The following is a 72,089-nucleotide window of genomic DNA, read 5'->3' on the forward strand; positions in this document are numbered from 1 at the left end:
AGCACACTGGCAAACGCTCAGCGTGCTTGGAAACCATGAAGGAACTAATTAATCGCTCTTTTTGTGTGGGCTGGAGCTCATTCTGTGCAGCCTCTTGGTGAAGTGGCATAGGTGAAGCACCGAGTCTGCTGGGCACTGCTGTGAAGGAGGCACCTGTATAAAAAAAAAAAAACGGGCAAAGAGGTCCTCTTCATTGGGGCTCCCACAGGGCTCCTTCAGCAGCCCCAGGGCCATCGAGCTTGGCATGCTAAGCTGAAAAGCTGGAGGGGTGACAGTGAAGGGGGTCCCTGAAGAGTCATGATAGGTTGCCATGTTGAAGCAGGGGTCCTTATTTGCCTGTAGCTATTTAAATCCTACCGTTTCCGCTCAGGCATCCCTTGACGCTTTCTCTTAGCACAAGAAAAATATCTGTTTAAATAAGATAATCATGTAGTATTTTGTGAACTCACAATGAATATTAATATGTATTGATGTCATTGTCAGGTACAACTCTATTATTGGACATGCCAAGTCTAGGCTAAGTCTTATAATAATAATAATAATAATAATAATAATAATAATAATAATAATAATAATAAAATAATAATAATAATAATAATAATAATAATAATAATAATAATAATAATAATAATAATAATGGACATGCCAAGTCTAGGCTAAGTCTAATAATAATAATAATAATAATACTAAAAAAAAAAAATAATAATAATAATAATAATAATAATAATAATAATAATAATAATAATAATAATAATAATAATAATAATAATAATAATAATAATAATAATAATAATAATATTGGACATGCCAAGTCTAGGCTAAGTCTTATGTGGCAAATGATTGCCTCACTTTTTATTTTATCGGAGCACAAATGGCATAGAAAATGAATGGACAGTACTGCAATGCTATCTCTGTCCACCAGAGGAGCCCGGATGGAGGCTGACATCATTGCAGCGCCCCGACAGTACATGTTGAAATGAAATGATTACTCGATTACCAAAGAAGCTGTCGATTAATTGGATAATTAATTAATCGATTCATCATTGCAGCTGTAGAAAGCTCCTAACCACATAGCCAAATAGATAAACCGGATGACAAATCAAACGAAATACCGCTGGAATAGGTACATATTGTGGTTATTGTGTGTAAAAAATTATTACGTTAAAGGTTAAATAACTGTTAATAGTTATCCTCCCTATCCGTGTGGAAGTGGTAAGTTTTTGGCTATTTAAGTTTAAAGGAAATAACTTGAAGGCTACCGTTTAGGTCGCTAGCTCTCTAGTTTGCGAGTTAGCATGTGTCTCAAGACCCTGCAGTTGCGCAATATGTTGTAAATAAAAAGAGTATAAATGTGTTTTGTCATGTCTACAGGGCTCTAATAATGCTTTGTTCATTTTAATCTGAAAAAAATAATTTGTTTTTATTATTTGCCGTTTTATTATTATTATTATTATATTTATTTATTTATTACTGATTGATTGATTTTCTTTATTCTTGATTTATTTATTTATTTTTCATCTTATTTTGTGTAGAAAAATAAAAAGTAAGATATTTGAGAACAGTGGAATGTTTTATCAGAGCTTTTATTGTAGAAAATTGGAACCAAAGCAAAGTTTTTTCATTTTTCTGTTTTTAATAAATGCGGTTTTTTTTTTTTTTTTTTGAAAACCTGATGCGGCCCAGTCTCACCCAGACCCTACCTAGCTCCAGTGGCCCCCAAGTAAATTGAGTTTGAGACCCCTGATGTAGAGGATGAAGAGAAGAGGACCAAGCACCGAACCTTGGGGAACACCTTGAGATAAAGGGGCTATGGAGGAGGAGCAGCTATTTATGTGTACAAACTGTTGACGATTGGTGAGGTATGAGCAGAATCAGTGATATTGAGGCTGGTTTTGAGGTGGGACAGGATGCTAGAGTGGCTAAAGGTGTCACTGCAGATCTACGTAGTATTAATGAATCGGATGCATATGCTAAATATCCGCTTACTCCCCCTGTCATCTTCTAATTATCATTTTAACGCTTCATTGGTTTTATGTTTGACGTCTCATCATCACACGTCAAAGAGGATTTGACGTTTTATTTACAGTAAGTGACTTGCGTGCATGCGTCTTTTTGAGCTTTAGATGAGCTAAAAGTCACCGAGAGTCAAACTTGTATGTTGCTCTGATCATCAAAGGCCTTTGAACGCCACGCTACAGTGACAGAAATATTTGCAAAGGGTCCTAAGTAAGTGCTGCAGTTTAACGATAGTCGTAAAGAACGCTTGCTAGACTGTGATACTCGGCTATGGAGTTGAGATATATTCTTTATTTAGACTGTTCTGTTTTGGTCTGTTCTACTGAGGGAGATATGGGATTCTTCTGAATTTGGGTTCAGTGTGAGTTTATCAGAGCTTTTTTATTTTTTCCCCGTATTTCTTTTCACCAACTGGATGCAGAAACAGGACAAAAAAAAAAATAGTGGTCAAAGTGAGCTGAGATGGAAATCCAAGCAAACGAGGAGAAGGAAAAACAGAAATAAAAATTAATGCTTGTTTATATCATTTTTGTTTTATTCATGGGTGTGTAGCGGGCTGCTGCTGTGGGCAGTGCACGGCACGCCACTTACAGAGTTGGCATATTTATACCCATCCTGCTAAGATGGTGATGTCCGCACTTACCCTTTTAGCAGGGAGAAATCCACCTACATTATTTTCTTCTACCAGTTGTGAAATAATGTTAAGAGCGTCACACAATGTTTACAATTTAAAACAATAATCAGGAATAGATACAAACAAATTAAACACCAGCACTGCAGAGACCGTTCAGCCCACCAGCCAAGGTCTAGAGAGGCTGGAAGGGTCCAAGCAATATCAAAAGTGAAACTGGTAATGGTTTCATTTCACTTGAACATGCATCAGATTACAATTGAATGCATCCCATAATCAGTTCCCAGTTCCACATGTCCGAAAGGAGTAGGAAGAAGCAAAGCTTATTAAATCCTACCCTTCCATCTGGTACTTTTACAATCAGTAACTGTTACATTTGTTCACTTCCTGCTTTCCTAATGTAATTTTTTTAATTAATTTGTATTTTTTTAATTTTATTTATTTTTGTAATTTTTTGTCATGTACTGGTTATTAAATGATTATCAAAGGTTTTTTTTGGTTGTTTTTTTAATTTTATTTTTGTCTCAATATAGTGATATGTATAGCACATCATGACATCACAAAGGGGCAGTTTTACCACGCCTCCCGTTAAAAAGGACCTATGATGCTTTTTCCACTTTTCTGACCTATAAATGGATTTAGAATGTTGTATTCTTGTGTTAAACGATGCCAACGTTTCAGATAAGTGAGACCTAAAAGAAGGTTGGGATGTCTCAAAACGCTCCGTTTCAAAAGGCGTGGTAAAGCTGCCCCTTTGTGATGTCACAGAGGAGCGGATGTCCTTATATGGTTCATAGTTAGGAAGCACTTTGTCCGTGTGACCAATCACGGTGGAGTGGGCATGCCCGGAGGCGAGCCGTGGGTGAAATACATTAAAACAGGAGGCACAAATGAAACGAAATACAGCTGGAATAGGTGCATATTGTGGTTATTGTGTGTAGCTGCTCTATAGGAGACCACAACAATAACTTTTAACTGTTTATTGGTGTATTGGTCTGGCGCACAAATGGCATAGGAAATGGATGGACAGCACTGCAATGCTACCTCTGTCCACCAGAGGTGCCCGGAGGGAGGCTGACATCATTGCAGCACCCCAACAGACAGACCAATGAATGTGTTGCTCAGATGCAATGCAATATAAGAAAACTTTGAGGGTTTTTTCCCCATTTCAAACTGGTATTGGTACATATTTGTATATTTCTCAGGTATACTTTTGGAGTGTTAAGTTGCTGTGTGATGAGTTTAGCAATCTTTGACTGCTATACTGTTATACTGTCGTTGGGGCTGTATTGAGAGCAAGATCGGGTTACTTCCTTCTCAGTGTGGAAGCCCTCAACATGCCAAATGTAAGTGTGGAAGTGTGCAAGTGTACAATTTGGAACACAGCTCGTGTTTTTTGTGTTTCCAGTCTACTCAACATGGATGGCCTGAAGGTGGCTCCCTTCAAGTCTTTTTGGAGCTCAGCACACACATCGTGCCAAGACGCCAGGTGAGTGGGGCTTTCCGTCTGATCGAGGTAAGCAACTAGGATCATGTGTGGCCACCGCCTGAAAGTGACAGCATATTTTCTCTAGCCATGATACGAGCTAACAAGGCAGCTGAATGATGGCTGGCGCCGGCGTCTTCCAATGAGCAGATGACTCCCCATCTGGAACATTGTTGCCATCAGTGCACCTTCCAGGCGGTCAGTAGCCACTTAGCAGACTTACATTGTTATAGGTCAACCCTTGACGCTTTGTGAGCCCTGAACTTAAAACTGGTATGCAGCCAGTGCAAAACCAGCTGGAGTTACCCTGCAGGGCTAATAATTGGTTCCAAACCAGCAAACTCTTCACCTTTCCTAATGTTTAGTGACTTAAACAATGGAATGCCTGTAAGAAATAATGTTTTTATTCAGATTCAAGTTGAATAAGTACATTTCTTTGTGAATTGACTGGGACTGTGTCCAGAATAGCTTGGCAGGGTCAATATGAGCTACTGAAAAATGGATTTTGAGGGTTCAGTGACCAAAGAACACATTAATATAAATGAAAATGTATTTTCAGTCACCGTGACATCATCGTTACAATCTGCTTCCCCACAATCATAACAGCAATACCTATCTGTCCATCATGCACCATCAACCAGTAAGTAGCCTGCTAATTTGAATTGCTCATATTGCTAAATACTATTGATTCTATTCTATTGATTCTACACACATTTTGATTAAAAAAAATAATAATGTTTTTTTCCGGACTATATGCCTTTGTGTACTGTGCCTGTTTTTGCGACAGTTGTGGGTGGTGGATGTTTTTTTTTTTTTTGGTTTTGTTTGGCAAAATAATTCATTGAGTTGAGCTTGTGACTCACAGAAGTTGATACAAAGCATACCGGATGCTTTTTGTTCCGAAACTAATACGCTTCTGCCTTGGAGGCCATATGTCTCTAAGTACTGAATCAGTCACTGGTTAACTAAATACACACAAATGTTACAAATGAAACATCATATAGCTCTATTTTACTTCTTCATGATGTATTTTTGGACTTATACTCCAGAGTGACTTGTGTTAAAAACAGTACTACTACAGTAAAGTCTCATTATATCGATATCGGTTATATCGAAGTACTGCTTATTACGATACTATTTTCATTTCCCGGCAAATTTCTAGTCTTTTATGATATAATTAGTTCCGTTAGTACAATACCCGGTTATTATGATAATCCGGTTACTACGATGCCCTTTTCATCTCCCGCCAGCCAATTTGGTCTGCTTATATCGATACAAAAGCAGCTTAAATCAATCTTTGCTTAAGGATTTCAATACCAAAAAAGAACACGGCGAACGGCTGCTTCCAGTCAACTTTATTTTTCACACTTCCACCACCAGAGCGCAGCACACACACCGATTCCTGCACTTCCTGGTTCACAGGTCATGCTCAACCCGCCCCACATAGCTGGCCAAACACATGCCTGCAACAGAAGAACCAACTGACATAGCATACACACCTATTCCAACGAAGACACAAGCGTACAAATACATGTATTTAATTGTGTTGTATTCAGATATCTTTTTATCGCTTGCAATAATCACTGTTTTTCATATGTACATGCTGGCGTTTGTGGTTTCTCTCGTGTGTATAGAACAATGTCGAGTGCATTATTGCCCACTTTTAATGCAGTTTGGCGCAGGATCGGATATATGGATAGTCCGGTTATATCGATATTTTTTCCGACTCCCGACAATATCGATATAACGAGACTTTACTGTACTAATAATAATAATACAACCAATCAAATGCAGTTTTAGCGACTGTTCATGGTCAGACACGATACTGGATTGTAACGCTATCATCCCTCCCAACAAATGTCATGTTTACCCAACTATGGTAATATCTTGTTGGAGATGGATACTAGTATGATTGTCTGAAGGAGCCTACATTCGGAGCTAGGCAGACAGAAAAGAGAATAATAAAAGATGGTTAAATTATTGATTGAGACATGACAGCGCGGCGGCTCCGCTGAGCACACTTCATCAATATTTTCCATACAATTTAACCCAGTACTGCCAGAACGTGTGTCTACATAAGCAGTCCCCTGAATGATGTCCTGTGTACACGCCAGTCAGATGCGCAAGCTGTCCCTTTAAGAAAACTACACACATGGTAGAGATCGTTTCAGCTTAATACTGTATATAATATTGCAGGGCTCAGTGAAGAAATACAAAACTTAGTTCTTAGTGAAGCACAATTGATTAGCCTGCTGCTGTGTTTAATGTGACTGTCAGGAACAGAAGTGGTCTACATGCACGAATTGTGATGCTCAGTCCAGTGTGCCCTACGCATTAAAAAGGTAATGACAAGCGTCCATTTGATTGTGGATTTTTTTTTTAAACCACAAAAATCTCCCCTGGCTGACAAAACAGACTTGTTCTATCTGCAAAAAATCAAAACTCTGAAATCAAATCTTTGTAAAAACGTATATGGCTAATGTTTTGGCCGGTGAGTGTGTTCTGCTGTGAAACACACTTATGGGTCTTAACATTCAGGCCGTGTACGAGCCAGTGAGCCACACCGACTTGAGGGTTTTGGGAGGTGTAATGTTGTGTGAAATGTTCAGTCAAAACCAGACAGGATTTTCTTGTATCAAAAGGGATTTCAGTCAAGTCCAGACCAAAATAACGTTGCAGGGCATTCTGAAGTATTGGACAGTTATGACCCAACCATCATACGATTTATTTCTGTCCTGGTCTTTGGAATGTTTTGTTTTTTTCTCTTCCAATGTTTGCTGTCATGACAACAGATAAGTGGCAGCTACAGTTACCGTTCAGAAACATACCAATGTGTGGTGTCAGTGCCTTAATCAGACTGAGGGACCACAAAAAAAAACTGCAGTTGAACTGCTGCATCCTACAATTTTTTGCATGCTAAGCTAGGTACTGTATTTTTTTATCTGAGAAAAAAAAAATTGCAGAATTTTTATGTTTAATTTTTATATCTGAACTGAACCAGGTTATTAAAACCGAGGCTATTTCTTCTCTTCAGGAAAGTCGAGGAAAGAACCCACAATGAAAGTACACAAAGCCTAAATAGCAGTTGCCATGCCGTTTGTGAAAGTTAAACTTAAGTTGGTGTACAAGTGAGAGTTAAGCTTGTGTGAGTGAGAAGAATGCATCTGTCGTGCCTCACATTGTTTTTTCCACAGGTCGTATTTATGTGTTGCACAACTGTGAATGTGCTCAAGAAGGCCTTGCATGAGAAGCCATTAGCCTGAATATAAAAGTGTAATAACATCCAACAGCAGCAAACCTTGATTATGACGTACAGTTACACCCCTACTCTTGCTGCATAATTCATTTATTCCTTGCGAAGAACCGGAGCTATAAAACGAGTACCTGAGTTACGGTGATGGCTTTTCATGGTTGCATAATAGATCAATTACTGCAAGGAGAATAAATGGGTTGCAGTAGACTGTCCATTTCTCTATAGGCATGTTCTCCACCATCCGTGATGACCATGTGAATGTGAAACAGTTGAATTGAAGACAACATTAGGGTTGAATTCCTCGTATGTTCTAACAATGTGGTGGAGAGTCTCAGGAGAAGGTGAAATTACTGACAAAGAAGTCGAGTTTGCTTGCCGTTAGACTTGGATGCTACTGTTCTGCTAATTTGACCCAGCAATGGAAGCAAACTATGTAATATGGAGTGAAATATTTTTACTAATACCATTACTGAAGCACAACAACCGTTTTATTTAATCTTTTTTGAATTGAATTCCCAAAATTCATAGGTATCCAAATCAAGTGTTTTATGGACATGGGGTGTAATGTTCTCATCTCAGTGTTGGAACCAAAGACTAAACATGAAGACATGATTCGCCGCTGTAGAGTGTTAGAATAAAATGTAGATAGAAAGAATATAATGTTAGTTATCACCCTTATATGCATTTGCTTAGACAATACAACATTTTGAATGTGCCAAAGAAGGAACATTCCTGTGACCCTGATCAGAGACCCCCCAGCGACCCCCAGGTCCTGGAGGTGCCTGGAAGTGCCAGCAACGAGCCTGCAGATGTTCATGTTAATCCTGCAAGAATGTGTCAAGATAAGAACTCATAAAACATTAAAAGTAATTACTCTCACATATACACACACACATAGACAAACAAATACAGCTCGTGCACCCCCCCCCCCCCCTTAGAGTTGCACGACCATGTAGTAGGGACCGCTGAAAATAGAATAAAAAGATTAAAAGTAATTACTCTCACATATACACACACACACATAGACAAACAAATACAGCTTGTGCGACTGCCCCCCCCCCCCTTAGAGTTGCACGACCATGTAGTAGGGACCCCCGAAAGAGAATAAAAAAAGAGTAGTGTGAACTGTATACTCACAGAGCGGCATATCACTGGGTATGTGGTTTCACTCTCCTGGCTGCGAGTAACTTTGAATATTGTTGTCTCTTCTGTATTTAAGTGTTTTTACAAGTGTCACAGGAGTTTGAACCTGACATAGAGTCTGGTACTTTACTGGACTCATCATTAAAATACACACAATCAATTGTCTGTACACCTTATAACATGACTGCATAAACCCAATGCAGCTTGTATTAGCATGTCCAATTTTAGCATTAGCGATTTTAGCATCTTTTTAAAACATAACTTATTGAACATTTTTATGAAAAAACAATTTAAACATTTACTAATTTATTTATTACATCTACTTAAGACATTGATATGTCAGTCCTGAACACTAGGTTCTTGTGGGCTAATGGCTTCCCTGTCTGTTTCTTTTTTGTTAGCTAAAACAGGAAGTGATGTCACGGTCCTGAAGCTAACTTTATTGACAACCGGAACATAACAAAAATAGCATAGCTGAACTAAAGACAGTTTTTTAACATTGTAAGTTGTTTATAAACTTGACATGGGGTATGGAAATAATGTTTTTTACAGTTTATTTTTGTTGACACAAACTTTTTTTTAATATATAGCATATAAAGTTAGACATTTAAATGTACCTCTAAACTTAGCATATCCAGTGGGACTAGACTGGAGGAAAAGCAAACAAAATGGAATACTCTGTCCCACAGATCACTGTTTAGCAGTAATAATAACAAATACATGGCAAGGTCATGGCGTCGTCTTCAAGCTGTGTACTTCTTGATACTTAGTACCTTCAATGCCGATGTTTGTATCCTCTAGTTCCGCACCGTTGTGTTCCTGTGAATTGGTGAGCTGGTAAAAACTGATGAAAGACAAGCGGCTTCTGACAGCCCGAGTCAACCATTCCTTTCACTGACATCACTTCTCTCTGTGCATAATGTGACGCACTTAGTTTTGTTTTGTCTTTGTTCGCCGTGCTGGAAAAGCACTTCTTCATATGTCACACTTGCTCATCTTCAAGGATGCTGACAGGGATGTCATCATGACTTCCAAAAAGATTGAAGCGGGATCACAGTTTGGTAGAAAACAATTTCTAGAGAAGATTCTGAGATGTCTTCTTTTCATGTTTTGTTTTTCCAGGACAAAACATGTTTTCACATCCTGTCCTGGCAGTCCTGTTTATTTTTGTGTGTGTTTTTTTCTTTTCAGAAATATCCTGGGTTTTCATTGGGCCATTATATTGAGCAGCATTAGGGAACTCTGCTGCATTTTAGGTCATCCCTAAATGTGAATGAGTGTTGTCAAAAAGCCAAAGAAAAAGCAAAGCATATGCACTGAGTACATTTTTGGAAATCTTGTGACTTTTTCTGAAAAATTTGGTTGAATTTCAAAACTGAACTTCCGTGTCCTTCTGGTTTTGAAATAATAATAATGTTAATGCCGGTTATGGATAGTATTTCTAACAATTTTAAGTCTATACAAAAGTGAAGTACATTAAGTATTCATTCATTAATTTTCTACCGCTTATTTTCACCAGGGTCGCAGGGGTGCTGGAGCCTATCCCAGCTGTCTTCGGGCAAGGGTACACCCTGGACTGGTGGCCAGCCAATCACAGGGCACATATAGACAAACAACCATTCACACTCACATTCATACCTATGGACAATTTGAGTTGCTAATTAACCTAGCATGTTTTGTACCCGGAGAAAACCCACGCATGCACAGGGAGAACGTGCAAACTCCACACAGAGATGGCCGAGGATGGAATTGAACTCGGTCTCCTAGCTGTGAAGCCAGTGTGCTAACCACCCGGCCGCTGTGCAGCCCTGGTTCAGTATATTTTTCATAAAAATAGTAGTCATGCCAAAATGTTGTGTTGCTGCTGGATGTTCATAGTATCTGAGTGATACTGTCGTGGGGGTGCTGGAGCCTATCCTAGCCGTCTTTGGGCGAGAGGCGGGGTACACCCTGGACTGGTGGCCAGCCAATCACAGGGCACATATAGACAAACAACCATTCACACTCACATTCATACCTATGGACAATTTGGAGTGGCTAATTAACCTAGCATGTTTTGTACCCGGAGAAAACCCACGCATGCACAGGGAGAACGTGCAAACTCCACACAAGAGATGGCCGAGGGTGGAATTGAACTCGGGTTTTCTAGCTGTGAGGCCTGCGTGCTAACCACTCGGTTCGCCATGCAGCCCATTGTACTTTTTGTACTCATTGTACTTTTTTTGTCAAAATATGACCATGCTAAGTTTGATTATTGTGTGATTGGATCAGCCGTGGAAGATCCTTTTTTCAGAAGATATCTACCATGGCTCTACTCACTGTTGATACATTTCCACGTATCTGATCAAGGAGTCATTTGGACAAAAAAACTTGCCAGGTCTTACTGGAACTATACAACCATCCTATAAGTTGTACTGATTAATATTTTTGTTTTATTTCTAAAAACGATTTTCCTCTTTCTTATTAATGGCCTAAACCATCCTTAAAGCAGGGGTGTCCAAAGTTCGGCTTGGGGACCACTTACAGATATTGTTGGAATAAAAGAGCAGAAAAGCCACAATGTAACAAGAAAAAACTGAAAGGTTGATACTAGTAACTATTAATAACATGAAGCTTTGTCTGCCCAGCCAGGAGGAAGCCCCGGGGTAAATCTTGCTGAGATTACGTCTCACAGCTGCTTTGGGAACACCTTGGTGTTGTCCATGTGCAGTTCGGAGAGGTGGCCGGAGACGGGAAGTCTGGGCTTCCCTATTGAGTGTGATGCCCCCGCAAACCCAGATCCAAATAAGCGGAAAAAATAGATGCATAGGATGGAACAGATGGAATAGGTGCAGATTCTGGAAGATCTACAAAGTTTTCATTGCTGGTTATTGTGTGTAGCTGCTCTATAGGAGTCCAAAACTCAATACAAAGGGCCGAAAATTAGCATAATTGGTCCCCTTTGAAAATGCATATATTTCTAAGTATTTTTTAAATTAATTACTTCAAAATTTGAGATTTTGGAAAACTACTCTGTGGACTGGTAAAACACAGCTCTTTGGTTTGCATCATCGGAGGCTTTTGATTTTCCCAAAATGACACTTTTTAACCTTTGATATTTTGAAGGGGACCGATTATGATTTTCCCACTTTTGTCACCTATAAATGTTGTAGTATTAAACAATACCAAAGTACGCCTGCCCTCCTACCCGCTCTGCTGCATTGTTTTGTCTCGGGAGTGAAACCATTAAAACATACCATTTTGGAAAGTCACGGAAATACAGTAAAGTCTCGTTATATCGATATCGGTTAAAACGAATTACTACTTATTACGATACTATTTTCATTTCCCGGCAAATTTCTAGTCTTTTATGATATAATTAGCTCCGTTAGTACGATACCTGGTTATTATGATAATCCGGTTACTACGATGCCCTTTTCATCTCCCGCCAGCCAATTTGGTCTGCTTATATCGATACAAAAGCAGCTTAAAGCAATCTTTGCTTAAGGATTTCAATACCAAAAAAGAACACGGCGAACGGCTGCTTCCAGTCAACTTTATTTTTCACACTTCCACCACCAGAGTGCAGCACACACAGCGGAAAACACCCGTCCCTTGCGCCTACCCCTCCGGGTGGCAACACCTTCCCTATCGATAGTTCCGGGGTGAATTATGTCCCGGTAACCGGTAATCACTACAGCGTAAGTTTATTTTTATTTACTGTAGTACAAAATTTATTGTAGTACAAAAGCATGCTAGATACGCAATCCATGAACTCAAGGAGAAAATTACATGCCATATCAAAGATCCGCCCACTTTTAATGCAGTTCGGCGCAGGATCGGATATATGGATAGTCCGGTTATATCGGTATTTTTTCCGACTCCCGAGAATATCGATATAACGAGACTTTACTGTACAGGTGGAATAGGTGCAGATTCTAGAAGATCTACAAAGTTTTCATTGCTGGTTATTGTGTGTAGCCGCTCTATAGGAAAGATCTCAAAGACACTAGTCAAGGGTACAAAAATAATTATTTTGAAGGTACGGTGCCCCTCCACAGATGCCCGTTTCATCCTCCATCTTGCAGCTGCAGACATGGCATCCACCCGCTTCACAGAGCCCCAAACGTAATTACCAAGCAATCTTTTGAACAGCACCTACACTGTTTGATCACACCTCACCAAGTTAACGTCCCAGCATGCAAGATTGCGGCCCCAGTGGTTGCGGTGCCACAGTGCCTGTTGCTGCCTGTTGTCTTCCCGCTTTGGCACGGTGACCGAGAACATCGGCAGTTACATGGCTCTAAACCTGTAAATGCGGCATGACTAAAAAGCGAGGAATGAAAACCCTGTCTGGTGTCTGTACCAACGGCTTATCCTCCAACCCAGGCTTACACGGTAACATGTCCACCGCCGTGCTTTGCCTCACTCGTTCTCTTTTAACACGAGCCAGTTGTGATAGGAATCTCCATGGGCTCCTTCCTCCCTTTCAGCGGCAATCCAGGATTCTTGTTGTCCGCTTTTGTGTGCTATTCCCTCCAGATATTTAGGTATTCATTGCTACTGCACGTGCTTCTGCAGGGGTCTTGCTTCCATCCCCGGAGATGAGAGCGACGGAAAGCAGGGGGTTGCTTATCAGCCTTAAACACCCGAGTGTTAGCAGCTATGAATATCTCTGCAGCCGTGTGTGTTTATTAAGCATCAAAAAGGGAACTGCGCCTGTGTACATGTCGTGTACACTTCATTTCAGCATAGATGTAGTCCGTAATAGGAGAAAGGTATTAACACTGTACTGGTGTCACAGAGAGGCCACAGAGTCCGGTGCCTCAGATAAAACCAGAAGGGATTCCCAGCCAAGTGCAATCCTTACATGTTGCATTACTGGTGCTATATTGTCTCTAAAGGCTTTGATTTTTTTTTGTTAGTAATCGTATACAGGACAGGATTTAAAGATTCCAATGCTTAAAGTTCAAGAAACAATACAAGCAGTTGATGTTTGCTAAATACAAGGATGAAGGACTGGTCTTGAACCAGTCATGATGTGCTATATATATCACTATATTGACACTTACTATGGTACACATTATGGCATTGGATGCTCATATCACCTCCTATTAAATTAAATTAAATTAAATTAAATTAAATTAAATTAAATTAAATTAAATTAAATTAAATTAAATTAAATTAAATTAAATTAAATTAAATTAAAAATACATTTTAAGATACATTTACTACCTTTAAGGGTCAAATTGGGCTGCATGGCGACCGAGTGGTTAGCACGCAGGCCTCACAGCTAGAAAACCTGAGTTCAATTCCACCCTCGGCCATCTCTGTGTGGAGTTTGCATGTTCTACCCGCGCATGCGTGGGTTTTCTCCGGCTACAAAACATGCTAGGTTAATTGCCGACTCCAAATTATCCATAGGTATGAATGTGAGTGTGAATGGTTGTTTGCCTATATGTGCCCCGTGATTGGCTGGCCACCAGTCCAGGGTGTACCACCCCGTCTCTCGCTTGAAGACAGCTGGGATAGGCTCCAGCACCCCCGTGAGGATAAGCGGTAGAAAATGAATGAATATGCAATTGCAACTGCACGGTGGACGAGTGAAGGCCTCACAGCTAGGAGACCCGAGTTCAATTCCACCCTCGGCCATCTCTGTTGGGTTTTCTCCAGGTACAAAAACATGCTAGGTTAATTGGCCACTCCAAATTGTCCATAGGTATGAATTTGAGTGTGAATGGTTGTTTGTCTATATGTGCCCTGTTTTGTAGGGAATCAACAGAACCGGCGGGAACCAGTGTATAAAGCACACAATTAGATTTCAATGCCGTTATGACTGCGGTAATTGGTACCCAAGACATACTTAGGTGGCACGTGCTCGAGAGAAAGTGCTGACATTAGGCAATTAGCATATCATGCACTAAAAGTCCCTGCTATGTGTTGACCACGTCTGTTTATTCAGTTAGGCAAGCACAGACCCTGACTGGCATTTGCCTCGCTCGGTTGTCTGCAGGGATAATTGTGTCGTTGCACCAATTTGACGCAACGCCCCGTACACCTGAATGCCGCCGGTGTTTACTGTGTTGGAATAAACGGAGTCATTAAAACATGTATGATTCTGGCATTTTGTACTTCTGCACCCAGTTTAAATTGAATTGTGGTTCAGTCGAGAAAAACGCCACGATGATGTGCTTCATTAGCATAAGTATGAGATAATAGCCATAAAAAAAATAACAGATTTAACTGAATCTAATTATCTTAAGTTATTTTGAGCATGTGATCTGTATTTGCTTTTATATCACTTTCAAAGGCTACGTACCGTGCAAAATGGAAAACAGGAAGTAATATGGACCTTTCATGACCTCAGTGCAGATACTAGTATTGTTTTAGATATTACACCAGAGATAAATAATAATAAATAATAATAATAATAATAATAAAGATATTAAATTGCACAAATAATTTAAATATTTTAAATAATTTTAATATTGCCTGGCTCCTGTATTACACCAGAAATAAATAATAATAATAAAGATAATACTTTGCATGAATAATTTAAATATTTTAAATCATTTTAATATTGCCTGGCTCCCGGATTACACCAGAGATTAATGATAATAATAATAATAAAGAGAATAAATTGCACAAATAATTAAAATATTTTAAACATTTTTTATATTGCCTGGCTCCCGTATTACACCAGAGATGAATAATAATAATAATAATAAAGGGAATAAATTGCACAAATAATTAAAATATTTTTAACATTTTTAATATTGCCTGGCTCCTGTTTTACACCAGACATAAATAATAATAAATAATAATAATAATAATAAAGAGAATAAATTGCACAAATAATTAAAATATTTTAAACATTTTTAATATTGCCTGGCTCCTGTATTACACCAGAGATAAATAATAATAATAAAGAGAATAAATTGCACAAATAATTTAAATATTGTAAATAATTGTAATATTGCTTGGCTCCCGTATTACACCAGAGATAAATAATAATAAATAATAATAATAAAAAGAATAAATTGCACAAATAACAAAATAGGATACATTGGTGTACTACTAAATGTATTATACTGAGTAAAAATGAGGTTTTCTGACATCCGGCCTGATCTATTCCTTTTCATTGACCATTTTACTACAGCTCTACCAACAGCATTTTTTATTATAAATGACATATTTGCTACTCAAAACCATTCCAAATTTCAACATTTTCCTCATAAAAATTATGCAAATTTAATGAAGTCACATTAAAAAATTAAATGGTTATTTTCAGGCTGAACAAGTGGCAGACCTCACAGCTAAGACACCCGGGTTCGATTCCTTCCTTCCAAATATATTTATCTTTACCATTTTCAACCAATGCAATTTAAAATTACATTTTTCCTCACGTTATGAGTTTATTCACGAAAAATTGTGGCTTTCTTTCTTAATATTTTAACTTTATTCTTGTAAATTTTTTGGGGTTTTTACCATTTTTTTTCCTCTAAAATTTATCAGCATAATTATGACTTTATTACCAGTAATAGTGTGACCTTATTTGAGAAATATAACTTTTTTTCTGCAACCTTTTTCCATGCTAGGTTAATTAGCGACTCCAAATTGTCCATAGGTATGAATGTGAGTGTGAATGGTTGTTTGTCTATATGTGCCCTGTGATTGGCTGGCAACCAGCCCAAAGACAGCTGGGATAGGCCCCACCGTGACTATTCCGAGTACAAATAAAAATAAATAAAAATAGTAGTAAAAATAAAAATTAAATTAAAAAAAATAAAAAATAAAACAAAATAAAACCAAAAATAACAAAAACCAAAACAAAAAAAAAACAAAAAAAAAACTTCAATTATATTAGGAAAGCAGGAAGTGAACAAATGTAACAGTTAGTGATTGTAAAAGTACCAGATGGAGGGGTAGGATTTAATAAGCTTTGCTTCTTCCTACTCCTTTTGGACATGTGGAACTGGGAACTGATTATGGGATGCATTCAAATGCATGTTCAAGTGAAATTAAACCATTACCATTACCATTACCATTACCATTACCATTACCATTACCATTACCATTACCATTACCATTACCATTACCATTACCATTACCATTACCATACATGGATTAAATGAGAAATCAATTCTTGTTGAAATGTCTAATCAATGCATCGGTTACGTAAGTTCATACCTCGTCAACAACTTTCCCTCCATTAGCACAAAGGATCAGGCGGGGGGCACACACACTTCCCTGTGCCGTGTACTCATTAGCGTTTTGGTATTTGCAGAAATATGCACACAAAACCATTCCTCCGTCAGCCCGCACCTTTCCCACCAACCACCCCTCCCAGACTCCTTTGTAATTTCCATCTGCTCAGATGAAATATATTTGGCATCTGGAGAATGCCCCCCAGCAACGAGGGACAATATATCTTACAAATATCAGCCGTCCAAGCGTGGCTCATGTAATATTTATAAAAAAAAGGAACGTGGCAGCGGGTGATGTCAACAATGCTTACTGTGAACAGGTTGAGCATCCAAGTTGCGCCAGATGCCCGCTTTTTGACAGGATAGGTGCTCGGCGGGGACAATGCGGGGACTCATTTACATGTTAGCCAGCCATCGGAGCTGACCTGATCACATCTGGCATGCTTGTCCAATTAAATAATCATGCGCCGAGGAGGCCAACCTCAGGCTTTGATTACAGCTGCCATATTGTTTTAAAGAGAAGTTGTGTGTGTGGGGGGGTTGGGCTTTGGTGGCGGGGGTGGTGTTGGCAGACAAGTGACCAGATGGACCGGCAGGAATTTTGATTGATTTATTGTGTAACATTTCCGATGGTCCAAAAAAAAAAATAAAAAAAAAATTGAAGCGTAGACACTCATTAGTGGCGACGCCATCATTTTTTTTTTTTTTTTAATAGCCCTAAAGATTTCCGTTGGTTCCACCAACAAAAAGATGACAACAATGCCCGAAGCTGCGTTCCATGTTGTTAAACATGACGCTTCCTCTCAGGCGTGCTGTCTGTTTGATTGAGTCTGTGTGGTCAGCGCTGCACATTATGTTTTAAATATCAATAACATCGTAGTTTTAAATTAAAACACACACAGTTAAAAAAAAAAAAAAAACAATATCAGAAGTCAAATTAAAATTCCTGTCTTGGAATATTTGCTTTCCCCTTTCCTGGCTTTCAGTTATAAACTTATAAGTCTTACAATAAGGAACACAAAAATAGAGTATTATTTGATAGATTTGAAAATGGAATCAATTAAAAAAAATAAAAAATCTTGAAAAAAAAATGCTCTTTTTTATTTTTTTCGGAAAATAGGACTTTATTTCCATAATATTATGACTTTATTCCTATAGTATTCAGACTTTTTTACCAAGTAATTTTCCAGAAATTCTAACTTGAATCTGTTTTGTTTGTTCTTTTAATAATATGGGAATATTACCTTTCATAAATGTATTTTTCTTTACCATTACCAACCAATACAATTTAATATAACATTTTTCCACATATAATGAGTTTATTCACATACAATTGTGGCTTTCTTTCTTAATATTTTTATATTATTCTTGTAAAATTACAGTTGTTTTTTTTTCATTTTTGCTGTATTTTATTTTATTTGTGTCTTATTTTCCAATATGTTTATGATAATGGTTAATATGAGTGTTAAAGTAACTATAGGGGTGTTACTTTATGTTCAAAGGGATCAATTAATGCTAAATAAATGAATAAATAAATAAATAAAATGCATATTTAAACAGGTGGCCTATGCTCTAGCTATGAAAATATTACATTTTCTGTCTTTTTTTTAAAATAATCATGGCAATATTTTTTTTAAAAAAAATAAGACTTAGTATTAGTATTAGTGTTCTAGTATTCTAATACTATTAGTATTCTGACTTTTTTTAACCAAGTAATTTTCCAGAAATTCTAACTTGAATCTGTTTTGATTTTTAATTATGTCTTATTTTCCATTATGTTTATGATATTGGGTAATACGAGTGTAAAAGTAACTATAGGGGTGCTATTTTATGTTCAAAGGGATCAATTAATGCTAAATAAATAAATAAAATGCATATTCAAACAGGTGGCCTATGCTCTAGCTCTGAAAATATTACATTTACTATATAAAAAACTAAAAAATGAATAGTACTTTGTGAAAATACATTTATGGTACAGTGATAAACAACGATTTACAGTAAATTTGGAATAATAATGAATATAGAATAGAATATGATATAACCCCCCCCCCACTCCCTGCATCATTTGCCTACTTATGGTAATAAACTTACAATAAGGGACTCAAAAATATAGTAGTTACTGAGGAATTCATGAAAAACTACTGTTAGCCTATGTTATGTCTTATTTGATAGATTTGAAAATGGAATCAATTGCAAAAAATAAAAAATCTCAGTTTTCAGCCTTTGCTCTTTTTTTTAATTTTTATTTTTTAAATAATCATGGTAATATTTTTTTTCCGGAAAATAAGACTTTATTTCCATAATATTATGACTTTATTCCAAGTAATTTTCCAGAAATTCTAACTTGAATCTGTTTTGATTTTTAATTATGTCTTATTTTCCATTATGTTTATGATATTGGGTAATACGAGTTGTAAAAGTAACTATAGGGGTGTTATTTTATGTTCAGAGGACTCTATTAATGCTAAAAATGTGTAATTTGTGAAAATAAATTTATGGTGGTCGGGATTACAGTAAACTTGGAATAATAATGAATATAGAATAGAATATGACATAAACCCCCCCCCCCCCCCCCCCCGCATCCTTTATTCCTTTCTGAATGCAACCTCAGTGGACACCCCTGACCTATTTATTATTCATTCGTCCCCCAGTTACATTCTCGTGGTCGTCATCTTCATCTGCAGTCACAGCCTCCCTGGGGCGGACTGATGGAAACATGGCTGCCAATTTGTGCCAACAGCCTCTCCGACCACCACCAATCTTTCATTCACATTTATACACCAGTGTGTGTGTGTGTGTATGTGTGTGTTTGTGTGTGTGTGACACTGGATGCAGAGTAGGTGAAATGTCTTGCCCAAGGACACAACAATAGTGAGTGGGATTGATGGAGGCGAGGTGTGAACTGTCAACCCTCTGATAATTGGACGCTCTCCCTCCTGGGCCGTTGCCTCGACTTTGTTATTACAGACGTTGTTACGGACGTTGTTACGGACGTTATTACGGACGTTGTTACGGATGTTGTTACGGACATTGTTACGGGCGTTATTACGGACGTTGTTACGGACGTTGTTACGGATGTTGTTACGAACGTTGTTACGGACGTTGTTACGGACGTTGTTACGGACGTTGTTACGGATGTTGTTACGGACGTTGTTACGGACGTTGTTACGGACGTTGTTACGGACGTTGTTACGGACGTTGTTACGGACATGGTTACGGACGTTGTTACGGACGTTGTTACGGGCGTTATTACAGACGTTGTTACGGACGTTGTTACGGACGTTGTTACGGACGTTATTACGGACGTTGTTACGGATGTTGTTCCGGTCATTGTTACGGACGTTGTTACGGACGTTTTTACGGACGTTGTTCCGGACGTTGTTACGGCCGTTGTTACGGACGTTGTTACGGACATTGTTACGGACGTTGTTACGGGCGTTATTACGGACGTTGTTATGGACGTTGTTACGGGCGTTATTACGGACGTTGTTATGGACGTTGTTACGAATGTTTTTACGGACATTGTTACAGACATTGTTACGGACGTTGTTACGGACGTTGTTACGGATGTTGTTACGGATGTTTTTACGGATGTTGTTACGGACGTTGTTACGGACGTTGTTACGGACGTTGTTACGGACATTGTTACGGACGTTGTTACGGGCGTTATTACGGACGTTGTTACGGACGTTGTTACGATGTTGTTACGGACGTTGTTACGGATGTTTTTACGGACGTTGTTACGGACGTTGTTACGGGCGGTATTACGGACGTTGTTACGGACGTTGTTACGATGTTGTTACGGACGTTGTTACGGACGTTGTTATGGATGTTTTTACGGACGTTGTTACGGACGTTGTTACGGACGTTGTTACGGACGTTGTTACGGACGTTGTTACGGACGTTGTTACGGACGTTGTTACGGATGTTGTTACGGACGTTGTTACGAATGTTGTTACGAATGTTGTTACGAATGTTGTTACGAATGTTGTTACGAATGTTGTTACGAATGTTGTTACGGCTATTTTCCATTCATAAATTGCAGAATTACTGAAAATTGTTGATGTTGTGAGTGATGTTTTACTCCATCTCACAACCTCTGGTGTTTATTTATTTGCATTTATTTGTATAATATAGTCGAACGTTTCATATAAAAAAGTGCAGACTGTATCGATGGGCGTTTTTAACAAAAGAGCTCCCCAAAAATGTATTCCTCCCTTTAACAGCTGAGACCTCGTGATTTGAAAATGTAATCAATTACAGTATAATAAATGCTTAGTTTGTATATTTAAAAAAAAAAAACAAAAAAATAAATAAATAATCATGGTAATATTTTTTTTTCGGAAAAATTATTTTTTGATTTTTTTAATGTTATTTATTTTTTATATGTATTTAGCAAACATCAACTGCTTGTATTGTTTCTTGAATTGGCTCATCGTTGTGCATTGTTTGATTTCCTTACTCAATCCATTCCATAGTTTGTGTCACGCCCTGTGCGGGTTTGTGCATGACTGTTTGTCTATGTTCCCCGTTTGGGCTATGGTTTCTCTTTTGAACACTCTTATTTTGTACTTGACTTCCTGTTTTGCCGCCTCTGCCTTTTGTTGCCATAGCTACCCACACCTGTCCCTAATTTGTGCGGTCTATTTAGTTCAGGTGTGTGCTTCTCGTTTTGTTGGATCATTGTTGTTTGTCCGTCAGCAAGTTGAGTTGCCTTATCTTCTGCTGCTATTATAGCCAGAATAAATATTATTTTACCTGCATTTGGTCCTGCTTTCTGCATTTACTTGATAAAACTGTCTGTATTCTTCTGTCCACTTTCTGTCTTCATGACTTTGTAGCCCACCTTTGTGACGGGAACGATGAGCTTGGCCGTTTTTTGACAAGCAATTCTATGTGTGTGTCGGTGCATGTCTTGGGAGGAACATAACATGGGGGGGGGTAAACCTCAGGGATCCCTGTCATGTTGGTGGTCATTCCTGTTGGTGGCCGGACGCAAGAAGGAAGTGGGATGAGGAAAAAAAAAACACAGAGTGAAACATTAAAGAGTAGAAATGTGACAGGGGTTGATTGAGAAGTTATGGCAAGAAAATTGAATATCAATATGGTTTTTGCTACTAAAATTAAAATTTCCCCCATATTACAAGTTAATTCTGATAAAATTGCAACTTTTTCTTATTTTTTCCTCTTCTCAAAAAAATTTTTTTTTTCAAATTTTTTGTTCTTGTCATAATATTGTCAATTTTTACTAAACTCCACAAAATTCCAACTTTGTTTTTTTTCTGTTTCTCGTAATGTTACTTTTTTTTAAATGTTTTTTTGACATGTATTTTTAAAATAATTTTATATATTATTTAATATTTTTTCCTTTAATATTGTAACTATGCTACTAGAATTACATTGTTTATCCTCATGGGACATAACATGGGATTATTTTTGTATTTTTTTTCTTTTTTTTTTATATAATTTCCCAAATATTTCAACCTTCTGCTTACAAATTTTCTTCTTGTGAGATTTTGACTTTATAATTTTTTCGGCAATCTAATTTTCTCTGAATCACTTAATATTTTTTTTAAATAATGTTACGAGTTGAAAATCTTCAATATTTCCACTTCATGCTCCTAAAATTGAGACTTTTTCTCATTTTTTCCTCTTCTCCAAAAATTTAAATTTAAATTTTTTTTGTTCTTGCCATTAACCTCCCCAAAATTCCAACTTCATTGTTTTTTTTCCTGTGTTTCTCATAATGTTACTTTTTTTAAATGTGTTTTTTAACACATTTTTTAAAAATAATTTTATATATTATTCCATATTTTTTCCTTTAATATTGTCACTATGCTAACAGAATGTCATTGTTTATCCTCATGGGACATAACATTGGAATATTCTTGTTTTTTTTTTTTTTTTAAATATAATTTTGCTGGGACATTGGCAGGCTAACCTCCCCAAAATTCCAACTTTATTGTTTTTTTTTTGTGTTCCTCATGTTACTTTTTTAAAAATGTGTTTTTTTCGACATATATTTTTAAAATAATTTTATATATTATGTAATATTTTCCCTTTAATATTGTAATTATGCTACTAGAATGTAATTGTTTATCCACATGGGACATAACATTGGATGATTCTTGTATTTTTTTTAAATATAATTTTGCAGGGACATTGGCAGGCTAACCTCCCAAGAATTCCAATTTTATTGTTTTTTTCCTGTTTCTCATGATGTTACTTTTCTTTAAAATTTGTTTTTTTTACATATATAAAATTATTTTTAAAATATATTATTTAATATTTTTTTCCTTTAATATTAATATAACATGGGATTATTCTTGTTTTTTTTAATTTTTTTAAATATAATTTCCCAAATATTTCAACTTTCTGCTTACAAATTTTCTTCTTGAGAGATTTTGACTTTATACTTTTTTTCGTCAGTCAAATTTTTTTTTTTTTTAATCACTTATTTTTTTTTTCATAATATTACGAGTTGACAAACTTCAATATTTCCACTTCATGCTCTTAAAATGACATGAGTTTAGTAGTGATTTTTCAAATTTCAACGTTAACGTTTTACAATGTGCTGCCAGCCAATTTAAAAAAAAAAACAGCCATGGGCGGCAAACGGCCCCTGGACGCCCCTTGTCTATACAGTACATATGCATGAATATAATTTACCACATTTATCAAAAAAAAGCTTGGTTTCATGCTTAAATTTGAAAAGGTCCAGCAGCTTCCATCACACGTGACCAATGGCTATGATGAATAATCACACAACAATGTCCGGCGGCTTTTCTGTCCGTGGCCGCGGCAATGCCACCGCTGCCTTTTGAGTGAGCATCAATTTAAAAGCTCTTTCCTCTCCGGGCGACACAACACCGCTATTTGTCGGTGGTGCATTACACTCTGCAACAAAGGCATTTTGCTCGCTCCATGCTCTATTCTTCTCCTTGACTCAAGCATTGCTTCCCCTCTTTTAAATACAGTTATACTTCTGACCCAGGGCATTGATGCAAGGATATTGGCAGACTCTTCTTAACGTATGGACGCCGCTGGGTGTGAGGGGAATTGTATGTTCGTCACAGTGTCCTAAAAATGATCCCCATGTACATTTCTTGAGCCTCCAAAACACAAATAATAAATCCATTTTCACTTTTGTGCATCTGTCTTTCTCTTCCTGCTGTCCTCTTCTTCCTCTCTCTGCCCTTTCCCATTCAGCGAGTGTAAAAGATTAAAGCGGGAAGCTGCAAAGCTCCCAGGCCCAAATTAGTTTCATGCTCCTTTTTTAAAAGAACAGAGGAATTTGTAGGGTAAAAATTCAAGGTCACAGTCTTCCATGCCACAATAACAAATAACAGTAATTCAGTTGAATGAATGAGCACGATTGGGAAGTAGTGAAGAGAAGATGACGAGGTTCCCCTATTTAAAAACGTAGCTGGTAATCTTAAGTACTGTATGTATGAATTGCTAATACACTGCGTACACATGGTAATGGTTTTATTTCATTTGAACATGCACCAGATTACAATTGAATGCATCACATAATCAGTTCACAGTTCCACATGTCCAAAAGGAGTAGGAAGAAGCAAAGCTTATTCTGGTACTTTTACAATCACTAACTGTTACATTTGTTCACTTCCTGCTTTCTTAATGTAGTTTAAGGTTTTTTTTGTTTTTGTTTTTGTTTTTGTTTTTGTTTTTGTTTTTGTTAATTTTAATTTTAATTTTAATTTTAATTTTAATTTTAATTTTAATTTTAATTTTAATTTTAATTTTAATTTTAGATTTTATTCATTATTCATTATTCATTATTCATTATTCATTATTTTAATTTTAATTATTTACATTTACATTAATTTACATTTCCTAATGTAGTTTAAGTTTGTTTTTTAATTTTAATTTTAATTTTAATTTTAATTTTAATTTTAATTTTAATTTTAATTTTAATTTTAATTTTAATTTTAATTTTAATTTTAATTTTAATTCATTATTCATTATTTTAATTTTAATTATTTACATTTACATTAATTTACTTTTCCAATTGTAGTTTAAGTTTTTTTAATTTTAATTTTAATTTTAATTATTTTATTTTATGCATCAGATGACAATTGAATGCATCACATAATCAGTTCACAGTTCCACATGTCCAAAAGGAGTAGGAAGAAGCAAAGCTTATTAAATCCTACCCGTCCATCTGGTACTTTTACAATCAGTAACTGTTACATTTGTTCACTTCCTGCTTTCCTAATATCATATTTTTTGATGAATTAAATTTTTTTAATTTTATTTATTTTTAAAATTTTTAGTCACGTACCGAAGTATTCGGTGATATGAGCATCCAATGCCATAATGGGTACCATAGAGCGTGTCAATATAGTGATATATATAGCACATCATGACTGGTTCAAGACTCTTCATCCTTGTATTTAGCAAACATCAACTGCTTGTATTGTTTCTTGAATTGGCTCATCGTTGTGCATTGTTTGACTTCCTTACTCAATCCATTCCATAGTTTGATTCCACATACTGAAATGCTATGGCTAGCATAACGTAGTAACACATAAAGAATTATTTTTGACTTTCATTTTCAATAGGTAACACACCTCTGTGATGGCATTTTCAAAGGTTACCTGTGCCGTCATATAGCAACAGTGGCCAACAATATGCATGTGATTGGCAATTTGGGAAAGAGACACCATGACAAACTGGACGGATAATGACTTTAAACAACATTCACCACATGCTCCCATTTCAAAATATTTTCACAGCATGCTGTAATAATTTCAGGATGGCTAATAGTGATCAGTGGCCAACCAATCAGAGTCCATAGTTTTGTCCCTTAAACAGCAGAAAGGACACATACCAACAAATACAAATAGACGGTGTAGACATTGAAAGGGTGAAGGAAAATACATTTCTGGGGATCGCAATAGATGAAAATATGAGCCGGAAACCTCATATTACAAATATACAACATAATATTACAGAAATAATAATAATAATACAGAAATATTTTGGTTCGATAGTTCTATAGTTCTACCATATCTTACTTATTGTGTGGAAATATGGGATAATAACTATAAAAGCAATCTTCACTGGCTAAATGTACTGCAAAAAAGGCCAGTAAGGATAATTCATAATGCCGCCTACAGAGAACATACTAACTCCTTTTTTTAAAATGACAAATACTTCAACTTGCTGATATAGGTCATCTTCAAACAGCTAAAATAATGCATAAGGCTAAAAATAAGCAATTAGCTAAAAATGTAATCCAATACTTCTCTACAAGAGAGGAGAAATATGATCTCAGGGAAGAAGTACATTTGAAACACTTCTATGCTAGGACTACGTTAAAAAGCCATAGCATTTCAGTATATGGAAAATTAAATTAAAGTATTTAAATAAAAAAATAAAATACATAAATAAAATAAAAAAAAATAAAAATTTATTTAAAAAAAATATTAGGAAAGCAGGAAGTGAACAAATGTAACAGTTACTGATTGTAAAAGTACCAGATGGAGGGGTAGGATTTAATAAGCTTTGCTTGAACTGATTATGTGATGCATTCAATTGTAATCAGATGCATGTTCAAATGAAATAATAATAAAATAATAATATTAATAATAAATAAAACCATTACCATGACTGTTACCTTACACAAAGGCTTTTGGAGTTTGAGCAGAAACACGTCCCCCTCTTAGGAGTTACCTCATCATCACATAGCATAAAATAGTTTTAATCTGTTGATGCAATGCATGCCTGCCAAATGATAACTTCATTATGTGGCACATGGGAATCCTTAATTAGAAATTCTAATTGAAACTCGGCGGGATGCTAATTTTCAAGGATATTCACGTAGCAGTGCGCTGTGCGAGGAATTAAGAATCAGAGTGCAAGAAAAAAAATGTAACTTGCATGCAATTAAAGTCGAGCAGATTGATTAACATAAGTTGTGTTGTCGTCGGAGCCAAAATTGCCCGTTGTAGCGTTTTTACGCCATTGTCAAGTTTTTGCTAACCGTCATCATATAGCTCAGACCATTCCCAACAGACGTCTCCTGTATTCGATATGCTGTTCTATATTTTGCCCAGTAGTTTTAAGCAAATTATTATTGCAATTCCAGATTCAGTTTCTCATACATAGCCTTCTTAACACATACACTCACATAGCACAACCAGAGTTACACAATGCTTAGACATGACGGATGGAAAGATACATGTAATAAGCTTAAAGGGTCACTGACATGATTGATCAACTTTGATCAACAAGTTTTTCATCATAATAGTATAGTCATGCCAAAATGTTGTGTTGCTGCTGGATGTTCACAGAATTTGTGTGACACTTTGAGTGTATTTTCCTTTCCCCCCACACGCAAAAACATGCTTTTTCAGTAAATTTTGCCATTAAAAAAAAAAAAACAAAACACTCCAGCACCTTTTGTAAATGCAGTGGTACCTCAGTTTTTTGACCAAACTGTCTCCGTTTCTGGGGAATTGAATGCCCCAAAAAAGCATCCATCCTTTGGTAACTCAGTCTTAGTGGACAATGGCTTCCAACAGGCTTTTATTTCATTTTATGATTGATCAACTTTGCTAATATTTTTTTAATAAATTTTATTTTACATTGTTTGTTTTTTTAAAACAGAAACAGTAAATTTGTAAAAAATTACTTTCATACAAATTTTTGTCAACTTTGTTGGGTACGTTTTTCATCATAATAATATAGTCATGCCAAAATGTTGTGTTGCTGCTGGATGTTCACAGTATTTGTGTGATGCTTTTAGTGTATTTTCCTTTCCCCCCCACACGCAAAAACATGCTTTTTCAGTAAATTTTGCCATTTAAAAAAAAACAAAACACTTTTTGTAAATGCAGTGGTACCTCAGTTTTTTGACCAAACTGTCTCCGCTTCTGAGGAATTGAATGCCCCAAAAAAAGCATCCATCCTTTGGTAACTCAGTCTTAGTGGAAAATGGCTTCCAACAGGTTTTTATTTTATTTTATGATTGATCAACTTTGCTATTTTTTTAATAAATTTTATTTTACATTGTTTGTTTTTTTAAAGGAAACAGTAAATTTGTAAAAAAAAAATACTTTCATACAAATTCTCGTCGACTTTGTTGGGTAAGTTTTTCATCATAATAATATAGTCATGCCAAAATGTTGTGTTGCTGCTGGATGTTCATAGTATTTGCGTGATACTTTGAGTGTATTTTCCTTTCCAAAAGACAAAATTTTAAGACTTTAAGGTGGACAAAGTACTAAGTACAGAAAATGAGACACAAATGGATGCCCAGCTCAAGTTAATCGAATTTTTTCCAAGACGCATTTTGCTTGAAAGTACGATATAAACACATAAAAACAATGTCAAAGTTTCCACAGAACAAATGAAGTCATGTCTTGCTTACATATTTTATTCTGAACACTATTCCAACCTTTAAAGCCTACATTTTATATAATTTATTTTCACATGCATATGTTGACAGTGGGGGCGGCGAAATCCACAATAAAGAAAGCTAAAAAGGCGTCTTTATACGCTCATTAAGAAGCCGATAAAAATAATAATTGAAGCATAAGCAACTCCAGATTAATTCACATTTACCGTTCTGTGTTTTGAAGGCGACCACTCTTCATCTCCATGTCTTAAGGCTTAAGTCCACGTTTGTCTTTTTCATCTACAAATGTTTCTCCCTTTCTCCATCGAAGCGGAGATAAAGGCGAAAAGAAAATAAACAGCTTTTCCGCAGCATCCATGCTAAATTGTCTTCCGTAGCCAGGAATCCAGGCGGACTAATGTAGACGTTGTTTTGTAGGATAGCCCATTGTCAGCGTGCCAACGACTGAGGAATGCAGGTGTGCAATTGAACACCAACAATCATCTGTGGAAATGCCCTCACTGATGAGACAGACTATTACTAATCAGTGTGTACGCGTCCCCATCTTTTCCAAACGCATATAATTGTGCTTGCTAGCGGGAGAACAACAACGCTTATTGGGAGTCGGATGCGGAATCAGTGTCTGTTGCACTTTGGCGTTTTTGCTGACAACATTAATTGCACATCAACTTGAGTTAAGGTCTTCTAGGGAATATTTTAAAATAATTAAAAATAACAATATTTAATTACTGAAAACCACTTCAAATGGCTACTCTAAAAACTTTTGTAAATGCAGTAGTACCTCAGTTTTTAAAAAGAATCCATCCTTTGGTAAATCAGTCTTAGTGGACAATGGCTAGTGGGTTTTTTCTCTGTGGGACACTACGGACAGATTCCAGCCAGATCATTTTTACTCATCTTTATTGTGTTTGTTAGGAGACCAAAGTTCAATTCCACCCTCGGCTATCTCTGTGTGGAGTTTGCATGTTCTCCCCGTGCATGAGTGGGTTTTCTCCGGGTACTCCGGTTTCCTCCCACATTCCAGAAACATGCTAGGTTAATTAGCGACTCCAAAGTGTCCATAGGTATGAATGTGAGTGTGAATGGTTAAAAATTTAAAAATTTAAACATTTTAATTTTAATGACATTTGTAATTTTTAAATGTTTAAATTTTTAAATTTTTAAATTTTTAAATTTTTAAATTTTTAAATTTTTAAATTTTTAAATTTTTAAATTTTTAAATTTTTAAATTTTTAAATTTATTATGTTTCTGAAATGTGGGAGGAAACCGGAGTACCCGGAGAACCCACACATGATTTTTAAATTTAAAAATTTTAAAAAATTTTAATTTAAAATTTAAAAAAAATTTAAATTTAAAAATGTAATTTTTTTTAATTACAAATGTCATTAGAATTAATTATTTTCAATTAATTAATTAATTAATTAATTGAAAAAAGACTCCAAAACCTTTTGTAAATGCAGTGGTACCTCAGTTTTTTGACCAAAGTGTCTCCCCTTCTGAGGAATTGAGTGCCCCCAAAAAAAGCATCCATCCTTTGGTGCTTCCAACAGGCTTTTATTGCAGGTTATAGATTTATCGTACAGCAGGTATAATAATAATAATATAATAATCCCTATAATAATCCCTCCAAAGCAACTGTTGTGGTCGTAACCCATGCCGAGCTAAAATTCAACTCTAAACCCCCGACATTACATCCTGTCCGGGCCCCCACTTTACTCCCCTCGCACCCCAACACCGACCCACACAAGCACGAGTCTTATTCCATGTCATAAATGTTGTGTTTTCTCTTATTATGACTAATATGAGAACAAAGGTGACTATAGGGGTGTTATTTCATGTGTAGAGGCTCTAATAATGTGAAATTCTGTATTTAGAAGGTAGTATACAGTTTTCTGGGTTGTTATACCAAAATATTTAATCGACCTATCACAGTTGGGTCTGGAACCAATTCACGACAATGACAAAGGGATTACAGTACAACAGGGGTCTCAAACTCAATTTACCTGGGGGCCACTGGGAGACACATGCTAACTCGCAAACTAGAGAGCTAGCGACCTAAACGGTAGCCTTCAAGTTATTTCCTTTCAACTTAAATAGCAACAAAATTACCACTTCCACACGGATAGGGAGGATAACTATTAACAGTTATTTAACCTTTAACATGAACATTAATCAAACGTAATAATTTTTTCTGGGTACATGATACCATACAGCATCCATATCAAACTTGCGCGGGCCGCACTAACATTAAACTTTCGGGTGATTTCGGCTAAAGTCAATCACCAATATTTTAACCCCAATTTCATGTACAACTTTCCCACTTTCAACTATTTATTCTGTACATATTTGGATATTTTTTAAACAACTGACACATCGGTTTTACGTTGATTAGAAGCTCTAAATTACGATTTTGGTTATTTTTCAGGTACATCAAAATGTAGTTCTAAAAAATATTGCTTTCTAAAGTATCAAAGCAACCGCATTCAGGAGCTAGTTTGCTAGCTTGCTGCCATTTCCGTGCTTCCAAAAGTCAATACAAAAGGAATGCTGGGAGTTTATGGACACCTGGAAGGCGGAAGAAAGAGAAAACCGAGGCAGGGAAAAGAAGAAAACATTAAATTAATCCTCTAAAAGCCTTTTAGCAATATTGCTCTCCCACAGCGATCTGGTAGCACACATCGAGACCACTTCCCATCATTTAATTCAAGCTGAAATTTAATTTAGTCCAAGAGCTATTCATTTTGTTAAATGAATGCACCACCCACCACCCCAACACTCATACATATGCAACACACACACACACACACACACACACACACACCTCTTGTACAGTGCTCTTCTGTGGTATTTTGGTATTTCACACAACGATTTAAATAAAGTTAGAACTGTAACCCTACTCAAACACACCATGAGAACCAATCAGAAAGATCTAATATTCCTCACATTGAGATATGAAGAGTCATGGCCGACACAGGGAAATCATAAGAGACAATCAGCTGAGTCATTCAGCCTTTTTGCTTGAGTGCATTTCTAGGAAGGCTTTCTATATTTTCCCAGAAACCTTTTCCTTATGTAGTTTGCAATAAAAAACACATATTTTTGTTTTTCATAATTTACACTCCGGGAACCACCAGCAAATGGTAAATAAATAAATTCAAATAATAGAAATGTTGTAATGATTTCTAACACAAACTCTCCTGCAAACTCTCAACAGGCCCACTCTATACCCTGGCTTTTTAATGCATTAATTATGTAGGGAGGGGAAAGAGGAATTGGATAAAAAATAAAAAATGGCTGCACGGTGGTTGAGTGGTTAGCGCAGACCTCACAGCTAGAAGACCCGAGTTCAATTCCACCGTCATGCATGGCTTATCTCCGGGTACTCCGGTTTCCTCCCACATTCCAAAAACATGCTAGGTTAATTAGCGACTCCAAATTGTCCATAGGTATGAATGTGAGTGTGAATGGTTGTTTGTCTATATGTGCCCTGTGATTGGCTGGCCACCAGTCCAGGGTGTACTCCGCCTCTCTCGCCTGAAGACAGCTGGGATAGGCTCCAGCACCTCCACAACAGTATCACTTAGATACTGTGAACATCCAGCAGCAACACAACATTTTGGCATGACTACTATTTTGATGAAAAATATACTGAACCAGGGCTGTGGATGAGTGGTTAGCACACAGGCTTCACAGCTAGGAGACCCGAGTTCAATTCCATCCTCGGCTATCTCTGTGTGGAGTTTGCATGTTCTCCCCGTGCATGCGTGGGTTTTCTCCGGGTACTCCGGTTTCCTCCCACATTCCAAAAAAACATGCTAGGTTAATTAGCGACTCCAAATTGTCCATAGGTATGAATGTGAGTGTGAATGGTTGTTTGTCTATATGTGCCCTGTGATTGGCTGTCTTTGTGTAGCAAAGACACTACTTCTGTTGTAGAGGCTGGAGGGGGGGGGGGGGTGCATTACTTTCGAAACATCCCCTTGAAAGACCTCCGTAAATTTTAGTTGCTATTGAATTTTTTAATATACCACCTGGTGAGGAAATCTCCATATCAAACAATTCAGGATCCAGGCTAGTAGCTGCATGCCAAGAAAACACACAACATGCACATTCTCACACACACACACACACACACACACACACACACACCACGCCCAATCATCAAAGACCTCATTTGAACTTATGATTGGAGACTGCTCCGAGAGTTTTTAGGATATTTTGCTAAGAATTTAAAATCCCATATCTCAGTTTTGGTTTTTAGGGCAAGCATTATTGAACTGTGGCCACTTGGAAAACAATTTCCGAAAACAATGGTATCCATGGAAAGGAATATTCCAATCTATTGTCTACATGCGCCGCGATAATCAAACAGAATAGTCAATGGCGCATGCCCAGTAAAACGTAAACACCAACATCACTTGATACCGACTTCCTCGAGTTTTTCTTTCTCTTGTTGGAATAACTCCGTATTGACAGTTTTTCCTTCGTCCAATTGGTACTATTTTAGTTCCTTGAGCTAAATGCTGTGCTGAAAAATTCCACTTAATGGTGGTTAATTTAAAAATGGCAGGCATTGAACCTGAGCACACTAACAGTCTTATTATTTGTTTTGTATTTGTATTACCATTCAGGGGTCGCCACAGCAAATCAAACTCCTAAATCCAACCCTGTCTCTCTCTCTGTGATGTACTCGTTCCTGATCCTATCCATCATGGTCACTCCCAATGTCAACCTCAGCATCTCTGCTACCTCCAGTTCTGCTTCCAGTCTTTTCCTCAGTGGTACTATCTCTAGACCAAACAACATCACTGGTCTCAATATAGTTTTGTACCAGACCGACACAGTGCACCACGGGAAACACGTCAAGCTAGAACTGGAACTTGAACTCAGTTCATGCTGTATATTAGCTATTGATTTATTAACTCCAGCAGTGCCTGAACCCACACAAAGACAACTAAATGGCTTTGCCAGTTTGTGTATCGCCTGGCCCGATGCTTGCATGACAGCTAACCACCCTGCCCGGCTCCTCTTCCTTATTACAACGAGGCATTGCAGAGGTGTGATAGCTGTCGGCAATGTGCCCCTTTGCCCCTCCGCAGTTTGTCAGAGCATGTCTTAGAAAGGGTCAGAGAGTGTCAACATTTTTGTGACAGCACACGGGACTGTGTACTTGTGTACTTGTGTACTGTGTGAGTTGATATACGTATGCGTGAGTTGGTTTCAGTCGCCTTATTTTGGTGACTAAAACTTTTTATGTTAATATCAATGAAACTATTGGTCGTCAGTCAGTGTTGCCAACGCCTTCTTAAGAAGTTATTGCCTAAAAGTTGCTAATCATTAAAAATGTCTATTTCTACGATTTTTGTCGTCTCTTGCTGAGTTGATTTTCTGTGTTCTGAGTGTTGCACGCTACATGTCCAACCCTGACGGTGGACTATAAAATGATATGAGATGCTATCAGAGGAACGGCGTAGGGACTACATAATCCAGGTTTAACAATAATACACACTTTCCCGTCAGGGTCTCCAAAATGCTGCAGTAAGACCAGGAAAAGTCGATGGAATCTGCTTTCTGTTTTAGAATCAGACATGACATACCGTGATGCAATGTACCCCCAATGGACATTTTTTATGCCCCACTCCTCACTTGGTTCGTGGGGGTTTCATACTCACATTCATATCTACGGCAGTTTTGAGTCTCATGCATATTTTTGGAATGTGGGAGGAAACCAGAGTACCCAGGGAAAATCCATGCATGGGGACAACATGCACATGCCCAAAAGGAGATTCCAACCCAGATCTTTCAGTGAGGCCATTATGCTTCCCACTGGCCCACTGTGCGACCCATCATTTTATCATAATGTCATGAATACAAAGATGAAGAGTCTTGAACCAGTCATGATGTGCTATATGTAAAAAAAGTAAAAAATTAAAATTAAAATTAAAATTAAAATTAAAATTAAAATTAAAATTAAAATTAAAATTAAAATTAAAATTAAAATTAAAATTAAAATTAAAATTAAAAAAATAAATAAAATTGAAAAAAATTATTTAAAAAAAAAAAAAATTAAATTATTTTAGGAAAGCAGGAAGTGAACAAATGTAACAGTTACTGATTGTAAAAGTACCAGATGGAGGGGTAGGATTTAATAAGCTTTGCTTCTTCCTACTCCTTTTGGACATGTGGAACTGGGAACTGATTATGGGATGCACTCAATTGTAATCGGATGCATGTTCAAATGAAATAAAACCATTACCATTACCATTACCATTACCATTACCATTACCATTACCATTACCATTACCAATTGGACAATGTGCCCATTGCTGAAACATTTTGAATATGTTGCCTTGACTTCGGCTACATTATCTTTTATGTAATAATTTTCAAAAAATGCGACTTATGTATGTTTTTTTGTACTTAATTATGCATTTTTGGCCTTGTGCAACTTATACTCCGGAGCGACTTATAGTCCAGAAAATACAATAATTCATTAATTTATTATTTTTCCAGGACTAGTGCCTACAAGACAATTTGACAAAAAAACACAAGATCTGGTGACTCGATATACAACAAATGAATGAAAGCTGCTGTTCTTTATTGTAAACCATTTTTGTTTTATTTATTAGTGATTCGCAGTCATCCTAAATGGTGTATACCATTTTTCAAAATGTATTCCCCGCGATCCGATGTCAGGCATGTTTTTGTTGACGTAAACTGAAGCTAAAATGAAAAGGCAAATGCCAGACACCATCATACCTGATTAGTATTGACAAGCTTTGAGCTGCAGGCTTCTTCAAAGCTTTGATGTAAGAGACGCTTCACTGGCCGTAGGGTATTCCCTTGTCTCTAACGGACGGGAAAACAGGAATGGTAACATTTGAAATGTAGTAAATTGCATATGGATTTATTCTTGGCACATGGAACTGACCACTTATAGTCATGTTGACCCTTCATAAAGATATAATGTTTAGACTTTGTGACATGACATACGGTCCATATCCAGTGCCAATATAGTAGTATATGATTGTTGCAGACATGCCAATAGCATTATCGTTAATTACGTTTTTTGTTCAGTATTTTTTGGTTCGTTGTTGTGAATAAGATATAGATTACAGGTTTGAAATCATGAGGGGATTGCGCCTCTTGAATTTCAACTTTTGTCGCTCAATGTGCCTCTTCAGCTTCACTGGTTCCACTCTATGGAAACGTACTTTTTATCCCTACATTTCCCTGTCCCTTGAGTGTCCGTCCCCCAGGCCTTTCAGGGAGGAAATACATGTATTGAACCAGCTACTGCCAAATACGCCACTTTTTGTATCTTTTCTAGTCAACAACCATAGATTATATTCATCCACTAAGCCAGGGGTGGGCAAACTTTTTGACTCGCGGGCCGCATTGATATAACAGTCCACCTGGTATTATTGTATCTGTAAAATTGTCATGCAATCTGCTATTATTATTTATTATTTTATATTTATATTTAAATATTTTAAAAATAATAAAATATTATAATAATTACAATAAAATTAAAATAATAATAATTATATTATTATTATGTAAAATATGCAAATATAACAATAATATTATATATAATTAATATAATAATTAGCATTAATATAATAATTATAATAATCTAATAATAATAATAATTATTATTATTATTATGTGCTTGTGTCCCTTTTTTCAGGAGCACTTTGTAAACAACAGACCATGTCAAAAAACAAAATTGATAAAACCATCAAAAGGTTGGCTCAGGCCATGATGCCAGGTTGTATGTTGAGTTTAAATGAAATACTTTGGAAAGATTGGGCGGGCCGTATTCAAACACTTGGCGGGCCGGATGTGGCCCCCGGGCCGTAGTTTGCCCACCCCTCAACAATACATTACCGTATATTTTATGATCTGCAAGTGACGTGATGGGGTGGTCATTCTTGTAAAATACGACATTGTTGTTTTTCTTGTCCCAAAAAGTCTGAAAAAAAGTGGTCATAATAGTACCATAAAAGGCCCCATAGGAGTCCACTGCCAGTTGGTGCCAGTTTGCGCCAATCACATCAGCTTTGGCACCAACTGGCACCGGCCCAGTGGACTCGTAGCATCACTGGCGCAACATGGCTCGCGCCAGTAGTACATTCCAGTGGATTCCAATAGAAGGATTGTTTGTGACATTTGGTTGCATTTGGTGGACACTTTGCGCCAAGTAACTGTTACATTTGTTCACTTCCTGCTTTCTGTGATAATTTTTTTTTTTTTTTTTTAATGTTGTAATTTTTTGTCCCGTACCAAAGTACTCGGTGATATGAGCATCCAATGCCATAATGGGTACCATAGTAAGTGTCAATATAGTGATATATATAGCACATCATGACTGGTTCAAGACTCTTCATCCTTGTATTTAGCAAACATCAACTGCTTGTATTGTTTCTTGAATTGGCTCATCGTTGTGCATTGTTTGAGGTCCTTACTCAATCCATTCCATAGTTTGATTCCACATACTGAAATGCTATGGCTAGCATAACGTAGTCCTAGCATAGAAGTGTTTCAAATGTACTTCTTCCCCGAGATGATATTTCACATAGTCAGTTCAAGCAAAGCTTATTAAATCCTACCCCTCCATCTGGTACTTTTACAATCAGTAACTGTTACATTTGTTCACTTCCTGCTTTCCTAATATATGTTTTTTTTATAAATTTTTATTTTTTTCAATTTCAATTTTTACTGAAATGCTATGGCTAGCATAACGTAGTCCTAGCATAGAAGTGTTTCAAATGTACTTCTTCCCTGAGATCATATTTCTCCTCTCTTGTAGAGAAGTATTGAATGACATTTTTAGCTAATTGCTTATTTTTAGCCTTATGTATTATTTTAGCAGTTTGAAGATTAACTATATCAGTATTTGTCAAAAGTATTTGTGATTTTAGAAATAAGGAGTTAGTATGTTCTCTGTAGGCGGCATTATGAATTATCCTTACTGGCCTTTTTTGCAGTACATTTAGCGAGTGAAGATTGCTTTTATAGTGTATATTTGTAATATGAGCTCATATTTTCATCTATTGTGATCCCCAGAAATGTATTTTCCTTCACCTTTTCAATGTCCACACCGTCTATTTGTATTTGCTGGTGTGTGTTCTTTCTGCTGTTACCAAACTAAATTTCAAAACTGGACTAACGAAAAACAGGCAATATGGAGTTATTCCAAAAACTCGAAAAACTCGAATATTCCTTTCCATGTATACCATTGTTTTCGGACAAGTAATTCGAAAAAACTCCTCATGTAAACGTGTCTAATGTCATAATTCGAGATTGAATTTGTATCTGTATGTGAGAAATGTGTGTGTGTTTGTGTGTGTGTGGGTTAGTATCATGAATATTTCAGACTGCCTCTGTGTCCGGGCTGTTCACATTAATTCTTGGCTGGCACGCAGAGGCCAGTCAAGTCTCATTTTGCAGAGCCGACACGTTAGGGGGGGGGTATGTTCTTTAGTTTAACCTTGTCATAGTAGCCCGTGAGATGCCAAAGACAAAAGCCTTGCAGTGCTGGCAGGGGCCACCTCCGACATCATTGTTTTCTTTGGCAAGACCGCGCTCCGATTGGCCCAGAATAACACCTTAAAGCGATGTGTTGAAACACTGTTTGAAGATAAGATGTTATGCACAACACAGTTTTACTGTGAAATTTAGTCAACGTACTTTGCGTTATTAAATTATTCATAAGCGTATAACCTCAAAACACTTTCAATTCCACACTCATAGGACAGTTTTCCACAGCGTTTCAATTTTTTTTTTTAATGAAATGTTACAACTTTAACCTTTTTTTTTTTTTCCTTGAACAATGCAATGTAGAACTGCCTGGCTAGCCACGCTCATCGTTATTGAGGTTCACTTGAGCTTTAAATGAGCTCATTAGCTGCCTAATTGGACAAATTAGCACCCAATCAGGAACGCGTTGGTTTTTCAGGGGTACTGTTCGGTGTCTTTTAAATTGTCTGTCGTCTCAGTTGGTGATAACAGGACAAATTTGCCGAGTGAAGCGAGTAATTGCTTCAATTGAGCATTAGGAAACCCTGGCAAACAAAAGGCTAGGGCACGCCGTTAACAGGCACGACTGGGAACGCACTCCAGGCTGAGACAAGAGTTAGGATGTACTCATTTATGGATATTACACTGCAAGTTTTTAATGTTCTAGGAGATATAGTATGTGGAAAAAAATGGACATGTAATGGAAGTAAGTGAAAATTTTCATTTTAGTAATTATTACATTTGTTCACTTCCTGCTTTCCTGATATAATTGAATGTTTTTTATGTTTGTATTTTTTTTTTTTTAATTTTCAATTTAATTTATTTATTTTTTGTGTTAATTTTAATTTTAATTGTAAGTTTTTTTTGTTTTTGTTTTTTTTTTAATTTTATTTAATTTTTTTTTTTTGTCACGTACCGAAGTACGAGGTGATATGACCATACAATGACATAATGAGCTTATTAAATCCTACCCCTCCATCTGGTACTTTTACAATCAGTAACTGTTACATTTGTTCACTTCCTGCTTTCCGTAATACAATTTATGTTTTTTTTTATTTTAAAATTTTTTAATTTTTTGTCCCGTACCGAAGTACTCGGTGATATGAGCATACAATGACATAATGGGTACCATAGTAAGTGTCAATATAGTGATATATATAGCACATCATGACTGGTTCAAGATTTGTGATTTTAGAAATAAGGACTCAGTATGTTCTCTGTAGGCGGCATTATGAATTATCCTTACTGACTTTTTTTGCAGTACATTTAGCGAGTGAAGATTGCTTTTATAGTTATTACTCCATATTTCCCACACAATAAGTTTGGCAATTTGGTGAGCAATAATATAGTCAAAGAAATCGATAAACGGAACAATGAAACAAAGTCGTCATCTACTTCTGTCTGAACCGTCACATACGACTTCTTAAGTTTTGTCATTATAGGCTACCATACTAAAAGGGATTACACAACTTGTCGGCCCCCAAGCTTTATAGAAAAGTCCCCAGGTCAACTGTATATGGAGATTTATTCCAGCAAATGTACTGTTGTTGGCTCGTTTGGCGTGACCTGTAGACTACCTCTGCTTATGCATTTCACGCATGCAGCGTCCTGTGGGCCTAGCAGGAATATACAGTAGGTACAACCTCTTTCATAGCAGGCCTACTGAGACCGAACCTTCATTTGTGCCGAGAGTCCAAGCACTCACTCCGCTGAAATGTTAGCCGCATCCCTTTTTTCATCTGGCAGACATTGAAGATAAAGATGTTAAATTGGTCACTTTATTGCTTCTGATGCATCGTTTTGAGGTGGGATGCGTGCACATCTCAAGAAGTGTTCAAAGGGCAACCGCACAGCAAATCACGGCGAAGAAAATAGCTGAGAGAGTGAGTCAGACGTAAATATCGGATCTACTTTTGTCATGTTCAGTCATCCCAGTAATGAACACTGTGCCTCACTCGGTACGTTATCCATGCCAAATGGTAAAAGTTCAGTTTCTGAATACATAACACCCGTCTGCCAATCGTTCAAAATGCAGAAAACAAAATGTGTGTTGTTTGTGGGGGAAGCTGTAATTCTATGTTGATCATCTCTTTATCGCTGCCAAAGGTGTAATGCTTTCATCAGTGTTTGTTTGTTCGGGGGATTACGCCAAATCCACTCTACTAATTTCAATAAAGCTTTGTGAAGGTGGTGGTGGTGGGGGGGTGGAGCAAAGAGAAATATACATGAGTATTTGGTAATGGTAATGGTAATGGTTTTATTTCATTTGAACATGCATCAGATTGAAATTGAATGCATCAAATAATCAGTTCACAGTTCCACATGTCCAAAAGGAGTAGGAAGAAGCAAAGCTTTTACAATCAGTACCTTTACATTTGTTCACTTCCTGCTTTCTTAATATAGTTTAAAGTTTTTTTTTATAATTTTTTATTTTTTTTATTTTTGTCAAATCAGTTCCCAGTTCCACATGTCCAAAAGGAGTAGGAAGAAGCAAAGCTTATTAAATCCTACCCCTCCATCTGGTACTTTTACAATCAGTAACTGTTACATTTGTTCACTTCCTGCTTTCCTGATATAATTTAATTTTTTTTTATTTTTGTATTTTTTTAATATTTTTTTTCAATTTATTTTTTATTTTTGTTAATTTTAATTTTAATTGTAAGTTTGTTTTGTTTTTGTTTTTTTTAATTTTATTTAATTAATTTTTTTTTGTCACCTACCGAAGTACGAGGTGATATGACCATACAATGACATAATGAGCTTATTAAATCCTACCCCTCCGTCTGGTACTTTTACAATCAGTAACTGTTGCATTTGTTCACTTCCTGCTTTCCGTAATACAATTTAAGTTTTTTTTTATTTTGTATTTTATTAATGTTTTTTTCAATTTATTTATTATTTATTTTTCATTACTTTTAATTTTAATTGTAATTTTTTTTGTTTTTGTTTTTTTTGTAATTATTTTTTGTCACGTACCGAAGTATGAGGTGATATGACCATACAATGACATAATGAGCTTATTAAATCCTACCCCTCCATCTGGTACTTTTACAATCAGTAACTGTTGCATTTGTTCACTTCCTGCTTTCCATAATACAATTTAAGTTTTTTTTTATTTTTAAATTTTGTAATTTTTTGTCCCATCCCAAGTTCGAGGTGATATGAGCATCCAATGCCATAATGGGTACCATAGTAAGTGTCAATATAGTGATATATATAGCACATCATGACTGGTTCAAGATTTGTGATTTTAGAAATAAAGACTCAGTATGTTCTCTGTAGGCGGCATTATGAATTATCCTTACTGACCTTTTTTGCAGTACATTTAGCGAGTGAAGATTGCTTTTATAGTTATTACTCCATATTTCCCACACAATAAGTTGGGCAATTTGGTGAGCAATAATATAGTCAAAGAAATATCGATTTACGGAACAATGAAACAAAGTCGTCACCTACTTCTGTCTGAACCATCACATACGACTTCTTATCAAACCTCGTTTAGTCTCCTGTGTAGAAATTAGACGAGCCTTGTTCCCAATCAGGAGTGTGGCCGCTCATTAGAGGCAAAGAGGCTGGCTCCAAAGAGCGAATTGGGCTTTATTTAATGTAATGCCACCAGGAGTCCACTGCCGACGATAATGCTTTACATCATTTTGTCTTGGCCTTTATCTCAGCTTCTTAAGGAGTATGCAGCACACAATATCATTAGGGGAACAAAAACACCGCTTGTAATTAGATGGGGAGAGATGGATGCCTGGTGTGCCACAGGGCAGACCCACGTATGGCAGTCAATTATCTTACCACTAGAGGGCGTCTTGAACAATTGTCAATTAATGGAAATGATGATAATTAGTCACATTTTTGTCTGTTTGACTGAAGAATTGAATGTAATTTTCCTCCGGTGAGCCTGAGCCAGGATTATGTTGTATCTCCACTGGTGGCCTTGTATTTGGACTCAACCCCCCCTTAACTAATTGCTTCTTGGCTGATGAGTAGAAGCATCTTGAAGAGCTGCATTTTGTTCAGTCAAGGAATAGATCTGGCGTGTACAGTAATTCTATCTCTGTCATTCGACTTGAGTCACAATTTTGATGACTTTGGACTTGACTAAATCATCAAAGTGTTGCAACTCCACTTGGGACTTTGACATCAGTAACTCAAAACGTGAGATTTTATGTGCATATGTTGAGTAAAATGTGACCCCAATTCAAAGTATTTAACCGACATGATCGTTATTCTGCACTGGGGGTGGCGTATGCTCGCAGCCCCGTCTCCCCCCACAGAGGAAAAAAAGGTTGTATGACTGACAAAAGTGGCTTATTCCGTTCTTGCTGTTGTTCTATGAATCAAATGCATCAAGATGCTGAAACCAACGTACAAAGACCCCCTTTTCTACCTTTTTGGAGGTGGGAGTGGAAGAAAGTAGACACACAGAAAAACTATTTTTCCTGCATTTCACAATTTTTTTTTCCATTTCACAAACAATGAAAATGAATGAGATGATTTTGAAAGAAGGATGCACATTTTTGCATAGAGGCCTACTATCAACAACTGTCAGTCCTCTGCATCAATCTCCTGGTATGGCTGCTAATCCAAGTTCATCATTTTATAAGGCCAATAGATGATTAGAAAAGCCATCTAAAAATCTCAACTAAAACTAAAATCTCTTACCATGCTGTTAACTACTCCCTTCAGAAACCAACACAAACTGGGTCTAACAAGGACAGAAAAACGCTGCACAACTGTGCAAGAAGAAACAAAGAAACAAAGAAGAATTATTCCATATGATCGGTGTCGGAATCGGTCAATTTCACTCATGGATGATTGGTATCAAAATGGGCAACATAAATCCCTCGTATTTACAAAGTCATAAACAGATTTTCTGTGCTCCAACTACAAAAATATTCCATTTATTGACTTGGAATCATATATCGTGGAAATTAATTTATCACTAGCAAGTCTGTAACTTAATTAATTAAACCAGGGTTGACTGTAATCATGAAAGACAAAAAAATCCTTAGCAATAGCACAAACTGGGTCTAACAAGGACAGAAAAACGCTGCACAACTGTGCAAGAAGACAAATAATTTATATAATATATACATATATATTTTCAAATAAAACACTTTGCACTCACAAACAGTTGATGATTGGACACCACCAGATTTTACATTATACATATGAAATACATGATTAACATAATCATGTTTTAGTCACGGCTGCACAGTGTATAAGTGGAGGACACCCCAGTTCAAGTCCACCCTCTGCCATCTCTGTGTGGAGTTTGCATGTTCTCCCCGTGCATGCATGGGTTTTTTTCGGGTACTCCGGTTTCCTCCCACATTCCAAAAACATGCTAGGTTAATTAGCGACTCCAAATTGTCCATAGGTATGAATGTGAGTGTGAATGGTTGTTTGTCTATATGTGCCCTGTGATTGGCTGGCTGGCGACCAGTCCAGGGTGTACCCCGCCTCTCTGCCCGAAGACAGCTGGGATAGGCTCCAGCACGGTCGCTACCCTTGTGAGGATAAGCGGTAGAAAATGAATGAATGAATAAATTTAATATGTGACCTAAAAAGCTTTGTTTTCATTTGCAGAACTCTCTCTCTCTCGCGGAAGTGGACACAATGCATGTATAGAGAGAAATTTTAATGAACGGTAGCAGAAATGAGTTTTGAGGCAGATAATTATAAGCAGCTGGTGGCAAACTTCATGAAATCGTACAAAGATCGAGTCCAAAAATTTGAAAATCATCGTTCTAAGTATTATGTTGATAAGACGGAGAACATGTCATACATTTTTCAATAATACTAAATAAAAAAAAACAGTACATTTTGACTGTGTATTATGGTTTTAGTGTAACAAGGAGGTGGCTGTGTTATAGCCATTAGTGTAGCCATTGGATGAAAAATGACCCATAGTCTGGGGACATCTTTGTGTCTGCTTGTGTTAATGTGGCCAAAGCCCCTGTACAGTTTCACATGAATCACATATTACACTGTATGTAATATTATGGTACAAAGGCTATTTATGACAATACTAGAGTATTACCAAAAATGTGTTATGTTTAGTTGTCTCCCTCTGGCTGTTTAAAAGTACAAGAAGCAGGCCAGCAACCAGGTACATATAGTGGCTTTGTATTTTGTTTTTTTCTTCCTTTTGAAGTTTCAGTCTGCTCAAGTCGGTGCGGACGTTTGAGTGACCTCAAAGATTCGGAAGGCCTAATGGATGCAGGAAGTGTTCCTTAAGCTGCAGGGTATTAAGTGCTCTCCCTGTGTCTTTATACGCAGCCTCACCTTTGGTTCTGACCCAAGGATGCTCTTTAAGTTTCACATGAGCAATTTACGGGAAGAAACATCTGGAAAGGGGGAATCACGATTAAAATGATGATACAGGTGGTCCTCGGGTTATGGTTCTGTTACTACGATGTAAATTGAGTTGTAAAACTTCTATCTATTGTTACGATTACAGTAACAACAGAACACCATGGCTATAGTTTCAAGATACAGTGTTGGGTCAAATTAGGAAATTTATGTTTTGTTTTCATTTGCAGAAATCTCTCTCTTGGAAGTAGACAAAATGTGTGCATATCGAGAAATTTCATGAAAATTTTAATTTCATAGCAGAAATTGACTTTTCCATCAGAGTTTTTTGGAATCTACAAGGCAGATCTTTATAAGCAGCTGGTGGCAAACCACCTGAAGTCCTACAAAGTGCTTGGCTGCAACATGTAGAGTTTTGACACAATTTTTTTTTGTTTTCATTTGCAGAAATCTCGCTCTTGGAAGTGGACAAAATGTATGCATATCGAGAAATTTCATGAAAATTGAATTTTCATAGCAGAAATTGACTTTTCCATCAGAGTTTTTGGGAATCTACAAGGCAGATCTTTATAAGCAGTTGGTGGCAAACCACCTGAAGTCCTACAAAGTGCTTGGCTGCAACATTTAGAGTTTTGACACAATTTTTTTTTTGTTTTCATTTGCAGAAATATCGCTCTTGGAAGTAGACAAAATGTATGCATATCGAGAAATTTCATGAAAATTGAATTTTCATAGCAGAAATTGACTTTTCCATCAGAGTTTTTTGGAATCTACAAGGCAGATCTTTATAAGCAGCTGGTGGCAAACCACCTGAAGTCCTACAAAGTGCTTGGCTGCAACATGTAGAGTTTTGACACAATTGTTTTTTTGTTTTCATTTGCAGAAATCTCTCTCTTGGAAGTAGACAAAATGTATGCATATCGAGAAATTTCATGAAAATTGAATTTTCATAGCAGAAATTGACTTTTCCATCAGAGTTTTTTGGAATCTACAAGGCATATCTTTATAAGCAGTTGGTGGCAAACCACCTGAAGTCCTACAAAGTGCTTGGCTGCAACATGTAGAGTTTTGACACAAATGTTTTGTTTTCATTCGCAGAAATCTCTCTCTTGGAAGTGGACAAAATGTATGCATATCGAGAAATTTCATGAAAATTTTAATTTCATAGCAGAAATTGACTTTTCCATCAGAGTTTTTTGGAATCTACAAGGCAGATCTTTATAAGCAGTTGCTGGCAAACCACCTGAAGTCCTACAAAGTGCTTGGCTGCAACATGTAGAGTTTTGACACACTTTTTTTTTGTTTTCATTTGCAGAAATCTCGCTCTTGGAAGTAGACAAAATGTATGCATATCGAGAAATGTAATGAAAATTTAATTTTCATAGCAGAAATTGACTTTTCCATCAAAGTTTTTTGGAATCTGCAAGGCATATCTTTATAAGCAGCTGGTGGCAAACCACCTGAAGTCCTACAAAGTGCTTGGCTACAACATGTAGAGTTTTGACACAAATGTTTTGTTTTCATTCGCAGAAATCTCTCTCTTGGAAGTGGACAAAATGTATGCATATCGAGAAATTTCATGAAAATTGAATTTTCATAGCAGAAATTGACTTTTCCATCAAAGTTTTTTGGACTCTACAAGGCACATCTTCATAAGTAGTTGGTGGCAAACGCCCTGAAGTCCTACAAAGTGCTTGGCTGCAACATGTAGAGTTTTGACACAATTTTTTTTGTTTTCATTTGCAGAAATCTCTGCCGAACCCTGAGTTTTTCAGGTTTTTTGAATTTTTGGAATAACTCCATATTACCAGTTTTTTGTTCGTCCAATCTTGACATTTTTGTTTGGATCAAAAACTAATTCATAGTTACAGTGGTACTCGATTTTGTGTAACTAGTTGGTTATGTGTACAATGTATGAAAACCGAGACAGTGTGCAAAATTATTGAGAAAATGAAACCAAAACCAAATCATACGAACTGGGTCATCCAAAACCTGTTTATGATGGTCATAGCGTTTGGGCGGTTAGACCAGGCGTTTCTCCATGGATTGTTTCATCATGTCGAAATACACTTGACTTTTCACTTTCCTTTTCCTTTACGCACCACCACCAGAACTATCAAACGCAGACCACACAAACATAACGAAAGTAAAAGTGAAAAAAGCTAACTAAAAAGAACCAAAGTGATGTCCATCCTCCTTCCTATGCCTTCCAAGACATCTATGCCAAGATGCTCCACAGATTTTATGATCATCCAGACCCACAACGTCCATTTGGAAGCCACTAGTTTCTAATTATATGCAATATGATAAGACCCAAACTCACCGCTGAAATAAACTGGCACATCCCAGAGATGGCAGGCATCTAGAGCAACTAATTGGTAGGATGCTAATTATGGAACTGTTTCAGATAGATAACTGCTATACTGGTGCCAGTAAAAGACTTCTTAATGGTTGATCAATAGGCTTCCCTCACGAGCCGAGATTGGAGCGCCGCCTCATCAGGCGGATGGCGTTATGAACGTTGCGTTGCGGACTCTCATCCTGTGTTCCAATTAGTGCCACTCAAACGTCATCCTGTTACACTGGTTTGTAGATCTTACGCTAATGTTTCATGCCAGCGATGTGTATTCTATCTCATTGGTGCTATCAGATCAGTGGAGAAGATAGCACCAGGGTACTCCAGCCAAAGATTGGAAGTCAGTTGATTAAAGCGGTCAGATGTTTCCTGGCCCTCGCCCCCCAGTGTATCATTGTGCTGCTTGAACAATGATGAAACCGCAAAAGTCTAACAACAACAACAACAAACTTTCCTGTCTTTCAGTGATTACACTGGTCAACAAGAAAAAGGCTTCCGAAACAAAAGTTAATTTTTTTTCTTGGTTTAGGTCAATAATAAAAAAAAAAATAAGTCAGAAGAGCAGACTGGCGACAGTTTCAAGATACAGTGTTGGGTCAAAAAAGAGAGAATTGCAGAAATCTCTCTCTTGGAAGTGGACAAAATGTATGCATATCGAGAAATTTCATGAAAATTGAAATTGGAATCTACAAGGCAGATCTTTATAAGCAGCTGGTGGCAAACACCCTGAAGTCCTACAAAAGCCCTTGGCTGCAACATGTAGAGTTTTGACACAATTTTTTTTGTTTTCATTTGCAGAAATATCTCTCTTGGAAGTAGACAAAATGTATGCATATCGAGAAATTTCATAAAAATTTAAATTTCATAGCAGAAGTTGACTTTTCCATCAGAGTTGTTTGGAATCTACAAGGCAGATCTTTATAAGCAGCTGGTGGCAAACGTCCTGAATTCCTACAAAAGCCCTTGGCTGCAAAATGTAGAGTTTTGACACAATTTTTTTTGTTTTCATTTGCAGAAATCTCTCTCTTGGAAGTAGACAAAATGTATGCATATCGAGAAATTTCATGAAAATTTCATTTCCATAGCAGAAATGGACTTTTCCATCCGGGTTTTTTGGAATCTACAAGGCAGATCTTTATAAGCAGCTGGTGGCAAACCTCCTGAAGTCCTACAAAGCCATTGGCTACAACATGTAGAGTTTTGACACATGTTTTTTCCGTTTTCATTTGCCGAAATCTCGCTCTTGGAAGTAGACAAAATGTATGCATATCGAGAAATTTCATGAAAATTGAAATTTCATAGCAGAAATGGACTTTTCCGTCAGAGTTTTTTTTTTTAAATCTACAAGGCAGATCTTTATAAGCAGCAGGTGGCAAATGTCCTGAAGTCCTACAAAGCCATTGGCTACAACATGTAGAGTTTTGACACAAATTTTTTTGTTTTGGTTTGCAGAAATATCTCTCTTGGAAGTAGACAAAATGTATGCATATCGAGAAATTTCATAAAAATTTAATTTTCATAGCAGAAATTGACTTTTCCATCAGTTTTTTTGGAATCTACAAGGCAGATCTTTATAAGCAGCTGGTGGCAAACATCCTGAAGAAACAGGGGGGTGGGGAGGTCACGATTAAAATGATGATACAGGTGGTCCTCGGGTTATGGACACGTTCTGTTACTACGATGTAAATTGAGTTGTAAAACTTCTATCTATTTATCTATTACAACTTTATTCTTTTTTTTTGGTTTCAATCTTTAAAAAATATTCCTTGAATATTTACATTTTATGATATTAAAATGACAATTTTTCCACTTAATATTCAGAGTTTATTCTCAAAAAAATGCAGCCTTTTTTCTCTTAATGTATGTTTTTTACATAGTAAAATGTCTCAAATCACTACGACCATATACAATTAAAACTGCATGTTGTTTGAATCCGTGTCACTCATCAAGTGTAATCATAAAGTTCTTCATTAGCACCTCAAGTCAAGAAAATCACACCATACTTTTTTTTAATTACATGACAGTAATTGCTTCAGTTTGTGCAGCACCTATAGATTTATGCATTCCGTAGATAAAAATATAACCTGTCAAAGCTTTTTCCTTACTGACACGGGTGTGTGCATATCAAGACAACATACAGCTGGCTGCCATGACACCTCAAATTAAGCGGTGTCAAAGAAAATCATCTGAAAAGAAAAAAAAAAACATAACAAAACACAATTAACTGGTCAAATACACTCTTGAACAAGAGTTGGGTTCCCATAGATGACCATGGAAAAAGAGGAAGGCATACACATTTTGTATAGAAACAATTATTTTCAGGCTTTTCAGTCTGGTTACTATTGGTTACTACCATTTACATTATCACGTTTTTTTTTTGTTTTTTTTTTGCAGGAGACTGCAAAAAGCAAAACGGAAGCAAAAGCAATATTTGCATAATTTGGAAAATTTGTGTTCTTTATTGAAGTTCTTGTACTGTATTTTCCAGACTATAAGTTGCACGTTTTTCATAGTTTGACTGGTCCTACAACATGTAGTCAGGTGCAATTTAAATATAAAAATACATACTGTACAGATTTCGCTAATGGTGGTATTGAAATCCTTAAGCAAATATTGATTCAGCTTTAAGCTACTTTTGTATCGATATAAGCAGACCAAATTGGCTGGCGGGAAATGAAAAGGGCATCGTAGTAACCGGATTATCGTAATAACCAGGTATCGTACTAACCGGAACTAATTATATCATAAAAGACTAGAAATCTGCCGGGAAATGAAAATAGTATCGTAATAAGCAGTACTATCGATATAACCGATATCGATATAACGAGACTTTATTGTAGTGTCGATCGCAAATACTGGTAAATGTGTACTCCAGTACAGTATTATTTCTCTGCATTTCTAACCGACTTAAAAATACAGAATCATCCCTCGTTTATCACTGTTAATTGGTTCCAAAGTCGACTGGGATATGTACATTTTTGTGACGTGGGATTTAATATTAATAAACAGAATATGTTGATAGTTGCAATATACAGTAGGAAACCTGTTTATGTCTTTCTAAATACTGATTTTAACATTATTAGAATCTGAGACCCCAATAGTCACTTTTTACGATCATGTTATTTGTTAACATTGCGTGGGAGGCTGCACGGTCGATGAGTGGTTACCACAGCTAGGAGACCTGAGTTCAATTCCATTTCCGGCTATCTCTGTGTGGAGTTTGCATGTTCTCATGTTTGCATGCGTGGGTTTTCTCCGGTTTCCTCCCACATTCCAAAAACATGCTAGGTTAATTAGCCACTCCAAATTGTCCATAGGTATGAATGTGAGTGTGAATGGTTGTTTGTCTATATGTGCCCTGTGATTGGCCGGCCACCAGTCCAGGGTGTACCCCGCCTCTCTCGCCCGAAGACAGCTGTCCACCACTAGTCTTGAAAGCTAGAGTTAGCTAGCTAGCCGCTCCAATTTACTTATTGTAACTTTTAAAAAGTGTTTTAAACGGATTGGGGCAGAAGACCAAACAAGAAACGACTTACAACTTTTATCCAAATTGAAATGCGAACATTTTTACTATGGTATCCATTATGTCATTGTATGGTCATATCACCTCGCACTTCGGTACGGGACAAAAATAAAACAAAAAAATATTTAAAAAAATTAAAACATTAAAAATATATATATTAGAAAGCAGGAAGTGAACAAATGTAACTGTTACTGATTGTAAAAGTACCGGATGGAGGGGTAGGATTTAATAAGCTTTGCTTCTTCCTACTCCTTTCGGACATGTGGAACTGGGAACTGATTATGTGATGCATTCAATTGTAATCTGATGCATGTTCAAATGAAATTAAACTATAACCATTACCATTTTTTCACTTGATTTTCACAAAAAACTGCCATATAGTAAGACAGTGATATCTGAACTGTGATATAGCATGGGATGACTGTGTATACCAAGAAAAGGCAAAAAAAAAAAATGAATATAACACGCTGCCATTCAAAAAGTGTAAAGTCGGTTGCAGGTTTTCGGAACATGGCCATGAAATGTCCAATCTTTCCAATAGAGTCCAGCATATGTAGAAGGAAGGTAGAAGAAAATGCATTAAAGAGACCGGTTCAGAGCTTACAAAGTTTAAAAGGTTGCAGTGTAGTCCATCCAGCCAGCAGCCTCTGGCTATCTCTGCCCATCAGGTTAGCTACTTCTTTCTGATGGCATCTGCTAAAAGCAACCGGTGTATTTAGTGTCTACATCAGTGGAGCGGCAATGGGCCAAGATACTGATGCTCCTCCAACTTTGCTTCTTATCTCGGCTCCCAAGCCAGAACTAGAGAAACGTAGGAACTTGAAACATACACGTGAGATTCTAACCATTATAACTCAGGTAAAAATATATTCCATTCCTGAGAGAACCTGAAGAATGAATACTTTTCTTGCCAATCTAAGGTGGATCAAATACGAGCTGAGACTCTTTTAGTTTGGCCCACCGGCTTTCGCTCATCAACCGGCTGATTAGTTTCTAATTAAATTACTGCTTTGGTGTCATAACTGCCTCATCACGTGGTAACAAAAGTCATTAAGACAGTTTTATTTTTAGACCTCCTTAGGGTGGGCAGTGAGCCGCGTGGCAGAGAGAAATTAAAAGTCTCTTATCATCAGTGTTTGGCAGTTTGTGCATGTTACAAATAAGCAGTGAAATAAGTACTTTACAACAAAATATTTCCCCATATTTTCAAAATTATTAAAATATTGCACGTAGGAAACTATTTCACCCTTTCGCACATTTTAGTAAAGATGTAGATGGACTACAAAACAATGTTTGTTCATTGGTGACATCGGTAGATGATGCTGTTGCAGTGGCAGATTACTATCACTGCCCTGCTCCACTTAGAGAATGAGCAGTCGTGACACAAAAACTTTTCTTTGGACACCCCTGCTTTCATCGCAACTTTGCTTTTTTGTTTTTCGGTTAAAGACTTTTTAATGTTTTTTGTCATGACTGCTCATTCTCTAAGTGGAGCAGGGCAGTGATAGTAATCTGCCACTGCACCAGCATCATCTACCGATGTTGACTGAGAGGTGTTGATTGTGTTTTTGTTTTGTGCAGCGGCAAATCCAAGGTGAAATCAAAATGTGCGGCAGATTACTATCACTGCCCTGCTCCACTTAGAGAATGAGCAGTCATGACACAAAAAAAATTTGTCATTTACTTTGGACACCCCTGCTTTCATCGCAACATTGCTTTTCGGTTTTTGGTTTAAGACTTTCAAACTTCATTTAACAATAGAACATGAAGTCATTGACTTAGAGGTGTTGATTTTATTTTGTGCAGCAGCAAATGCAACGTGAAATCAAAACGTGTGGCAGATTACTATCACGACCCCGCTCCACTTACGAAATGAGCAGTAATGACACAAAAACAAATTTCTTTTTTAATGTTTTTACATGTACTTTGGACACCCCTGCTTTCGTCGCAACATTTCTTTTCAGTTTTTGGTTTAAGACTTTCAAACTTCATTTCACAATACAACATGAAGTCATTGACTTAGAGGTGTTGATTTTATTTTGTGCAGCAGCAAATCCAAGGTGAAATCAAAACGTGTGGCAGATTACTATCACTGCCCTGCTCCACCTAGAGAAGGAGCAGTCATGACACAAAAAACTTGTCATTTTTTTTGGTTTTTACATGTACTTTGGACACCCCTGCTATTGTCACAACATTGCTTTTCGGTTTTTGGTCTAAGACTTTCAAACTTCATTTCACAATAGAACATGAAGTAATTGACTGAGAGGTGTTGATTTTATATTGGGCAGCAGAGAATCCAAGGTGAAATCAAAACGTGTGGCAGATTACTATCACTGCCCCACTCCACTTAGAGAAGGAGCAGTCATGACATTTTCATTTACATTTTACATGTACTTTGGGCACCCCTGCTTTCAAACTTAATTTCACAATAGAACATGAAGTCATTGACTTGGAGGTGTTGATTTTATTTTGTGCTGCAGCAAATGCAAGGTGAAATCAAAACAGTATCCATACCCTTGGAAAGAAATAACTCCGGATCTTTAAATCCCACTTCAAGGAAGCCTGTAGATCCACTATGCTGTAAATGTGGAAACAGAGCAGTGGAGCGTTTGATGGCTGGTTGTGTACCACATAACTCTTTGCTTGAGCTAGCTCTTGACTGCAGGCTAAAGTATAAAACAAACACATAGATGAGGCATTTGTCTGCAACCCCTCCTGGATTGTGTGACAGGCTGCAGCGGTGGAGAGATCCCATCACCCTGACGGGAGGCTTCTTGCAGGAGAAGAGTTAATTGCTGTGGGACCAAAGTAGCCTTCAACATCCATCAACAAACCTTCTAGCTCGGTGGGGTTTGAGGTTTAGGGGGAGCATTGAGATGGAATACAACCGTGGCGGGCCGTAGAGGGCAGAGAGATGTGGGAAACATCTGATTTCCTTTGACATCTTGGTAAATAACCTTCAAAACAAAATACTGTGCTTGAGCTGCTGCTCAATTCCAGTGGAGGAATTGTAGCTCCATGTTGAGAAGATCGATGTTGAATATTTACATTTGCAGAGTACCCGCTAAAACTATATTTAAGTCTATATTTTCAGAATACTATATGTTACTAATTTGCAGTACGGTCGATTCCAAGTAATTGACAGGCTTGTAAAAAAAATGTCGACTTTCAACTTTCAACTTTCTACCAATTCAACCTTTATCGTTATTTTATATTATAATATATTAGCGTGGTTAGCATGCAAACTTCACAGCTTGGAGACGAGGGTTCAATTCCAATCTCTGTGTGGAGTTTGCATGTTCTCCCCATGCATGTGTGGGTTTTCTCCGGTTTCTTCCCACATTCCAAAAACATGCTAGGTTAATTAGCGACTCCAAATTGTCCATAGGTATGAATGTGGGTGTGAATGGTTGTTTGTCTATATGTGCCCTGTGATTGGCTGAATGGATGAATATTTATTTTGATACCCGCATAGTGGTACAGTTGCATTGGGTGTTACTTGTTTTTTTTTGGTTACAATGTGAGTCAGATACAAATATCCAACATAAGGTGGCCAGAAATATTTCAGTATTGAACAAAGCAAAATTTGTTCTCAATCAGAAATCACTCCACACTCTTTATTGCTCTCTGGTTCTACCATATCTTACTTATTGTGTAGAAATATGGGATAATAACTATAAAAGCAATCTTCACTGGCTAAATGTACTGCAAAAAAGGCCAGTAAGGATAATTCATAATGCCGCCTACAGAGAATATACTAACTCCTTATTTCTAAAATCACAAAAACTTGCTGATATAGTTCATCTTCAAACAGCTAAAATAATGCATAAGGCTAAAAATAAGCAATTAGCTAAAAATGTCATCCAATACTTCTCTACAAGAGAGGAGAAATATGATCTCAGGGAAGAAGTACATTTGAAACACTTCTATGCTAGGACTACGTTATGCTAGCCATAGCATTTCAGTATGTGGAATCAAACTATGGAATGGATTGAGTAAGGAAGTCAAACAATGCACAACGATGAGCCAATTCAAGAAACAATACAAGCAGTTGATGTTTGCTAAATACAAGGATGAAGAGTCTTGAACCAGTCATGATGTGCTAAAAAAAAATTTAAAATTTGAATTTTTTTTAAATTTTTAAATTTTTAAATTTTTAAATTTTTAAATTTTTAAATTTTTAAATTTTTAAATTTTTAAATTTTTAAATTTTTAAATAAAAAAACTTAAACTATATTCGGAAAGCAGGAAGTGAACAAATGTAACAGTTACTGATTGTAAAAGTACCAGATGGAGGGGTAGGATTTAATAAGCTTTGCTTCTTCCTACTTCTTTTGGACATGTGGAACTGGGAACTGATTATGGGATGCATTCAATTGGAATCTGATGCATGTTCAAATGAAATAAAACCATTACCATTACCATTACCATTACCAACATGTTTTAGGAGAATTGTGTATGAATCTGTGGGTTGTGAATGCTGATTTCAACCAAAGAATGTTTTCAACCCAAAGCGGAGGAGGTTTATTCGTCCGCTTGGTAATCATACATCATATACATGCTATGATATCACCAGTCTGAGTTAGGGTTTGTCGGCTTGTACCAAGGAAATGGGAACATATCCATCCAGGTGTGAAATCGAGCAAGCATCCTGACAACTTGTGTCAACATCTCCTCATCGACTTCTGCTCCACTTTTGCATTTTTCACGTCTCGTTTCTAAAATTCAGAACATGTTGAAACACGCATACTTCTACCGAGCTTCTGTAGGGGGACAAAAACAGAAAACTATTTTTATGATTATTTTTCATGCAGGAGAAAAACGGTGATACTCATTCAATATTAAAGTGCTCCTTCTACTCCTTTTTCAGACATGTTGACGTGAAAACTTTACTTTGGACACCCCTGCTTCCATCGCAACATTGCTTTTTGGTTTTTTGTTTAAGACTTTTTTAATGTTTTTTGTCATGACTGCTCATTCTCTAAGTGGAGCAGGGCAGTGATAGTAATCTGCTACTGCAACAGCATCATCTACCGATGTTGACTGCGAGGTGTTGATTTTATTTTGTGCAGCGGCAAATCCAAGGCGAACTCAAAATGTGTGGCAGATTACTATCACTGCCCTGCTCCACTTAGAGAATGAGCAGTCATGGCACAAAAAAAATTGTCATTTACTTTGGACACCCCTGCTTTCATCGCAACATTGCTTTCTGGTTTTTGGTTTAAGACTTGTAAACTTCATTTAACAATAGAACATGAAGTCATGGACTTAGAGGTGTGTATTTTATTTTGTGCAGCAGCAAATCCAAGGTGAAATCAAAATGTGTGGCAGATTACTATCACTGCCCTGCTCCACTTAGAGAATGAGCAGTCATGGCACAAAAATTTTTTTTTTTTTTTTCATTTACTTTGGACACCCCTGCTTTCATCGCAACATTGAAATACTACCGACTCTTGGTCCACATTGCCAATATAACCTGCATTCAGGTTACTCTGTCCGCGGACGCTTTTATATATTCTATCCTGTCTCGCAGGATGACAGCAACCTTGAGGTGAGATGACATATAAATCGCAATGGTCTACTTTGGAAAAACTTATTGTAGTTCAAGGGTGACAACATGTGAAAATATTTGATTTCTTTCCCAACTCCCACCTTTACGGATCTTAGACCACACACACACATCCTGGAAGGTCTGTAGGTGCTGTCTCCTTGTTTTAGCACATCCAAAGTGTAGGTAAGCCACTTAAAATGTCATTTCAAATTAAGTCCACAACAGCAGATAGGACTGGACACTCTCTCGGCTTTGGACACAGGACTGCACTCAGGCTGTTTGGATTCAGTCCGTGTGAGGGCCGTAGGGAGGCTCTGATAGGGAGTCGTTGCTACCTCGGGGACAATGGTTGTTGTTGTTTCGGGATGCATGTGAGAGCGTAACACCGTCAAATGTCAGCTGGTGTTGCAGTTGAAAAATGAAATGTAATTTATTATTGTTTATTTGCTATGTTTTGGGGGCTGCACGGTGGTGGAGTGGTTAGAGCGCAGGCATCACAGCTAGGAGACCCGAGTTCGATTCCACTTTCCGCCATCTTTGTGTGGAGTTTGTATGTTCTCCCCGTGCATGCGTAGGTTTTCACCAAGTACAAAACATGCTAGGTTAATTGGCGACTCCAAATTGTCCATAGGTATAATTGTGAGTGTGAATGGTTGTTTGCCTATATGTGCCCTGTGATTGGCTGGCAACCAGTCTAGGATAGGCTCCCTCGTGAGGATAAGCGGTAGAAAATGAATGTTTGCGATATTTTGGTAGCCTCTCACTTTGTGTCTATGGTAACCTTCATTTAACCTTTGTCCTTCAATTTCACTGATTCCTGGGTTGACAAAAACTCCAATTTAATTCTAGTCAAGTCGGCTCGACCATGAGTTCCATGACTGACGGAAACTCAACAAAGACTCGAGTTACCCCGACTGACGGATGCTGGATGAAGACTCGGGTTAAAGTTGTTGTTTCTCATTCTGTTCGGTCTAGACTTTAATATCATGAAACATCTTCCAGAGATCTCAATGACAGCGTCACTCAAAAGTAGTAAAAAAAACAGTTTATACCAAACTACACAAAGCAATTATGCCAAAAAAATCAGTTCATCAGCACGTTCATTAAACGGCTATGACATTTATTTTTCCCTGTATATTACTCAAAACAACGTCCAATTTAATTACTGGTGTGCTACTGTGTGGCTGATCCTGAACCTGAGATCATTATCAAACCTGTATTTTTATTACTTGCCTTGACAAATTAGTTGGCTCTGAGAGACTCGTTAAATGTAGATTCTTATCAGAACCATTTTTTTCCCGAATACTGATTTGGAATATTAATGTGTCCCTGACACGATTCATCAACTTTGCTTGAATATGTGATATATTGTTTTAATTCCTCAAAAAATATATTTTTGATATCATGCCATTCACATTTTTAACTTACCTTTTATACATTTTAAGAAATTGTAGTTTTTGTGTTACTACCCCAACCTTCCATAAGTGGGTCAAAAATGACCCGGTCAGGTTGTTTTCTTGAAATATCTTCATAATGAAAATTTTATCATTTTATATTCCAGGTATTCCTAAAAAAAACCTATTTTTGATATCCATAACTTACCTTTATGTAACACACAATGGATCCTCAATTTTTTTTTTGTTGTACAGGGTCATTGTCTTTTTCAAAGATGTAAAAAAGTGAAAAATGAAGATGTTTCTAACATGAAATCATTCTTGTGTGGTCCTAAATATAATACTAAATATCATACAAGTGATTATTCCTAACCAAATTGGCATAAAAAGGCATTGATTCTAGTATGGGTCATTTTTGACCCACTTATGGAAGAGTGTAGGGTCCACTCACTCGTGCATCGTAGGGTTAAATGTAAATTACTCTGCAGTTTATTGTTTCAAATCAGCTCCTTGCTGAGTTTAAATGAGTTTTTATAGTCGGTTTGATTGCATATGTGGCCACACGTCGAGGGTAAATAAACCTACCACTGTTAAAAGATGTTTACATAACATATATAATGCTTTACAGCATTGTTGCTACTGTAGAATAGTGTTATGTAAACAATGTATTATATAAGATATTATGTAATCAATACAATGCATGACTTACTCTTAGGGATGAGCGAGTACTATGTGTATCTTTATCTGTTCACCTGTGTACATTTTATGTATTTGTATTCAGAGTGAGTGGGGAATAAACCAGTAGTGGGCGTGGTTTAACCAGGCTTACATCATTTACATTGCAATGTTTAACAAGTTTAACAACTTGTTAAACTAGTAGAGCTAGTTTTTCATGGCTGGTGCTGTATATATATATATATATATATATATATATATATTTAGTTTTTGTGAATTTACTGTTTATGTAACATATGTTACATATTGAAGCAAACTTGATGAATCGTGTCAGGGATCCTTTAAAAGGGACCTATTTTTTCAACCCTTTATATTGAGTTGTGGGCTCCTATAGAGCAGCTACACACAATAACCAGCACAGAAAACGTTTTAGATTTTGCAGAATCAGCACTTATTCCAGCTGTATTTCCTTTTTTCGTTTTTTAATTTAATTTAATTTAATTTAATTTAATTTAATTTAATTTAATTTAATTTAATTTAATTTAATTTAATTTAATTTAATTTAATTTAATTTATACTGTGAATGAATGAATGAATGAATGAATGTATATACTGCTGTATGAATAAAACAAAGTAATTTAATTTAATTTAATTTAATTTAATTTAATTTAATTTAATTTAATTTAATTTATACTGGGAATGAATGAATGAATGTATATACTGCTGTATGAATAAAACAAAGTAATTTAATTTAATTTAATTTAATTTAATTTAATTTAATTTAATTTAATTTAATTTAATTTAATTTAATTTAATTTAATTTAATTTAATTTATACTGTGAATGAATGAATGAATGTATATACTGCTGTATGAATAAAACAAAGTAATTTAATTTAATTTAATTTAATTTAATTTAATTTAATTTAATTTAATTTAATTTAATTTAATTTAATTTAATTTATGCTGTATATACTGCTGTATGAATAAAACAAATAAAATAAAATAAAATAAAATAAAATAAAATAAAATAAAATAAAATAAAATAAAATAAAATAAAATAAAATAAAATAAAATAAAATAAAATAAAATAAAAAAATTAAATAAAATTTAGTTTAGTTGCTTTACTTTACTTTACTTTACTTTACTTTACTTTACTTTACTTTACTTTACTTTACTTTACTTTACTTTACTTTACTTTACTTTACTTTAATGACAAGGAAGAGTTAGGTTACTGTCGTCTGCAACCACAGCAAAATAACATCAGCAAACTTAACTTCTCAACATGCTGCAATCTTCCGCAATCAGTCAGGATACGGCGTGTTACGTTCAGGGAAATCACAGAACTCCTAACACTCCACGTAACTGCTGCCTTGCTACAGTACATTGCCTTTGGACCATGTTTGCTTTCTCCACTATTGACGTTGTGTCCAGGTGCCTCATGTCATTCCCTGCTTTGGGCTGCCAGGTCTGAACTGGAAGCTCTCGAGTACGAGATAAGGCTTCTTTGCTCCACTGCACCTCATAACAGCCCTACATATAGAGGTGCTCGCTAAGCTCATAGCAATCTATAAACATTTACTTTAAGCTGTCATGGCCACAGTAGCAGTAGTGATGTTGTACATGAGGAGAGAGGAGAAACCCAATGAGCTTCAAATGGGCTGCTTTAAACAATAACACAAATTGTATTCTCTGTTACTGACTTTTATTCATTTATTAGTTTTTCTGTTGAAAGTAAGATGAGGTATATATAAATAAGTATATGAAAAATTAAATTAAATTAAATTAAATTAAATTAAATTAAATTAAATTAAATTAAATTAAATTTTTACTTTACTTTACTTTACTTTTATTTAATTACATTTTCGGGCACGCCCACTTTGCTGTGATTGGTCACGCCCAAAATGCTTCCCAGTGCTTCGGTGGAGCTCAAGAGAAGAGCCCAACATCCACCCTTTACTTTAGAAGGATGACGAGGAAGAGTTAGGTTACTGTCGGATACAACCACAGCAGAATAACATGCACAAATAGAACATGCAAACTCCACACAGAGATGACTGAGGGTGGAATCGAACTCGGGTCTCCTAGCTGTGAGGCCTGTTTGCTAACCATCCATCCGGCTCTGGTTCAGTATATTTTTCATCAAAATAGTAGTCATGCCAAAATGTTGTGTTGCTGCTGGATGTTCACATTATCCGAGTGATACTGTCCGAGTGATACGCCAACTAACCTAGTATGTTTTTGGAATGTGGGAAGAAACCAGAGTACCCAGAGTAAAAAAAAGACACAGAGATATCCGAGGGTGGAATCGAACTCGGGTCTCCAAGCTGTGTGGCCTGTGCACTAACCACTCGGTCGACTTTTCATTCATTTAGCACCAAAATGAGGCACCAAATGTTGACTCCTAAAAAAATCCAAGGAGCCATTTGGAAGCCGAATCAAAAGAACCAGGTAGTACTTCACTGGATGTGTATCTCTAGTACATACACTAGAACACATATGGAAAGAACGTGAAAAAAAAAGTATAAATTGTCCTAAAGTACGTGTTGTCATGATAAGCTCCACTACATACGTATTTTTTTCACGCGGGGGTGGAAATACATCTCCAGTATAATTAGTCACTTGTCTGATTGCTATGTGGGTGCAGGTCATATAAGCTCGGGTCAGCAAGTGGAATCTGACAGAAGAGACGCTAATGCTAATTAGCTCTTTTTTTTCTGTCATACTTAACAATATCCTATTGTAACATCGAATGTGTCATGTGTAAAGTCATACCTGCTAATTCACTGCTTGTTATCTGGAACAGCCCTCTGTGTTAGCATGTTAGCGTGTTAGCGTGTTAGCACATCACCATGAGGTGTGTTTGCATCCGGGTTAAAAATCTTGCTATTAATGCAATTTCATGTAATCAGACTTGAACAAAGTTTCAGAAGTTTTCCTGGAGAAGATTAGGGTGCATGTACTGCAAATAAAAGGTATCGCTACAAATGTTTATTCGGATAATAAAATACATAAATAGGACTAAGGTATTCTTAATGCAAAATTTTCCATAAAAGTAAATTATTAGCTTTATTTTCTATAATATATAATACAAAAGGGCTGCACGGCGACCGAGTGGTTAGCCACTATGAACATCCAGCAGCAACACAACATTTTGGCATGACTACTATTTTGATGAAAAATATACTAAACCGGGCTGCGGGCTGAACCTCTGTGTGGAGTTTGCATGTTCTCCCTGTGCATGCGTGGGATTTCTCCGGGTACTCCGGTTCCCTCCCACATTCCAACAACATGCTAGGTTAATTGGCGTTACGTCACAGCGGCCATTAGTGAAATTAATCAGTGAAATTATCCCGTTCTCAGCACTTGTTTCATACATTGTTGTCTTAAACCGTCCCCTTTTGGAAAAGACAACAAACTTACAGTATCACTCGGACAGTATCACTCGGATACTGTGAACATCCAGCAGCAACACAACATTTTGGCATGACTACTATTTTGATGAAAAATATACTGAACCAAGGCTTTGAATGGTTGTTTGTCTATATGTGCCCTGTGATTGGCTGGCCACCAGTCCAGGGTGTACACCGCCTCTTGCCTGAAGACAGTTGGGATAGGTTCCATCACCCCCACAACAGTATCATTTGGATACAATGAACATCCAGCAGCAACACAACATTTTGGCATGACTACTATTTTGATGAAAAATATACTGAACCAGGGCTGTGAATGGTTGTTTGTCTATATGTGCCCTGTCGAGGGTGTACCCTACCTCTCTCATCCGAAGACAGCTGGGATAGGCTCCAGCACCCCCACAACCCCCATGAGGATAAACGGTAAAAAAAAAATGAATGAACGAATGAATATATCGGTATAACTTGTTGTGAACCCAACTACTGTAAGTCATTTAATATTCATGCATTTAATATTCATCCTCACCAAAGGCACTGGACACTCGTTTGTAGGTTTAAACACGCTAGATTTAAATGTCACATTTGAATATCTCTGTCACTTGTGTTCACTATCTGATGAACAAGCTGCGTTACAGCGGCTATAATCATTGATTCAAGAGTTGAGAATGTAACATTTCCTTTGGTCCCCGCAGCTGGCTCAGCCTAACAAAGGTCAGCCTGCTTGAATTTTATTTGTAGCACTTGGAGCAGATGGGAGTTAAGTATGATTCTCTTGATTAGTCTCGTTTTATTACTTTCCACTCCTAAAGGTTGCATTGCAGCTCCTTTCCTGCAAGCACCTGTTTGTCTTCATATGGGAGACAGTAATTGCAATATGCTGCAGAAATCGGACATGCAATGATGAATCAAATAACGGTCTTTGGTGACTGGAGTTTGCAAAGTGCAAAGGAAGACTAAATATATACATATTTTTTAAGTATAGATTGATTATTTATTTATTCATGGCCGGTGTGTTTGGGTTTTTTGTTTCATTTATACAGCAATATATACAGTGTATTAATGTGCTTGAGTTTTATGTGTAGTTGGTACAAACCCTACAAACATCATGTTACACCCGCAAATAATAATAAATACCTGGAATATGAAATAATAAAAAAAAAATTTCATTACGAAGATATTTCAAGAACCTGACCGGGTCATTTTTGACCCACTTATGCATCTAAGGGTTAATGATGATTATAATAATGGTGATAATAACAACAATAATAATGGTAATAATGATAATAACAATAATAATATTACAGTGATAATAATAACAGGGGAAAACAAAACTGTGGCATGAACATGATTATATCTTGCAAAAAGGGGTAGGCATTTACGTATAAGCTTTTGCTTCAGCCTGCTCCTTTTCGGCTTGTGATCAGATAGTTGAATACGAATGTAAATAATGGAAAGTTATATTTTGATTCATGTAAGAAATGCACTGTAATGTTTCATATATTTGCCCAAATCAAATAAAACTAAAACTAAATAAATAAATTAATTAATTAATTACAAAATAATAATAAACAGTAATAAATGCCCACAAAAGTAATGCAAATCTGCAGCTTTGAATGTAATAAACGTAATAAATGTAATAAACGTAATATAATTTGACCACTACAAACGTAATACTGAATTTCTGAAATTATTACATTTTGTTTATGGGCATACATGTATGTTTTAGTACAGTATATTATTGATTGCTATATATTGATATATTATGATTATATGATATATGTGTGATTTTGTGCATATATTGGGAAGAAATAATCAGAAGAAATAATAAAATAATAATAGTAATAATAATTTTATTAAAACAATTGCAATTATCACAATTATGTTATCTTTTTAATTTAAAATAAATTATTATTTAATAATTAAAGATTCCTTTAATGTACTTTTTGAATAATTATCTTGTTAAAATCCTCAAAGATCATTATTTTGTCTCATATTACATTTGCGGGAAGTAATTACATTTACAGATTTTCACTTTCCCACATATGTAATAATTTCTTGCAAATGTAATAACCATTACATTCAGTATTTGTTTGTTTGCAGTAGGCAAATTTTATTACGTTTGTGGGAAATTTGTTACATTATTACGGAATGATTACATTCAAAGCTGCAGATTTGTATTACGTTTGTGGTTTATTATTATTATTATTATTTGTGGGCAGTTATTACGTTTGCGGGTGTAACACATCAGATTTGATTAATTTGAATACAAATTGATCAATAAATTATATACTGTGATGGCAACTCGAGTGAAAAGATACCTAAAATCCAAAACGAGAAATAATATGTAAAACCTTTTACTAATGTCGTCATGAAGCGAGACAACAATAAGCCAGCATCAGCTTGCTTTGCGCGCCACAGTGAAACACATTGCCTGTCAACAGCCAATTAGAGCCGGAGGGGGCAAATTAACACAACAGACAAGAAACTCCAATTAACACTGACACATTGATTTGGTGGGAGGCTGATCATTGTCTTAAAATTAGAATTAATCAACACAATGGCGGTTGCCAAGTTGAAGGTCTGGCTACAAGCGTGCCATTGTTCACAAGAGGATAATGTAAGCCCAGCAGAAATGATTAAGATGAATTTTTGATTATTTTTTTAATACACAATCCCCCCCTGGCATGTGGCTCATAGTACACACAATGTATTTTTTGATTATGTTCGACACAAAGAACAGTAGTCGGTGACAAATGGCAACACAAAATTCTTTTCTGGAGGCTTCTGTTCCAAATTAAGTGGATAATCCTGTCTTTATATCCACTTACAAATGAGTAGGAAATTAAAAATGACTATGAATGCCATGCTAGTTTTTTGTGAGTATTTTGTCTCGAGGAGGTGGAGAGCATCTTCTGCCAATTAAGCTATAAACGAGCTAAAAATACATTGTCTCTGTGGATGGGACAGCGTGTAAGCATTGTTCCTGCTTGTTTGTCTCATGCGTTCTGTTATGAAACCTTTTATCACTCACATCTAAACTGATTTCAAACGCTACTATCTGGATCACTGCGGAGCTGCTGTGGATGGATCGCTTCCCTCTGCGTCATTTATCCAATTCTCTCACTCTCTCTCGCTCTTTACTTCCGTCCCATTCTCCTAAAATTTCTCATTTTATGGTTTCATTCTCTCTTCTTGACTGTGCATTCTTTATTCCGGAGAAAAGCTGAGTAACCAAACAGGCGATTAATCATGTTAATCATGTTAATTAATCATGCGTTAATCATGTCGATTCAGTAACACATACGTAGATCTGAGTCTAGTTGATTAGCTGCCCTAAAGAAAGCATGTACACATTGAAAAGTAAGGGTGCCGGGGATTGACCCCTGGGGAACGCCACAGGTCATACTCATTTGGTGTGACACAGTTAGCAATTCCAGCAAAGTGTTTTGCATTGTAGTAACAATCTACGCTATTGAGTAGATGTCAGTAATGTTAGTGCGATGTTTACATTATACATATATACATATATATTTATTAATATTATTTATTTTCTACCGCTTATCCTCACAAGGGTCATGGGGGTGCTGGAGCCTAGACTGGTGGCCAGCCAATCACAGGGCACATATAGACAAACAACCATTCATACTCACATTCATACCTATGGACAATTCGGAGTCGCTAATTAGCATGTTTAGCATGTTAGCAAACTAGCATGTTTTTTGGAATGTGGGAGGAAACCAGAGTACCCGAAGAAAACCCATGCATGCACGGGAGGAACGTGAAAACTCCACACAGAGATGGCCGAGTGTGGAATCGAACTCGGGTCTCCCAACTGCAAGACCTGTGTGCTAACCACTCCCCCGCTGTGCAGCCCCATACATACGTTGCCGATTAACCTAGCATGTTTTTGGAATGTGGGGGGAAACCGGAGTGCCTGCAGAAAACTCCACACAGAGATGGCCGAGTGTGGAATCGAACTCGGGTCTCCTAACTGCGAGGCCTGTGTGCTAACCACTCGACCACCATGCAGCCCTATACATACATACGTATATACATAATAAAACACATGAACTAAGACACATCTCAATAAGACAAAATGGGTCCAGTCTGATTGCGTATTATTTAAAGATTATTTTTTTTTAATGTAAGAACAACATAACTGATTTTCATTATTATGAAGAAAAACTTGTCAAGATAGATACTTTAGTCATTTCAAAGTACTGCCATTAGCTAATTTTGTTGTTATTAGATATATTATTATATCTGTACAAACAAATACCCTCCATTGTACCAGGCAACAAGGATGGTGTAATATTTTTCTTTTTTTTTTATGTACATCTGGCATCCCGTGCTTTGTCATTACACTCCCCCTCCAAGTTTGTACACATTAAAAGTCCCACTTTGACACAATTACTATGCTTGACCATGCTCTGTGCTTTTGACATTCGATGCGTCCTGAGATAGGGGGTGCCAAGGTGGGCTGGAAAATGTACGTGTGTGTGTGAAAGCAGTTTGATTCCCGGCGTGAGCTGAAACAAGATCAAAAGTGCCTCTATTTTTTTTATTTTTTTTTGCTTGTTGAAATAAGAAAAGAGTGAAGCAAGTAATGTAGGAGAATATAAGCAGAGCGGACAGTTGGGTCGGCTCTCATCTCTCCTCAACACCTTTTGGGGATTTGCAGACTGATCGCTCCGGACTGTACGGCATCTTTTCCAAGGCTGATATGTACATCCTTTCCCGAGTGTCAGTAGTCTCCAATCATTTCCAGTCACTTTTTGATGGTACTGTATGTGGTATTCATCACTGGTTACTTGGTGTCAGTAATGTTACTGTAATGTTACAGATAAGTTGACTTAGCTCACAACAGTCACAATATATATTAAATAACTTATATTATGTTAATATGGTTTACTATGTTTACTGGTTCAAGATGAAGGGTCTTCAACCAGTCATGATGTGCTATATATATCACTATATTCACATGATATTTTTTTTTAAATATTAAAAAATAAAATATACCCATTATGTCATTCTATGGTCATATCCTGTCGTACTTTGGTACATGACAAAAAATAAAAAAAAAAATATATATATTTTTTTAATATTAAAAAATAAAATATACCCATTCTGTCATTGTATTGTCATATCACCTCGTACTTCGGTACGTGACAAAAAATAAATAAATAAATTAAATTAAATTGAAAAAAAAAATTACATAAAAAATACAAAAATTATAAAAAAAAAAAATATATTAGGAAAGCAGGAAGTGAACAAATGTAACAGTTACTGATTGTAAACGTACCAGATGGAGGGGTAGGATTTAATAAGCTTTGCTTCTTCCTACTCCTTTTGGACATGTGGAACTGGGAACTGATTATGGGATGCATTCAATTGTAATCTGATGCATGTTCAAATGAAATAAAACCATTACCATTACCATTACCATTACTGCTGGTTGCTAGGCAGATCCACTTAGCGTTATCCCGTAGCATTATAGTGCTAAATGTTTCACTGACAAAACAGAACAAAACAGCTGTTTTCAGGCGAGAGGCCTGGTGGCCAGCCAATCACAGGGCACATGTAGACAAACAACCATTCACACTCACATTCATACCTATGAACAATTTGGAGTCGCTAATTAGCCTAGCATGTTTTTGGAATGTGGGAGGAAACCGGAGTACACGGAGAAAACCCACGCATGCACCGAGGATGGAATTGAACTCGGGTCTCTTAGCTGTGAAGCCTGTGTGCTAACCACTCTTCCGCTGTGCAGCCCTGGTTCAGTGTATTTTTCATCAAAATAGTAGTCATGCCAAAATGTTGTGTTGCTGCTGGATGTTCACAGTATCCGAGTGATACTGTTGTGGGAGTGCTGGAGGCAAACAACCATTCACACTCACATTCATACCTACGGACAATTTGGAGTGGCCAATTAACCTAGCATGTTTTTGGTACCCGAAGAAAACCCACGCATGCATAGTGGAATGAACTCGGGTCTCCTAGCGGTGAGATCTGCGCGCTAACCACTCGACCACCGTGCAGCCCTGTTTTGGGTCAGTTGTTTGATATTGCTCAGTGTGGTTTCTCTACCTTGAAGCTCTTTCTGTAATCCACATTTATTCCCTTTCAACAGTTTTCTTTCCCTCCTCGGTGCTCAGAGACTCCGGAGTTTGTAGCGAGTGTCAATATGTCTTTCTATATGCTCTGCAGAAAGCGAGAGGGTCAACTGCGAATATTTTTCCAAGTTGGAAACTATTTGCTTTTTGGTGTGCCAGAAACTGCTGCTGACCAAGTTGACCTAATTCTCTGTGAGATGCGTGAATAACAACCACCCCCCCCACCAACCCCCCAACCATCCCCCATTGCTCTTTCGCTTGGCTTGCCTCCCCACACCTCAGCCATTTACTGCTCCCAAAACATTGGAAACATTTTTTATTCATGCGGTGGAGAGATGTTCAACGTCTGTTATCAACACGGCGTGCACGCCGCTGACAAGTCACCTGACATTTACCTGGGAGCGTTCTAAAGGTCGAACATATAGGAAACGTCCCAGGTCTCATGCGAGTCATCAGAGTCATTTGTCGCGGGAAAGTCATTAAGGTCACATGATCTCCATTAAGAATTGTCCTAAATGTGTAAAGCATTGGTTCTTTTAGTTTTATATTTCCATTGTAATCTATTGTTAAAGTAAAGTGGTCTTCTTGGGAGAAGAGTCCACCTGACTAGACGGGAGTCCACCTGAGTAGACGAGAGTCCACCAGACTAGACTAGAGTCCACCTGACTAGACGGGAGTCCACCTGACTAGACGAGAGTTCACCTGACTAGATGGGAGTCTACCTGACTAGACGAGACTCCACCTGACTAGACGAGAGTACACCTGACTAGGTTTAGAGTCCACCTGACTAGACGGGAGTCCACGTGAGTAGACGAGAGTCCACCAGACTAGACTAGAGTCCACCTGACTAGACGAGAGTTCACCTGACTAGATGGGAGTCTACCTGACTAGACGAGACTCCACCTGACTAGACGAGAGTACACCTGACTAGGTTTAGAGTCCACCTGACTAGACAAGAGTCCACCTGACTCGATTTAAAGTCCACCGGACTAGACGAGAGTCTACCTGACTAGACGGGAGTCCACCTGACTAAACAAGAGTCCACCTGACTAGACAAGAGTCCACCTGACTAGACGGGAGTCCACCTGACTAAACGAGAGTCTATCTGACTAAACAAGAGTCCACCTGACTAGACGGGAGTCCACTTGAGTAGACGAGAGTTCACCTGACTAGATGGGAGTCTACCTGACTAGACGAGACTCCACCTGACTAGACGAGAGTACACCTGACTAGGTTTAGAGTCCACCTGACTAGACAAGAGTCCACCTGACTAGATTAAGAGTCCACCTGACTCGATTTAAAGTCCACCGGACTAGACAAGAGTCTACCTGACTAGACGGGAGTCCACCTGACTAAACAAGAGTCCACCTGACTAAACAAGAGTCCACCTGACTAGACAAGAGTCCACCTGACTAAACGAGAGTCCACCTGACTAGACGAGAGTACACCTGACTTGATGGGAGTCCACCTGACTAGACGAGAATCCACCTGACTAAACAAGAGTACACCTGACTAGACGGAGTCCACCTGACTAAACGAGAGTCCACCTGAGCAGACAAGACTTCACCTGACTAGACGAGAGTCCACCTGACTAGGCGAGAGTCCACCTGGCCAGAATTAGAGTCCACCTGGCTAGATTTAGAGTCCACCTGACTAGATGAGAGTCCACCTGGCTAGACTAGAGTCCACCTGACTAGACGAGAGTTCACCTGACTAGATGGGAGTCTACCTGACTAGATGAGACTCCACCTGACTAGACGAGAGTACACCTGACTAGGTTTAGAGTCCACCTGACTAGACAAGAGTCCACCTGACTAGATTAAGAGTCCACCTGACTCGATTTAAAGTCCACCGGACTAGACGAGAGTCTACCTGACTAGACGGGAGTCCACCTGACTAAACAAGAGTCCACCTGACTAGACGAGAGTCCACCTGACTAGACGAGAGTACACCTGACTTGATGGGAGTCCACCTGACTAGACGAGAATCCACCTGACTAAACAAGAGTACACCTGACTAGACGGAGTCCACCTGACTAAACGAGAGTCCACCTGAGCAGACAAGACTTCACCTGACTAGACGAGAGTCCACCTGACTAGGCGAGAGTCCACCTGGCCAGAGTTAGAGTCCACCTGGCTAGATTTAGAGTCCACCTGACTAGATGAGAGTCCACCTGGCTAGACTAGAGTCCACCTGACTAGATTGAGAGTCCACCTGACTAGACGGGAGTCCACCTGACTAAACGAGACTCCATCTGACTAAACGAGAGTCCACCTGACTAGACGAGAGTCCACCTGACTAGACGAGAGTCCACCTGACTTGACGGGATTCCACCTGAGTAGACAAGAGTCCACCTGACTAGATTTAGAATCCACTTGACTAGATTTAGAGTCCACCTGACTAGATGAGAGTCCACCTGACTAGATTGAGAGTCCACCTGACTAGACGAGAGTACACCTGAGTAGACAAAAGTCCACCTGACTAGACTAGAGTCCATCTGACTAGATTTAGAGTCCACCTGACTAGATTTAGAGTCCACCTGACTAGACGGGAGTCTACCTGACTAGACGAGAGTCCACCTGACTTGACGGGATTCCACCTGAGTAGACAAGAGTCCACCTGACTAGATTTAGAATCCACTTGACTAGATTTAGAGTCCACCTGACTAGATGAGAGTCCACCTGACTAGACTAGAGTCCACCTGACTAGACGAGAGTCCACCTGACTAGACGAGAGTACACCTGAGTAGACAAAAGTCCACCTGACTAGACTAGAGTCCACCTGACTAGATTTAGAGTCCACCTGACTAGACGGGAGTCCACCTGACTAGACGAGAGTACACCTGAGTAGACAAAAGTCCACCTGACTAGACTAGAGTCCACCTGACTAGATTTAGAGTCCACCTGACTAGACTAGAGTCCACCTGACTAGATTTAGAGTCCACCTGACTAGACGGGAGTCCACCTGAATAGACTAGAGTCCACCTGACTAGACGAGAGTCCACCTGAGGCGGACAAGTGTTGCATAAGAAAATGTTGAAAGCATCTGAAATGGTTCAGATTTTGAATTTGGCCTCCTCTCAATGGATTTATTGATTTGTCATGAAATAACAAGTTGCATCACTTCCAGCCGGATGCTGTTTTTGTTTTTTTAAGTTGTTTATTGTAATCTCATAGATTGCCTTCTCACACCCTGACAGGCACAGAAAGAATTACAGTTTAAGAGCATGTTTTCAATGAAGTAATACCTGAAGTGGTCCTTGGACAAGGTAAATCAAGCTCAAGTCCAATGAACACCTGCCTGTGGGGATCAATGAACAAATACTGCTGAGTTTGGCCGCCACGGAGGCACATTGACACACTCCCGTGTATTTTTATTGCAGACGGGCTCACAGGCTTCAACAGACGAGTGCACATTGGTGCATCGCATGTCAGCGCGGAAAGACGGGCGCTCCCTTATGGCCTCAAGATAAGGTACAGGTAAAGTTGCAGACACATATTCCGGTGGCGTTTTTTTGCAATTAAAGTCGGCCCCACGGCTATCTTTCCGCTGAGTGCACAAGCCAAATATCAGGGCACGATGCGGTGCCGCTTTGCTCCCCTAGTGGAACTAATTAGATGTTCCCAAAGGACAGCCCTGTCATCACATTGTTCTGCCCACAATACAGCCCTCTTTGAGGGGAGCAGTGGGCAAAATAAACTGGCAAGTCAGTGCGTTTTATGAACTGAAACGCAAACGTACTTTAGCACCTGCAGTTTACTCAAGCAGCCATTAACACGTGTTACTGTCCAGCCATTTTACACCGCCTCTATTATTGATGATGCTTGTATTTTCACATCATATTACAACTTAAAAAACATTTTTTCTTTAATATTTCAATTCTACGCTAACCAAATTATTTTTCATAATAGTGTTAGAAATTTATTCTTGTAAAAAAAAATTTTTTTTACAATTTTTTGTCTAAATATTTTGACTTTATTTTTAAATTTTGAACAATTATTTTAGTCATGTTTTACTCTATTTATTAATTCCGTCATTTATTTAGTTTATTATATATAAAAAAAAAATAATGAATTTTTAGAGCAATTAAAACATTTTCAAGTGCATGCATAAATTAAAATAAGTTAAAATTAAATATCACACTAAATAATATGACATACCGGTAATTGAATATTTCATTTACAACTGTGCAATGGATATACGGTCTAGCAAAAAGGAAGGTGACTAAAATATTGACTTTTAAAATGTTTACTTTTTACTTTTTTTTTTACAATTTTTTTCTAAATATTTTGACTTTATTTATACATTTTTAACAATTATTTTAGTCATTTTTACTGTAATTATTAATTCTGTCACTTATTTAGTTTATTATATAAATAAAAAAATAAATGAATTTTTAGAGCAATTAAAAATTTTTCAAGTGCATGCATAAATCAAAATAAATGAAAATTAAATATCACACCGAATAATATGACATACCGGTAATTTAATATTTCATTTACAACTGTGCAATGGATATACGTTCTAGCAAAAAGGAAGGTGACCAAAATATTGACTTTTAAAAACTTTTTACTTTTTTTTTTACAATTTTTGTCTATATATTTTGACTTTATTTATAAATTTTGAACAATTATTTTAGTCATTTACTGTATTTATGAATTATTTTATTAATTAATTTATTAATTTAAAACAATTAAAAAATTTCAAGTGCCCCGCCCCACTTTTACTCATGTTTTAACTGTGTATAAACGAATGAATTTTCTACTTCTATCGTTTACTTGTTTTTATAAGTGTCTTTGAGTATTTTGAAAAGCGCTATACAAATAAAATGTATTATTTATTATTAAGTGCATGCATAAATTAAAATTAATTAATTAATTAAATACCACACTAAATAATACAACATATCAGTAATTGAATATTTCATTAATAGCGGTGCAATAGATATACGGTCTAGCAAAAAGCTAGGTGACTAAAATATTGATCAATTTTACAAGTCATGCATCTCCCTCCCAGAATAACTCACTTTTGGGTCTAAATCCACCAGTTGGGAACCACTGCACGAACCCATCAGTGAGGTTTCCTCAAGAACGCTATTTGTAATTCATTATTATT

This window comes from Doryrhamphus excisus, linkage group LG4 (assembly GCF_037039965.1).
Source record: "Doryrhamphus excisus strain RoL-2023G ecotype Guam linkage group LG4, RoL_Dexc_Guam_v1.1, whole genome shotgun sequence".
In the NCBI taxonomy this organism is placed as follows: Eukaryota; Metazoa; Chordata; class Actinopteri; order Syngnathiformes; family Syngnathidae; genus Doryrhamphus; species Doryrhamphus excisus.